General features: G+C 37.4%; 1 long non-coding RNA gene and 2 pseudogenes across 3 annotated transcripts; 2 read left to right on the forward strand and 1 right to left on the reverse strand.

The window, feature by feature from the left end:
- Positions 1–5,910: 5,910 nt before the first annotated feature.
- On the forward strand, positions 5,911–15,687 carry LOC141504026 (uncharacterized). 3 transcript variants are annotated; one of them, XR_012473189.1, is made up of 3 exons: positions 5,911–6,403; positions 13,900–14,055; positions 15,479–15,687. It is a non-coding gene; the product is annotated as an uncharacterized LOC141504026 (long non-coding RNA). The 3 variants fall into 3 exon arrangements; XR_012473191.1 differs by having other exon boundaries at positions 13,945–14,055; XR_012473190.1 differs by having other exon boundaries at positions 5,911–6,244.
- Positions 15,688–23,139: 7,452 nt separating this feature from the next.
- Positions 23,140–36,441, reverse strand: LOC141504029 (ankyrin repeat domain-containing protein 26-like; annotated as a pseudogene).
- Positions 36,442–71,480: 35,039 nt separating this feature from the next.
- The window catches only part of LOC141504030 (uncharacterized), a 6,025-nt pseudogene continuing 5,416 nt past the window's right edge, over positions 71,481–72,089 (forward strand).

Genomic DNA, 72,089 nt, shown 5'->3' on the forward strand with positions numbered 1-72,089 from the left:
CTAGCTGACACTCTACTCAAATTTCACTGGCAAGGATTCTCTTCTTTAAATGAACACATTTAAAAGTATCTAAATCGTGGAAAGAGATTAGCATTGGTGGTAGGATTTTTATTTTCTTTAGTTTCATTTAACATTTGTATTTTAAACCATTTGTTGCTTACACCCATTTCCATTAATCTTGAGTATATTTAAGTGATTTTTAATAATCACATAAATAAAACATGATTAATAGACTCCATTAAATTCTTGACATTTGCCAGGTCCTATATTCTTATGGAAATTAGACTCAGGTTTTAACAACCATATACATATGATGGGAAAAGGTTATTAATCTGCAAATCACAGAATATCCATTACAAGTAAGTGACTGAGGATAGTCAGCCAACCATGAAAGAGCTCTGGCTTCAGCCATTTCAGTGAGCCTGAACTGCAATGACCTATGGGGTTGATTTCATTTAAGTAGTCAACTTTGACTCTGTAAACATCAGTCCAGTATAATGATGTGGACCTATGTCCAAAAACAACATGCCAGTGCTTATATTTCTTGGCATTTAGGACAACAAAAAATATTAAGAAAAACTCAGAATACAGCCTATTATTTTGATTTTGAAAACTAGTGAATGAAAGCTATTGTAAATGATATGAATGTGGGGCCAGTTTACAACAGGACAGTTTCATTGTTTCTAATGATACAAACAATTGTTTATTTTCACCAATTAAGAAACTACACAAAATTCAGTTTGCAAAAGTGAAAAATGCACTTTGAACCATCAAATTTGCATCAGGATTCCATATATTTTCAATATTTAAATAAATTTGCTTCTCCTTTAAAAAAATACACTGGGAACTTAGCTTCCACACATAAGATTTCTGAGACTCATGTTTGCAGTTCCTATTGTATATATTGTTTTAGAAACTAAACAGAGGCTGCATAATATGACAGATAAAAAATTTCCCTGGAAGCTTGCAAGACTACAGAGTTGAAGTCATATCTCTAAGACAGACTAGTTATGTGATCCTAGACAAGTCACTGAAACTCTCATTGATCTAAGCAATTTTCTAGATTCTAAGGTGCAGAGAAGATACTGACCTGCAATGGTAGAGGGAGTTCCCTATAACAATGAAAGCACATATCTAATCCATATTCCATGAGAAGCTCTAACCTCCATATATAACTGGATGGCTATATTAGGTATGCTGAAAAATTAGTAAAGCTGATTCCATAAAATACTCATGAAAAACCAGTCTCTCTACAAAATAGCCATAATTCATACCTGTTGTTACACTGTCCTTACAACTTATGGAAATTGTGTTCTAAATCTTTATTTTAAATTGAAAATACTGATGAGTAACCTGTTTTTCAAGAATTTAGGATTTTTGAGGGGTAGGGGATTTCTTATTAGATTCATTTATAGAAAAATCAATAGAATAGATGTGTTCTTTCTTAATATGTCATTTGAGAGGGTTGTAAAAAACTTGGAGCAAACTGTAGGAGGATTTGCAGTCTTCTTCTGTCTTATGCTAGACGCAATAGATTGGTCTATTGTTTCCAATAGGTTGGTTTGAGAGAGGAAGTATTGTTCCAAAAATAAAACATTCCTACCCATTGACTGTAGGTATTTTCACTAGATGTCTCCCTATGCATGGAATTCTTTCCTCTCTCCTCTTCATTTCATGCTCTATCTGGCTTAAGTCAAAAATAAAACCCTGCCTTCCACAATTAGGTTTTCCCAGTCCCCTTTAATGTAGATGTCTCCCTCTGATGATTATGTGAAGTTAATTCAGTAGGTAGAATCTTGTCTGTGTTTAGCTGTTTCCTGTTATTCCCTCTTTGTATTACCAGCTCTTAGCCTGGTGGTAGTTTTATAGTAGATCCTTAAAAAATATCTATTTCTCACACGCAAACCTTCATCTCATGACAGTTTTCACTGGCTGTCCCCATGACTAGAGTGCCATCCCTCCTCATTTCCATTTCCAGGCTTCTTTCTGGTCTCTGCTAAAATCTCATCTATCACAAGAAGCCTTTCTTGGTTTCCCTTAAAACTAGTGCTTTCTCCAATCTATCTTTTTTTATTAAAGGTATTATTTGACTTTTACAATTTTCCCATCTTACTTTCCTGCCCCCACCTCCCCAATTCTCAATCCATCTTGCACATAACTATATATACACACATATAGTTTTATATAAATATATAATTTTTAAGCAATGTTACCCTACAATTTTTGTCTCCTCTCATATATATCATACTTTAACATATATGTTAATACCCTAAAATGCTCACTTCACAGTTCCTCAAGGTCCTTACTTCATGAGATCTCTTTATAAGATAAGGATGGGTATATATGAAATCCCGACTGGAAATTGGATGGTTCAAAGTGCATGTTTCACTTGTACAAACTAAATTTTGCATATTTTCTTAATTGGTGAAAATAGCCAAGTTAATAAATGAAAGATATTGGAAATGAAATGAATAGGGGGCAAATATACAACAGGACAGTTTCATTGTTTCTAAAAACACAAATAATTATTTGCATATTTTCACAATTAAGAGTTTGCACATCAATATGACCAGAAAGGACAATGATCAATACTGGAAGGGATGTGGGAAATCTGGGATATTACTACATTATTGGTGAAGCTGTGAACTCATCCAACCTTTCCAAAGAGCAATTTCAGATTATGCCCAAAGGGCAACAACAAAGTGCATACCCTTTGACCCAGCAATACCACTACTGGGTCTATACCCTGAAGAGATGATAAAAAAAGGGGAAAAACATCACTTGTACAAAAAATATTTATAGCAGCCCTGTTTGTGGTGGCAAAAAATTGGAAATTAAGTATAAGTCCTTCAGTTGGGGAATGGCTTAACAAAATGTGGTACATGTATGTCACGGAACATTACTGTTCTATTAGAAACCAGGAGGGATGGGAATTCAGGGAATCCTGGAAAGATCTGCATGAACTGATGCTGAGTGCGATGAACAGAATCAGAAAAACATTGTACACCCGAACAGCAACATGGGGGTGATGATCAACCCTGAAGGACTTGCTCCTTGCTTCAGTGCAACAACAACCAGGGACAATTCTGAGCTATCTGCAATGGAGGATACCATCTGTAACCAGAGAAAAATTACGGACTTTGGACAAAGACCAAAGACTATGGCAGTCAAACTGGAAAAAAAAAACACGTTATATTATTATGTAATTTTCCTATCTCATAGTTTGTTTTTCTTCCTTAAAGATATGATTTCTCTGTCATCACATTCAAATGAGACTGAAGTATAACATGGAACCAGTGTAACCAATGTAAACATTAACAGAATGCCTTCTGTGCGGGGAGGGAAGCAAGAATGGGGGGGGGAATTGTAAAACTCAAAATAAATAAAATCTTTAATAAAAAAAAGAAAAAAAAGCTGCCATGGCAGCTTGCAAGACCACAGAGTTCAAGTTATACCTCTGAGACATACGAGTTGTGTGACCGTAGGCATGTCATTGAACCTCTCACTGATCTAAGCAATTTTCAAGATTCTAAGTTGCAGAGAAGATACTGACCTGCAGGATAAAGGAAGTTCCCTATGGAAATGAAACCACATATCCAATCCATATTCGATGAGAAGCTCTAACATCCACATATAACTGGATGGTTATATTAGGCATGCTGAAAAATTAATAAGGCTGATCCTATAAACTACACAGTCTCATTACATTATAGGCGTATGCCTGTTTTTATATTGTTTTTATAACCTATGGAAATTGTATTCTAAATCTTTATTTTAAATTGAAAATACTGATGAGTTACCTGTTTTCAAGAATTTAGGATTTTTGAGGGGCAAGGGAATTCTTATTAAGAATTATTTAAAGAAAAATCAATAGAATAGATAAGACCTTAAACAGTAAGACATACATTTTCTAGAAATATCTGAGTATTCTGCCCTGTACCAGATACAACAGATTGCCCTAATGTTTCCAATAGTATGGTTTGAGAGGAAGTGCTGTTCCAGAAAGAAAACTCTCATATCTTCTGACTGTAGGCATTTTTGCCAGATGTCCTGCTGCTCCCCAACCCCACCCCCATCTCCATGCATGGTATTCTTTCCTCTCTCTTCTTCCTTTCTTGCCCTATTTGGTTTAAACAAGTCCAAGATAAACACTTCCTTCTATAAGGAGGGTTTCCCAATCCCCTTTAATGTGGATCTCTCCCTCAGCTGATTATTTCCAGTTTATACAGTATGTAGTATCTTGTTTGTACTTAGTTATTTCCTGTTGTTTCCCCCTTTACAATGTAATATCCTTGAGAAGGGGGACTATCTTCCCATTCTTTGTATTCCCAAGAGTTACATAGATTCTTAATAAATATCTATTTCTCACTCATAAATTCCATGTCCTGACAGTCTTCCCTGACTGCCTCCAATGCTGTTCCTCCACAGTTCTACCTCCTGGCTTTCTTCTAGTGTCTGCTAAAGTCTCATCTATCTCATCCATATTTTCCTTCAAACTAGTGTCTGCCCTCTGAGATTATTCCCAATTTATCTTGCACTTATTTTCTTTACACATAGTTTGTAACCAATGTTATCCTACAACCTTTCTTTCTTCTCATATGTATCATACTTCAACATATATGTCAACACCCTCACTTCACAGTTCCTTAGCTTCCTCTTCAAAAGATGTACTTACAAAGATGGTTATGCCTTTGATTACCCACAAATGCACTTTGAGTATACTAATTCTAAATTTCTCTTAATTGGTCAAAATTGATCTTCTTCCTCAGTCTTGCAAATGCACTGTTTTTATCTGCACCATGACCTCTGATCAGAGACCATCTCTACTGTGTTAGCTACAGTTTTTGCCTGTCCCCATTTTGATTCTTGGTAAACCAAGTGATATGTTTATTCAACTCTACATCATATTGCCGACCCCCCCATCCCATTACCAATGGTCTCCTGTCAGATCTTAGCTTTGAACCACTCCTATCATCTGCCGCCTTGGCTTGTATGTACATGCTGCTAAATAAATGTGGAAAAAATCAGACAAGAGTACTCATAAGGTACACCAGACATGTATGTTACATCACCTCAACTAAGCTCTTCTTGAGGCAAAGCAATGCTTTTATATTTAATTTCCCCTAAACAATTCATTATCCCAATTTCCATGGCAGCTCTTTTGAACCTTTTCATTACTCCTCAACCTTTCATGGTTCACTATACAGTTTTTCAGTTAAAAAGTTTGCCACTAAATGAGGCTATTACCTGAGACCACCTTCTTACCATCCTTCTTCTCAAAGGTCTTCCATTTCCTTCTGCCACCATCTCTTCCTTCAACCATCTCAAAAAACTGGTCTTTCTTCTAGGCAATGAAAATGCTTGTACGTGTCCAAGTAAGGCTCTTATTTCTTATATCCTCCACCAAATCGCTCCATCTATCCTTCCTGTTTTGACTTTCCTTCCTACTGGTTACTTCCTTCCTAGTTTAAAAACATGCCCATATTTTGTCTCCATTCTCAAAAAAATCTTTACTGGATCCACCTGTCTCCATTATCATCACACATCTCTCCTTTACCTTGGACCTAAATACCAGAGAGGACCCTTGACAACAGATATCTCCCGTCATTTCCTTTGACACTCTACAGTCCAAATTCTCCAAAGACACTAATGGTTTCTTCACTGCCAGATCTCACGGTCTTTTCTCAGTTCTCATCTTCCTTGACTTCCTTGACTGTGAAACTGCGGGGAGAAACAGTTCGGTCCAGGAGAGTGCGGCAGCCCGAGCCCGGCCAGGGAGGAGGGACGAACTGCGCATGCGTCGGTCTGGCCCGCCGGGCATGCGCTCAGGGCCTCTCACTGACCCTTGTGACCCCGTAAAGCGCGCCCCCGCCCCCACCACCACTCCTGTCTCCCGGCATGCTCCCGGGCTCCTGCGGCCCCGAGGGCTCTGCGCGCAGGCGCGGACTCTGGAGAGGGAGGCCCCGGGCCGTGGGGGAGGGCGTGGGGTGCGGGCCAGGGCTCCGGAAGCCCCGGGCCCAGCGCGGCCTCATGCCTCCATATTACCTTGTTTCAGACTATGAGGCTTCACACGGGATGTTCATGTTCAGCTTGTTGCGGGGCCGCGGGAACAGTTCCTGACTTGTGCGGAGAGAACCTGCCTTTGAACTGTGACTCGGCCACTTTGTAGCAGTGTGAGCACCAGCAGCTCACTTGGGCTTTTCTGCTTTGGCCAGGGATTTCGACATTCCCTTTGTCTGGACAGGTAAACCCTAGCTTCGGTGGGGGAGCATTGGAGGTGCAGCCACAGTGGCTGGTGATGCCATTGACAAGGAGTTTATTGGGTGCAAAGACATCGGGGCTAATGACTGTCTTCTAGTGAGTGCCCCGTACGGAGACCTGCAGCCCTGTCCGGAGGTTCAAGGTCAGTGTGCCTTTCTTGTCTGAGCAGTTGGCCTTTGCCTTCCCCATAGTTTCCCAGATAGCCAGGTGACACATGAGGTTATTATCCTTCATCAGTTTCTGTTTGTAGAAAAGAACACAGAGATTTGGCAGGAACTTCTCCAAATCAGAGTATTTCAACTTTAAACTGTATCCTCCTCCTCATCCATTTATCAATCTCTTTCACTGAATTTAAAAAATTAAAAATCCACGATGAATTCCCTGGGTTTGATACAAAGTCAATATCTTTGGAGCATATTGAAATGATGACTCAGTTGTATTTCAACAGATTTTCTGAGGCAAAGTGAGGAGACCATGTTCTCTCTTCTGAATGGTTTCATCCTTTCATACCCTTTTGCCTATCAAATCTTACTTTCTTTTTCCTGTACCCTGATGTGGTGGAGGGTGTGGTTATGAGTGGAGAAGGGCACTGTAGAAGGACTCTCTCCATTGAGCAGATGAAATCGGGTAGGGCCTAGTGAGGTTGATTGACTTGAATGTGGCCCCACACCACTTTGGCATTGAGAGAATATGGGGAAAGTCTTCAACTGCCCAAAAGGCTAGGATAAAACTGCATGGAAGTTTTGTTAAGAGGGAGAACCTTACTAATCGGACTATGGGATGGCCTACTTTTTGGGAGGAGTCTCTGCGGCCATCTTTCTGTGCATTCAAAAAGTCCTATTTTGATTCTTGAAAATTGTGCTCTTGGAATTCCATGTTGAACTGAAGGTGTTCACTTTGTAAAATTTCTCCTCTGGCATGTTATTCCTTATTGCCTCTTAGTCATATTTCAGTTCTTTGACCAATCCCAGTAAACCACACTTGGTCTTGTTGCCCACCTGCCGGGGAAGCCCTTTCTCTGGAGGCTGAAAAAGAATAGCATGGAGGCTAAATGAGAAGTCCCAAATCCATGCAAGAGGGTAAAAAAGGGGAGTCAAATGTCCCTGGAATTCCTGTGACTTTCCTAGCAGTCCAGCTTGCTAGCCCCTCTCCACCTATGTGACATTTTCTTTGTTTGTTTCAAGGGCAGTGAGGGATGAGGAGGAAGAAGAGTAATGGCCTGTTCCCCTAGACACATTTTCTTGCCTTTCTGGCAAAGGCCTTTTATTCCTTGGATAAAGGGGAATATTTCTTGTCTGCTGGTGAGAGTTTCTCTGCCCCAAAGGGTTGCTTCTGTTTCAGACTAGAAAGGTATATCTAGGCACTATGCCCCACTCATGCTTCCTTATTACTTAATTTCAAAGTATTGATCTTCATATGGTATGTTCATGTTCAATTTGTTGTAGTGCTGATGAAAGAATTTTTGACTTGTGAAGAGAGAACTTGCATATGAATTCAGACTCTGTCACTTTGTAGGAATGTGCCCACAAGCAAGTCACTTAAGCTTTTCTGCTTTGCCCAGGGATTTCAAAATTCCCTTCACCTATACAGTTAAAACCTAGAGTCAGGGGAGAGCATTGGAGGTGTAGCCACTGTGGTTGGTGATGCCACTGTCAAGGAGGATCATATTATTCAGTGAAATGACATCTGGGCTAGTGACTTTCTTGAAGTGATTGTCCCCTATTTAGATCTGCAGCACTGTCATGCAGTTCAAGGTCAGTGTGCCTCTCTTGTCTGAGTACATGGCCTTCGCATTCTCCATAGTTTCCCAGATAGCCAGGTGACGCATGAGATTATTATTCTTCATCATTTTCTGATTATAGAAAAGAATAGAGAGAATTGGCAGGAACTTCTCCAAATCAGAGTATTTCCAATTTAAAATGTATATTCTCCTCTTCCATATAACAGTCTCTTTCTCTGAATTTAAAAAAGTTAAAAACCCACGATGAATTTTGCGGGTTTGGTCCAAAATCAAAATCTTTGGAGCATATTGAAATGATAACTAAGTTGATTGACATGAATGTGGCCCCACACCACTTTGACATTGAGAGAATATGGGGAAAGTCTTCAACTGCCCCAAAAGGATAGGATAAAACTGCATGGAAGTTTTGTTAGAGGGAGGACCTTAATAATTGGAGTATGGGATGGCCTACTTTTTCATGGGATTCTCTGGGCCATCTTGCTGTATGTTCAAAAAAGTCCCAATTTGATTTGTGAAAACTGTGCTCATTTATTTACATGTTGAACTGAAGGCGTAGACTTTGTTGAATTTCTCCTCTGGTATCTTATTCCTTATTCCTTGGCAGTCACATTTCAGATCTTTGACCAAGCCAGTAAGCCTCAGGCAGTCTTGTTGTCCACCTGTCCCGGAAGCCCTCCTTCTTTCTCTAGAGGCTGAAAATGAAATAGCATGGAGGCTAAATGAGAATTCCTGAATTATGGCAAGAGGGGACAAAAGGGAGTCAATTGTAACCAGAATTGCAGTGACTTTCCTAGCAGGCCAGCTGGCTAGTCACTTCCTGATTCCATGACATTTTATTTGATTCCAGGGCAGTTATGGATGAGGAGAAAGAAGTTTAATGGCCTGTTCTTCCTGACTTGTGAACAGAGAAACTGTTTCTGGCAGTTCTGGAGAAGGGCTTTCATTCTTTGGATAAAGGGGAATGTCTCTTGTCGCCTAACGAAACTTTCTCTGAACCAAAGGGTTATTTCTGTTTCATATTTCTTAGGTATGTCTAGGGCACAATAACCCACTCATGCTTCCATATTGCCTTATTTCAATCTATTGATCTTCATATAGCATGTTCATGTACAATTTGTTGCAGTGTTGATGAAAGAATTTTTGACTTGTGAAGAGAGAACCTGCATATCAATTCACACTCTGCCACTTTGTAGGAATGTGCCCACAAGCAAGTCACTTAAGCTTTTCTGCTTTGCCCAGGGATTTCAAAATTCCTTTTGTCTCTACAGTTAAACCCTAGAGTCAGGGGACATCATGGTGGTTTAGCCACAGTGGATGGTGATGCCATTGACAAGGAGGATCAGTTTATTGGGTGCAATGACATCTGGGCTAATGACTGTCTTCTAGTGAGTGTCCCTTATGTAGACCTGTAGCACTGTCGGGAGGTTCAAGCTCAATGTGCCTTTCTTGTCTGAGCAGATGGCCTTCGCCTTCCCCATACTTTCCCAGATGGCCAGGTGACTCATGAGGTTATTATCCTTCATCAGTTTCTGTTCGTAGAAAAGTATAGTGAGAATTGGCAGGAACTTCTCCAAATCAGAGTATTTTCAATTTAAACCATACCCTGTCCTCTAACATATACCATCTCTCTGAAAAAAAAATCAGTATCATAAAATAACTAGAAATTGAGGGGCTTAAATTATAATCCTCTTTAGATGTGTCAGGTGACATACTAAGATCATTAAGATCATCTGCATCCTTCTGTACTTTGCCCTATAAAATACATGGAAGCACTGTAAAATAATATGAACATAACACTAATAACTTTGACTACCATTTATCTGGAAATTTAAGGTTTCCACAACACTTCAGACAGATTATTTAATCTTTATGTCCACCTGCCCAGGAAGCCCTCCTTCCTTCTCTGTAGGCTGAAAATGAAATAGCATGGAAGCTAAATGAGATGTCCTAAATCATGGCACGAGGGGACAAAAGGGAATCAAATGTTCCTGGAATTACTCTTACTTTCCTAGTAGCCCAGCTGACTAGTCACTTCCTGGGTGTATGACTTTTGTTTCAAGGGCAGTGGGGGAAGAGGAGAAAGAAGAGTAATGGCTTGCTCTCCTAGACATGTTTTCTTGCAGTTCTGGAGATGGGCTTTCATTCTTTGGATGAATGGGAAAATCTCTTGTCTGCTAATGAGACTTTCCCTGCCCCAAATGGTTGTTTCTATTTGAGACTTGTTAGGTATGTCTTCAACACAATACCCCACTCATGCTTCCATATTACCTAATTTCAAACTTATAGTCTTCATATGGTCTGTTTAGGTTGAACTTATTGTAGTGCTGCTGAAAGAATTCCTGACTTGTGAACAGAAAATATGTGTTTGAATTCTGGCTCTGCCACTTTCTAGAAATGTGACCTCAGGCAAATCACATAAGCTTTCATAGTTTCCCCAGGGATTTTGAAATTCTCTTCTCCTAAAACCTAGAGTCCCCAGAGAGAATATCAAGAATTTACTGGTGTAGCCACTGTGGATGGTGCTGCCATTGACAAGGAGGATCAGGATTTGGGATGCAATAACATCTGGGCTAGTGACTGTCTTCTAGTGAGTGCAGTTCTTCTCGTCCTGTTCAAGGTCAGCATGCCTTTCTTGCCCAAGCAGATAGACGATGCATTCCCCATTGTTTCACAGGCATCCTATTTAAACATGTGGTTGTTATCGTTCATCTTTTTCTACTAGAAGAAGAGAATTGTGAGAATTGGCTGAAACTTCTCCAATTTAAACCCTATCCCCTCTTCTCCCATTTACTTGTGTCATTCTCTGAAGGAAAAACTAAACCCGAGATGAATTTTCTGGTTTTGTTACAAATTCAAAATCTTTGGTGGATTTTAAAATGATGACCAAATGGGTTAGGCCTCTCTCCCTATTATGAATGCTCTATGTCCACAAGGGTTCTGAGTCAAAGTGAGGTTCCATGTTCTCATTCCTAAATGAACATGAAACTATCACATGCAGAGCCATGCTGCTATTAGCTTCCCTTCCCCTTCAGTGTTCTACAGGAAGGAAAGATGAAGATCCTTCTTCACCATGACAGTATAAAAAAGATGGTGACAACCAATTACTTGCTTGCCTCCTTACCCTGTCATCATCAGAGACATCCCTTTCTTTAACCCATTTCACTCTTAACCAGGGATCACTTATGTGTGGTCTCATACAAACATTGTATCAATGTTGAAGAGTTTAGAATAATTATGTCAAAATTCATGGGATTCCTCTACCTCAGGACTTGTTGCGTTAGATAGGATCTTTGGAGATATTTCATGTGATCCATAACCTTAGATGAGGAGGGAAAATGACACCTATATTTCAATATATGTATTTGCTTACCTGTGGAATCCTCTGCATTTTATTTTATGATTTAAAAAACTTTATTATAGCAAGAGATTCATAGCCTTCATCAGACTGGCAAAAGTGTCAATGATACTAGAAAGGGACAGGAACTCCTGGTTTGGTTTCTATCTTTCAAACCCTTTTTTCTGTCTGATCTCACTTTCTCTTTTCTGTACCCTGATGGGGTAGAGGGTATAGTTTTGGGTGGAGAAGGGAACAGTAAAATGACTACTATTCCATTCAGCAGCTGAAGTTGGGTAGGACCTGGTGAGGTTAAATGACCTGAATGTGTCCCCAAACCACTTTGGCATTGAGACAGTCAGGGGAAAGTCTGCAGCAGCCCAAAGGGCTAGGATAAAACCACATGGAAGTTTTGCTAGAGGGTGGGTGTTACAAAATGGACTAGGGGATGGTCTAGTTTATCAGGGGAATCTCTGAGGCCTCCTTGCTGTACATTCAAAAAGTCTCATTTTGATTCTTGAAAACTGTGCTCATTGATTTACATTTTAAACTGAAGGTGTAGACTTTGAAGAAGTTGTCCTTCGGTATCTCATTTCTTATTGCCTTGTAGTCATATTTGATTTCTTCAACCAAGCCCAGTGAAGCACACTTGGTCTTGTTGCCCACCTGCCATGGAGGCCTTCTTGCTTTCTCTGGAGGCTGAAAAAGAAATAGCATGGAGGCTAAATGAGAAGTCCTGAATCAAGACAAGAAGGGACAAAAGGGAGTCAAAAGTCCATGGTATTACTGTGACTTTCCTAGCAGTCCAGCTGGCTAGTCACTTTCCAACTATTTGACCTTTTATTTGTTCTCAGGGGCAGTGAGGGTTGAGGAGGAAGATTTGTGCTGGTGAGACTTTTATGAGCAAATATCGGCCCCCAAAGTTTGTTTCTGCTTGAGACTTGAGAGGTACCTATAGGGCCCAAGACTACATTCATACTTCCATACTTCCTAATCTCAAGCCATTAGTTTTCATATACTAAGCTCAGGGGGTGATTTACTGGAGTGCTGCTGGAAGAATTCTGGACTTGTGAACTGAGGACTTGTGTTTGAATTCTGACTCTGCCACTTACTAGAAATGTGACCTCAGGCAAGTCACTTGTACTATACTGTTAAAACCTAGAGTCACCAGAGAGTATATCTAGAACTTGGTGGTGTAGCCATGGTGATGCCATGAACAAGGAGGTTTTTGGTATTGGGTGCACTGACATCTGGGCTAGTGACTGCCTTATAGTGAGTATCCCCTATATAGACCTGCAAAACTGTCATGTGGTTCAAGGTCAGTGTGCCTCTCTTGTCTGAGCTGATGGCTGACTCATTCCCCTTAGTTTCACAGGCATTCACATGATGCACAAGGTTGTTAATCCTTCATCTTTTTCTGCCAGAAGAAAAGAATGATGAGAATTGGCTATAACTTCTCTAAAATAGAGCACTTCCAATTCAAATCCTATTCTGTTCTGCTCCTATTCAGTAATCATTTCATCTGAATAAAATAAAAATCTAAGATTAATTTTGTAGATTTGGAGGATATTGAAGTGTTGACCACATGGGAGAACTGAAAGTGTAGACTTGAAGAATTTGTCCTTGGGTATCTCATTTAGTATTGCCTCATAGTCATATTGCAGTTCTTCAACCAAGGCCAGTAAACCACACATGGTCTTGTTTCCCACCTGCCAAGGACACCTTCCTTCTTTCTTTCTCTGGAGGCTAAAAAAGAAATGGAATGGAGGCTAAATGAGAAGTCCTGAATCAAAACAAAAAGGGACAAAAGGGAGTCAAAAGTCCCTGCAATTCTCTTAGTTGTTCCAAGTTCTCTTGGGATGCAGCTTGTGTCCAAAGCAACGAAAAACAAAAAAAAATGGTGTTAAAAAAATCCCAACTCAATCCTGAAATTTTAGTCACTGATTCAGAGAACAAGTCTTAATTTCTAAAAATAGATTCTACATGGAAAATACTAGCAATCAAATTTAGCTGATTTGAATTTCAACTTAAAACACTTTCCATTGGATGTTAGTCAGTGGTTCTTATCTCTGTGCTAATATAATTAGATTGTTATAAAAGCAAAAGGTATAATTCTAAAAAAACTTTGAACTCCATCTTCCAGAATATCTTTTTACAATCAAAATATCTGTTGAATATAAAAAAACCTTCAATTTTATTTTAATTATGTCAATTTTCCTGAAAAACTTAAATGATTATATATATGGTTATTATTACTCATGATTTAAAAAACTATTATTTTCTTTTTTAAAAAACTGCAGAAAAGTTGCAAAGGGAGATATTAAAGAAGATATTCTGAATTTTAAAAAGAAAAAAATTTAAACTTTCATTTAGACAGAAATATTTTAAGAAACATAGTAGTGATAAAAAAAACAACCTGTACAACTCAATTGACTTGTTGTAGTTTTTCTACAATCTCTTGTCTTGCTTGTTCTTCAATCTCACATTTATAATGTTCTATTTGACTATGTTCCAGGTTAGTAGTTTGCAAATGATGCTTAAGACTAACTATTTCTTCTTCCAGCTTTTTTTTCTATCTCGTCACATTTCTTTTGCAACATTTTCATAGAAATTAACTGTCCTTGAAGACTTTGATTTGCTGATTCCAACTGTGAACATTTTGAAGTTGCTGCTTCTAAATGTTGTGTGCGGTCTTCAGTCAGTTTGCATAAAATATCAGGTTAGTAAATTACACAAGTAAAAGAAAAGGCTTTCAATTTAAATAATTTACAAGTATTAAGATTAAATTACTTTTAATTCAGCTACAATAAAATATATATCATTATCCTTACTATATAGCTAAACAATGCATTTCCTACAATGGTTATTTAGGTAAATTTACAAATCAAAATCAAAGTTAAGCCTGAAAGAAGAGATTATGAAATTTTATTACTAACTCCCGGTCTGCATCATCCACATATACCACTGGATTCTTTATTGTCTTTTGTGTTCTCTAATTTTTTAAAGTGTCTTTTCCACCCAGAAATATTAGCTTCCACCTCACAGTGAGCAAATATATCAATAAAATTGATAGTAGATATCAGCACATTTTTCTTAAGTCATATTAGACCTATAGCAAAAAGAAAAAAATCCTTAAGAGAAATTTGGAAAAAAATGAGATTACTTTTTATCATTCTAATAAGTACACTGATTCTATGGTGATAGTCTTTACTGAGGAAAACAAATGAATTTATACTAATTTGAATGGTGAGATGTTCAATTGCAAAGCCAGAGAAAATAGTCTGTCTCATCCACAAAACTCCGGTGATAGTCCCCAAGGAATATACAACATTTGCCAAAGGTTCTGTTGTGTAATGGCCCTCTTCCTACTCCCCAACTGCTTCCTACCTATTTTCTTTCAGCCCCAGGGGTTAGATGACTGACTGAAAAAAGAGGGTTGAGTTAAAAAGTGTGACAATCCCGAGTTCCAAAGAGCAAATAACTCAATAAATGTTATAAGTAGTAAATTCTTTTGAGTAAATATTGACAAGAAATGCAGACACAAACCTCAACTAGGAAACTTAATGACAATAAGATAGATGATTTTAAGCCACTTATCATTATAGGAAAAGAAAATAGTACTACTAGTGGCTAACACTTAAAGTGTTCTTTGTTTTTCTCCTTATTTACATATATTTTTTGAAACCTCTTTAACATTTTCCCTTGACTCATAATGGTATAAGATATGAAGAGTTGGGAAAATGCTTCAATATCATCAAATACTATAATCTTAAAAAATGTAGTAGCTTCAGATATGTATTAGTCAGTCTAGTACTTACTATTCTACTAGCAGGGGGGGAAAATCTTTCTTTCCCTAAAATAGAAAAGCAAGGTATAGGGACGTACTGCATTGGAATGGTGGAATGAAAAAATACTAGACACCTCATTGAAACCAACTCAAGTTATGTTTTTAGAGAGAATGTCCTTACCGTTTAACTCTTGCTGTATTATGAAATTTTGAAATATTAACAGTGATTACCTTGCACTCAAACTGTCACTATTTGTTTTACATCATTTTAAACTCTCATAAAGAGTACTGCTCTTCAAATTATTTCCTGCCAATTAAGTCATTCATTTGGGACGATTTTTTTTTTCATTTTTAGGATTACACAAGAAGTCAGAACTCCGAACTTCTAAGAGGCCTTGTGAATTATTGATGTTAAAAGACTTTCCAGCATTTAGCCTCTTGAATCAGCGCATTTTTGTTTAGAATCATTATAATTGTCAGAAAGTTTTTCTTTATATCAAATCTAAATTTGTGTCTTTGCAATTTTTGTTCATGAGCAAAACAAGTCTAATATTTCTCCCACTTGACAATGGTTTCATGTATTTGAAAATCACTTTTAATAAAATTTATTTAGAGATTTTCTGTGATACGGATTGTGTAATGTTAATAGAGAAGAAAATTTAATATAAAAGTCTGGACCCCAAAACATCAACTGCTCAAGGATAGGCTAAGCTAATAAATATAAGAAAAATGACAATTCTACCAAAACTAAATTACTCATTTAGTGCCCTACCAAACAAAATTCCCAATAATTACTTTAATGAGTTAGAAAAAGTTGTTAAGTAAATTCATACGGAGAAATTTAAAAGTCAAGAATTTCCAGGGATTCAATTGGAAAAAAATTGCAAAAGAAGGTGGCTTAACCTTACCAGATCTAAAATTATATTATAAAGCATTAGTCATCAAAACTGTCTGGTATTGGATAAGAAATAGAGTGGTGGATCAGTGGTACAATAGGTATGATAGGTACAATAGGTACCTAGGTACAAGAGCAGGCAATGATTATAATAATCTGCTGTTTGATGCACAAAGAGTCCAGCTTTTGGGATAAAAACACTTAGGAAAACTGGAAGTTAGTATGGAAGAAACTGAGATTAGACCAACACATCACACCCTATACCAAGATAAGGTCCAAATAGGTACAGAATGTAGACATTAAAAACAGTATTATAAGCAAACTAGAAGATCAAGGAGTAGTTTACTTGTCAGATCTATGGAAAAGGAAGCAGTTTATGACCAAGGGAAAGGTGGAGAACATCATTTAAAACAATCTAGATAATTTTTATTACATTAAAATAAAAAGCTTTTGCCCAGATGAAACCACTGTAATCAAGATAAAAAAATGTAGTAAATTGGGAAACAATTTTTACAACTAGTATTTCTGACAAAGGACTCATTTTTAAAATATACAGATAACTGAGTCAAATTTTCCAAAAAAAAAAAAAACATTCCCCAATTGACAAAGGGTCTAAGGATATGCAAAGACAATTTAAAGATGAGGAAATCAAAGTGATTCATAGTCATATGAAAAATTGCTCTAAATCATTACTTATTAGAGAAATGCAAAGTAAAGCATCTCTGAGATACCACCTCACACCTCTCAGACTGGTCAATATGAGTAGAAAGGACAATGATCAATGTTGGAAGGGATGTGGTAGAACTGTGAACTCATCCAACCTTTCTGGAGAGAAATTTGGAATTGTGCCCATAAAGCAATAAAAATGTACATACCCCTTGATCCAGCAATACCACTACTGTGTCTATACCAAGAAGAGATAATGAAAAACACTAAAAATATCATTTGTTCAAAAATAATCATAGCAGTCCTGTTTGTGGTGACAAAGAATTGGAAATTAATTAAATGTCCTTCAATTGGGGGGATGTCTTAACAAACTGTGGTAAATGTTGTCATGAAACACTATTGTTCTATTATAAACCAGGATGGATGTGGATTCAGTGAAGCCTGGAAGGATTTGCATGAATTGATGCTGAACAAGATGAGCAGAACCAGAAAAACATCTTATACCCTAACAGCAACATGGGGGTGGATGACCAACCTTGATGAACTTGAGCATTCCATCAGTGCAACAATCAGAGAAAATTTTGGGTTATCTATGATGGAGAATATCATCTATACCCAGAGAAAGAATCGTGGAGTTTGAACAAAGACCAAAGACTATTACCTTTACTTTGGGAGAAATAACCCTGTTATCTTACTATGTAATTCTGCTATCTCTTATACTTAATTTTTCTTCCTTAAGGATATGATTTCACTCTCATCACATACAATTTAGATCATGTATACCATGGAAACATTGTAAAGACTAACATACTGCCTTCTGGGGATGGGGAGGAAGATAAGGGGGGAAAAATTGTAAAACTCAAAATAAAATCTTAAAGAAAAAAAGAAATTTTGAAGGAGATATCACGTCCCCAAGCTTGTCTACTGAGTCTTTGAGAACTGAAAGAATGGTGTGAATTTGCCTTACAAATTGTTGCCTTCCAAACATGAGGACATTTTCTCTTCCCATGGGCACTGATGTTCAATGACCTGCCACATCTGCCACATCTATGTCAGAAGATTCTGATCGTTTGGTTTCCCCAGGCTGTATTAGAATAATATAGACTATAGAAACACATACCTCTGGGTGTTTGAAGAGATCTATATGGAACACAATATGGGTAGGAAAGTGAAAAACAGGTTGGAGGGGAAGAGGAGCAGAATTACCCTGTGCATTCAAATGACTAGTTGAAATCTAAGTTCCTCTTGGAGGTCCAGGTCTACACTGTCTTGTACTGACAAGAGTTCAAGGACCGGCCACTGCCTTTTTTTTTTTTTATTAACACACATACTTAATTAGCCTCAAAGATATTAACTTCTCTACCCAATGAGTAATATAAGGTTCATTATAATAATTTGCTATGTATATGAAAGCACGATCGGGGTAGGGCATCATATCAAGTTTATATATATGGAGGAAGGGTAGAAAGAGTTTCATCCTAAAGGAAGCTGGCTCTCATGGGAGAGGTAAGGTTGAACTAAGAGTATATAAGCTTATTCTTGCTTCTGTAAAGTGGTGGATGCTCTGAGGAACTCTCTACCCACTTTTTGGAAGAACAATGGTAAACATTTCCTCTCACTTTGGTTTTGTTTAGGGGGAGTTGACTGATCCTCTCTTCTCACAGCCTATAACCTTCTCAAAAGGAATATAAAGATAAGTCATTTTACATTGTCCAATGTTAAGGATTTTACCTTATTGTTTAAACAATTAAGTTGTCTATCCACTTCAGAATGTGTTTGGTTTACTACTCCCTGGTAAACATAATTTTTTATATTGTCTTAATTTCTTTTTTTTTTGTTTTCTACAGCTTTTTAAATCTGTAAGAAGGAACAGAATAATTAAGTCAAACTCCATAATTTAAATATTATGCAATTGAATAGCATTGTTTTTGACCCATTTCTTCAAATTATATTCAATCATTGAGAAGCAATAAAACCAAAAAGAGTATTTGAGATCAACAAACAAATCTAACAATATTCTGTGAAAATAAAAACCAAAGAAACAGTAGCCTCACTAATAATTTCATCTCTTATTTTAAAATATGTACAATTACTATCTGCTCTTCATTTATACCACTTCATTTTAGACTATTCCCCCAAATGATTATGGTCATTCTGCAATACCTAAGGTACTTTCCAGTAATACAACCAGAAATAAATTTTTTTAAAAAACTTTTTTGCCATTTTCTGCTTTTATTATTTTAAATGTAGATACGTGTAAATTAGCTGGTGAAGTAAATGCTCTAGCCCACTAAACATAAATGATATTATTTAATATGATTAAAATACAAAGTCTCACGAAAAAAATTATTATGAATTTAGATCTAGGCAGTCCTTAACTTGAAAAGTAAATTGGATTTCAAAAGATACTTTTTAAAATGACCCATTGGACCAGGGAATGCGTTTTCCCCCTTCTCTTTTCCCCACATTAGAACTAGATTTTTTAACAAGAATTTCAGTGTAAGGCCACAACAACCTATTTAAATCATAATAAAGCTGAATTGCTGTCCTCTATAATATATATGATTATTTGAGATTCTCTTCTGCCACTGAGGTAGTGGACACTAATCTGTCAGAGGATCAGATATCTAGAGAGTGGTAGTCTCTTGCTATGTTCAATTCAATTCATCAAGTTGAATTTGATTACAATTCAATTAAAAAGCATTAAGGGCTTACACCTAATGGCTCTGATAGAATGCAAAATTTAGATAAGCCATAGTCAGTGTTCTTATACAACTGGAATATAAGAGCATTAGGAGATGACAACAGAAAGTGCTTTGTGAAGTTTGATGGTGAAGGTTGTTCATTATCAACAATAGAGTTCAGAGAAGACTCCAGAGATGAATACAGATGGCATAGATGGACATTACAGGCACAGGATGGAGGTGGCAAAGTATAGGACATGTTTTTTGTTTTGTTTTGTTTTGTTTTGTTTTTAGGTTTTTGCAAGGCAAATGGGGTTAAGTGGCTTCCCCAAGGCCACACAGCTAGGTAATTATAAAGTGTCTGAGACCGGACTTGAACCCAGGTACTCCTTACTGTAGGTCTGGTGCTTTATCCACTGAGTCACCTAGTCACCCCCAGGACATGTTTTAAAGGAAAGAATAGTTCAGTTGAACTGGAGCCAAGGTCCTAAAAGAGGGAATAATAAAATTGATGTGTGGAAAGGCAGGATGCTGCCCCAGTATGAAGAATGTTAAATTTCAGGCCAAGAAACTATGTAGCCCAAGAGTTCTATCTTTAATAGAAGGAATCTTGCAGCTCCCACCTGGAGATATCTGGAATTTCATTATTAGAAGGCAGGCTCCCTATACATGTGATTGGAGTGCTTTTACCCTAGTTCTTGAGGGGGAAAATAGATGAATTAGCACAGGTTCAATTTGGTATGTAATTCAATTTAATTTCTACAGCCTTGTGCACCATCCCTGAAACTTTGAGTACCCAAGTATCCCAAACCCTGGCCACCATTAGAATGTAAGTACTCCTTAAGGGCAGACACTTGGCTTTTGGCATTTTTATCCACCAGTAATTTCCACAATACTCAGCTCCAAAATGCTTAGGAAATGCTTTTTCATTCATTCATTCAGTCAGTCATTTATTCATCTCAAAACAAGTCAGAGCTAAGTAAATTATTCTTCTCTCCCACTGAACAGAAGAAACAACTTTTAGCTTTCTATCTTACATATGAATCCATTACAACAATTTATAGATTTTTCTTTTGTGCTTGCTCTACAATTAGTAGGAGCACTAAACTGTAAACTTTTACTTTTGTATATGATCTTCTAACTCATTAGTAGACTGTTGCGACTGTATGTTCTGTTCTTGAGATTCTTTCAGCTATAGAAATTCCAAACAAGAAAATCACAATCTTGTGCTTAAATCTGAAATAAGGATGCCTGTATTAAAATAAGTACAAAAAGTCACTCAAGTTTTCACTGGTCCATCAAATAGTCACACCCATAAACAAAGTTATATTTTTTTGTGTTCCAAACACCGCTATATTCAATCCATTTTCATTTCATATGGCTACATGCGCAATAACATTAAATATGTGAAAGATTTATGATTTCAGTAGCATAAGAAACTTCATCAATGTAGATCATTGCTATGCATAACTATAAATCCTAGAGTATTACACTGATGCAAAGAGCTTTAAGAAACTCTCTTAGGGTCTTGTAGCTAGTCACAGTGGGTGAATTGGACTAAATTTTCCATACTCCAAGTCAATATACTATACCAAAGATGATTAATGTTAAAATGATTAATGCGAAACTTGGTCATTATGTAAAATGAAACTTCTGCTTTAGGTTCTTAAAGAAAAGTATACTTTCAAAAAGCTACTATTCAGATATGGATTTTTAATCATTTATATTTATTCAATTATCTGAAATACAATTTTTAATGTAGTTGTATGAAATTTCCAGAAATTTGCACTAAGTATTATTTTATGTTGGGAAGAGGACTTAAGTACTATCTCCAAACACAGTCATCTCTACCTTTTTATAAATGCTTATCTTACAGAAGTTTAGACTTTGTGATCTTCTGAGTGTTTATTTTGATCCTCCATGGGACCAGAGTAATCTTTTATGGTCAGATTCTTCTTTTTCTTCTGTTTTCTCACTTCCTTAGCTTATGACTGATTTACCACACTTCCAAGACTATTTTTGGGGGGGTTGGAGACACCCAAACCACAGGGACCTTAATTCCTCCAAGGTTTTATTGAGAGGCTCTGACTGTTTTCCTGGTCTGTGCTTTGGTCTGTGGATGACTACAAATGCACACCCTTCTGCAATAGGCCTGTGAGGAGAATCCCTGCTCCTCTATGATAGTAGGGATCCCAGAATGCCACCTGGATCTTAGTGTGGGCAAACAGCAGGGAAAGCAGCAAGACCACTGCAATTTCTACCCACCCCCTTATGGTCTGTGGTCTGAGTTATCTGGAAGTGTTGAAAGGCTTCACAGGTTTCTACCACAGGTTCCCAGGTGGGACCAGCCAGGGCTATACCCTCACTCTGGTGAGGCAGAGTTCTCTCACTGCCCCTTCAAGCTGTATTCCTCGGCCAAGAGGTCTGGAAATTGTCCCCTCTGCTATGGACCCAGGTGCCCTGTGGGCTGTTCCTGGAAGGCTAGAGTTGGTTTACTCTTGCTCCATTGGGCTACGGCTCTTTCCAACACCCCGCCCCCACCCAGTCCTAGTGAAGCAGAGTTTTTCTGTGGATTTTTCTAAGTTGTCTTGGACTGGGAATTTGTATTGCTCAGTCTTTCTGGGGGTTCTGTCCCTCTAAATTTTGGCTAGTCATAATTTGATGACTTTTGGAGTTTTTTTGGAGTCAAGTTTTCAGGAATTCCTACTCTCATGTCATCTTGGCTCCACTCCCCCCTTCGGTGTTTATTTTTTATTGCCTTTAGTAAAGCATTTAACATGATTGAGCAAAATGTAGCCTTGAACGTTCTCCACAGACAAGGTATCTCTTATTCAGATTTATAAGAGACTCCATGAGAAATGTGACTAGAGAGCTGACTTTCTTCAACAGTCTAATAAATAGTGCTATTTAGTTAGGTATCAAATAGTAAGAAATATATTCTCTGGGGTCATTAACAGTGTCATGGAAAATGTCTTGTTTAAGTTTAAAATAAAGATAAGATTCCCATTGATAGTAAATGTTCCTATTTACAGATAACCATGCACTTTATTTTTTCATCCAATCCTAGCATATCTTTTTAGTAAAATTATGTACTACTACCACCACCACCACCACCATCACCACTGCCACCACTTCTACTACTATCTACTACTATTTTATTGCTGCTGCTATTACTGCTACTACTACTACTTCTACTACTACTACTACTACTACCTCTACTACTACTACTAGAATGACTACTAGTACTACTACTACTACTGCTTCTACTACTACTACTACCATTACTGCCACTGCTGCCACTGTTACTACTACAATTGTAATTTGACATTTTACTGGCAAAATGCTGTGAGAAGAACGTTTTATCGAAATGAAATAGAAATAATCCTTGTATTCAAGTAATTATAATCTAGTTAGGGAACAAAGACATAGATAGAGGAAACACTAGTTTGATAATTAATGTGAACACTATAAGACAATATACAGTTAAATACTAAATTATATGATATCAGATGAAACATGTAATTCAGAAGATTTGAAAATAATACAGCTAAAAATAAAAAAGGTTTATGGCAAAAAAATAATACTTTTGGAAATTGAAAAGGTTCTTTGAGGTGAAAGTGGAATTTGAGAAGCAAGGCAAGGAAGAATGGAAAGATCGTGAATCCAAAGCACAGATAGGGAAGTATAAGGAACTGAACAAGAAGAATAGCATGACTGGGTGGGATGAGATCAGGTTGAATAAATTACAGGGTAATAATTAGATAAACCATCCTATTTCACTTTGCATGTGCAATCATTTCGATAATGTGATATAACCTCTAGAGAAACATCTGTCATGCATTGCTTTTTTATAGAATTGGTAATTTCTTGTTGAAGTTTTCTCATTATACCCTAGGAGAATATGTCCATATTTCTTTTACTGATTTCATAAATCACTGCTAAAGTATACATTCAAAATTAACTGATATAAATACTTTCATATGCAACTTAAATTCATGAATTTATACTTTCTACAATCTGTAGTTTCATAGATTTTTGAACTAGATGCCTCTGGGACATCTGTAATCCAACAACTTCATTTTTCAGGTTGGAAAACTAAGCTTAAACGAGGCTAAATGAGTTAAGGTAATAATAATAATAATTAATAATTAATAAAAGAGAAAACAATTTTAATTTAGTTTCTGAGAATACAGAGCTCTTTTAACTTTAGTACTTACCCTCCATTCAGCACAGACCAAATTCCATCTTTCTTCTTGCTCAGTGTTCTCCTTATAGAGCAATGCATTCAGTTTGATTTCATACCATCTTTTTGAGAATTATAATACCTCCAGAACCATATAAGGGATAAAACAACCAATTTACAAAAGAGGCAAGAATATATAGCTCCCGACACTTGACAGAAATGTTAGGGATTTTTCCCTACCATTTTATTAGAAAAGTTAAACACCTTCTTTCTTTGTACCTGGCTTTATAATGAGGACATCTATAAGAAAAAGTTGTATTTTCCTTCCACTCATAGAGTCCCCTAGAAATGATCATTTACACTGATATACTTGTGAGGCTTGGTAAAAACTCTTGAAGAGATTGATGTGTTGGTGGTGGTGGTGGGTTTACTAGCTACTAGTCACATCTACTATACTTGGCAAACCTTCAAAGCCATTCCTTTTTCTTTTAGGATAAAAAAGTACACTCTTGGTGGCAGTCAATGGACAGACAAAGGGGAACCTATAGAAAAGTATCTTAGTTTTCTCATTTATGTATACAGAGTATGGTGTAAAGTCACTGCTGAAGAGAAATCATTTCATTCTCTTAACCTAGCCAGAATATCTGCTAACACACACACACACACACACAAATACATATTAGCATGTGTAAATATGCATACATATAAGGACATGCTATAAAATTTCTGTTCCTTTTCAGTATATAGCAAAGAAAATAATACCACATGTTCCTAATACCAAGTGAAGCTGAAAAAAGCAAAAACAATTTGAAATTTTCTATCTTATTAGATAAGATTAAGTATCCTATAAAAATAAATTTAACTACAATCTAGTGAACTTTAAAGGAAACAAATTAAGAGAAGCCATTGTAAAATCCTTACAGCAAAAAAACTTGGTATAATTAATTGAATGGCTATATTCATACATATGATCATATGCACTAATAATAAAATCTATTTTTAATATACAGTTGCTTCCCAGGAAACAGTTGGTAGTGCTCTCACCAGCATTGAATATATATAACAATTCACAGATAATGAGAACTGTCATTAAGTTCACAAAAAATTATTTATCTTCAATAAAGGAAATACAGTTTTTCCAGAAACTGCAATTTTACTTGAAATTAAGTAAAAGGTACTAGGTAAATCAATGAAAAAAAGATTCAGATGAATAATAATTATGTAATGGGATGGCAAAACCCTTTTTATAATATGATACTGTTACCACACACACAAAAAATCAACATTTAATGCAGAACCATAGTCTATTGTCCTAAATTTTCAAGGAAAGCAGTTGCTAGTTTTTGGAATTTCATTGAAAATATAATTTAGTATTTAAAATGTCTGCATTAGTTCAAAATTGTTTGCCTTAAAACTAGTCACATTGGTAAGCATGTTTAAATAGGTATGAAAAAGGTAACTTTGTTTGACAGTATCTCAATTCAGATGACTAATGTGAATTATATTATTCCTAACATAACTTTTAAGTTATGTATTTTAAATAATTTATTTTATTGCAGTATTAAATTTAGTTTTAGGATAATTAAAATTTATCAGTATTTACTTTCAAGTGATTGACTATCCACAATTATTAAACTAAAATGCTACCTTTAAAATTTCAAGGTCTACACAACATTTTTAAGCAAAGTAAGTCATCTTATCTAAAAGATGGGTATCAGGCTGATTTTTATCATGCTATTTTTCATTGCCCTAGGGAATCAGAATTTTTATAATGAAAGGTTGACAACATCATTTGCCTGTGAAAATTTAAATTTCTAATTTATTTTTATAAAATTTACAAATGCTTATCAAATGATATTAATGTCCTACCTCTCTTTCTTCTTTTTCATTTACATATTTACAAATTTGCTCTCTTAAGTGATTACATTCATTGATTAACTCTTTATTTTTCTTTTCTATTATAAGAATTTGTTTTTTTATTATCAGCATGAACTTTTTTCATGAGATCATTGGACTGTTCTTGAATATCACTTATCTGTTCTTTATTGACGCCATGATGTTGGGCATCTTCAAGTTCTTGTCGAAGCAATATATTTTCACAGTGGATTTGGGCAGATCTTTCTTGGATCGACTCTTGTTTAACAAGATAGTGATACAATTTTTCTTTTTCCATTTGAGCTGCATTTTGAAATTCCTTTAATCTATTTTGAGTCTCCTTTAATTCACTCTGGGTGCTTTCTAAAACTAGTGTCTTTTCTCTGAGAGAATTTTGCACAAAGCATAGTTGATTTTCTAAACTGTTCATCTTAATTTTAGCTTTACAAAGTTCTTGAGAAATGACACCATTGTTATCTCTTAGACTACATAACTCACAATTTAATCAGTCCAGTAAATGATGTGACTGTGCTCGTTCTTTCTGGAAGACTTTTTCGAGATCTAGTTTTGATGTTTCACTCTGTTCATAATCATGAATAGCAGAAGTCAGACAGGAATGGTATGACTTGATTTTTATCTCTAGTTTATCTCTAGTTTGCTTATCCATCTCCAGTTTAGACATCAACATTGCTATTTCAGATGTTAGAACATTTATTTTTTTCACTGTACTGGAATATTATTTTTTAATGCTTCCTCATTCAGTTTTAAATCCTTTGTAAGCTCATCATTCTTTGCTTTTAAAAATTTGTTTTCTTTTGTACATAGATTCTCTTTTTCCTGATTCTTAAATGTTACTCCTTCTAGCTCCAGTTTGAGGGAGGTAACTTCTTCCTGCAGCTTATGAATTTTATCCAGCATGGCTAGTTCTTTTCCATGGCTATCAGAAATCTAAATACAATAAACAGAAAAAAGTTGCTACTCAAAATAAAATTATGCATTCTAGTTTTTCCTTAGTAATTAAAACTAAACCAAGGGGTCAATAAGCAAAGTATATTCAAAGAAAAAGTAAATTGAAAGAGTTTCATTTACTTCATCTTTCTGTGAGACTCAATTTTCCCGAAGAACAGACTTTAAAAATGCTACATCAATCAGAAGACTGCTTAAGATACTCAGTCTACAAAAGAGATGGGCATTTCACTATATGATACATACTACAGTACATTTTGCAAATTGTGTCTGCCTTTCAGCATATTTTATTTCCTTTGCTATATCCATTCTACGTCAAACTGGTTTTTTACACTTACCATAAAAATAACAATATCAAATATGTATAGAGGTCTTTTTAGAGTTTGCAAAATTTTTTTCCTATATTATCTCATTTAGGTCTTGCAATACACTTATGAGACAAATTTTTATATTATCCTCATTTTACAGAAGAGGACATTGGTCAGGAGAAGGAAATAACCTCCTCATTGTCACACAGCTAGTAAGTGTTGGAAACAATATCTGAATTCAGTTCTCCTCAGATTCCAGATCTATATTCTTTTACAATAGCTCATTTCCTCTCAGGTGTTGAAGAATTGCAGTTGTTCAACAATCAGAGTCACTGTCCTGGTACAATTATGTTAGCGACAGATTAATAAAGTTATAATAATCTCTCAATCTGTTTTCTGATAACTCTGTAACATTATTATAGAACCCCTTTTAGTTGTTATCAAGTCCATAACTCTCATTTTGGGGATGAGAAAAGTGAGACCCAGGGTGACATCTGCAGATGGTAACCTAAATGAATCCATCACATTGTAAAATAATAATAAAAGAATTATTGAGGACAAAGTATAAAAAGTTGATGCTGCACTTGGATCATAGCAAAGCTGTTCCAGGAACATTTGGTCCCATTCAGGGCTGATGGAACAAACTATATCAAAAAGTTTAAAAGCCAATACTATGAGATCCCTTCAATAAATCTACTCAAATTTGTGCATTCTGATATTTCCTTAGTAATTAAAAATAAACTCCAAGGTATCAAGAAGCAAAGCATATTCAAACAAACAGTAGCTGAAATAAATGAAGTGCTTTGATCCCCAGGCACCAAAGTTTTACTGACGACCAACAATCCTAATGATTTCCTTGAAAGCACTGTTGGAAAAAAAAGAAAGAAAATGAAAAATCCTGTATTTGGCAGTTGTTGACCTTGTGTTTTTACCATGTTGACCAATGATGAATATGAATGAATGAATCTTTGTGTTGTATGTAATCTTATTTTAAAAATCTAAGTGAAATTTATTCTTGTTTTATTTCTTCTTTCATGAAATAGAAATAAGACAACAAAGTGATACAGAACGAAGTATTGTCAAATTTTGAAATCCTTAGTTACTGCGCTAGAAAGGCAAAAAAATGTGAAATCCCTTAAGAAAAATGGTTTGTGCCTGAGGTGTCACCTTCTAGCTGTCTGCATTGCTTTCACTCCTTAAGGGTTAGTGAAACTGATAAGGCAGAGACTCTACTGAGAAGCCGGGCTTCTTTTCAGTAGTAGTTCACTTGGGTCTTGGAATCATTCAATCCAAAGAAAAGAATCGACAAAAGCAAAAGAACCAACTTGCATTGATTTTGTTCACAGTCATGTCATTGTTTGTCTGTTATAGTCAGATCGACTGAGAATGACAAATACGTCCAAAAATGAAGAACACAAATTCCGACTTTTAGATTTGTAAACCACCAAAGTGAATACCTCCAAACTCTCAGTTGTTTTGGAAGCAATTGTTTTTCTTTCCTTTTGCTTCCAAACATGATTATTCAGAATTCTGTCTTGCAAAGTTCTGGCACTCAGTTCCTTAGGAAGTTCTCTTTGAATATCATTTTGCTCTTCTTGTACCTGGAGACAACAATTTCATAAAATTTTTAATCATTTTTTCTTCAAAATTCAGTAAAAACATTTCATTTTAAAGTAGAATGTAGAATCTAAAAAAAATTGCAAAGAAAATTGCTGAGCAAAAAAAAAAAAAAACTAACAAGAATAGACTATTGAAAACAAAAGATGGGGCAGCTAGGTGGCACACTGGATAAAGCACCGGTCCTGGAGTCAGGAGTACCTGAGCTCACATATGGCCTCAGACACTTAATAATTACCTAGCTGTGTGGCTTTAAGCAAGCCAGTTAACCACGTTTACCTTACTAAAACAACAACAACAAAAAAAAAAAAAAGAAAAGGCAACAGGGATAGAATTCTGAGTTCTAAAGAAACCTTAAATATTCAATTAAATCCATATCCACTATTATCTACCTGACTCTTAGTAAACTTTACCCAACCTTAGCTTTAAGTTTTCACAGATCAAGGAAGCCACTGTCTCTCATGGCAACTCCTATTTATGGATGGTCCTATTAGTAAATTCTTCCTAATATTAACCCTAAAAATATATGTTTTTGCATCTCATTTAGGTCTTGCAACACCCTTATGAGACAAATATTTATATTATCCTCATTGTCCTAACAGATGAAGAAGAGGCAAGCTTAATCTTTCTTCCACATGACTGTCCCCATCAAAACGTTGAAGACAATCAGTGTGGCCCTCTTTTTGCTCTCAAAGATAAACTTTCCCAGTTCTTTTTACTGATCCTCCTATGTCATGAATTTGAGTCCATTCCTCATCCTGCTTACTAGATGCTGTAATCTGTGGTAGCCACAAATGAACAAAATAGTAAAGATGAGATCTGATAAGGTCAGAGTACAGAGGCATTTTTTACCTCCTCATTGGAAGCAATGCTTATCTTAATGCAATCCAAATTAAATTAGCTTTTTGGTTGCCAAATAACTGACCCAAATTAAGCTTAGAATTCATGAAAACTCCCACATCTTTTCAGCTAAAGTGTTATACTTCCCCCAACTTATATTTGTGAAACTAGATTTTTGTATCTAAGCATAAGACTTTATATTCATTCTTACTGAATATCATCCAATAGTAGATTCAAAACAGTTGTCTGGCCTAGCAAAACATTACCTTTCTTCTATTTAGAATGGTTTACATGATATTAATTGTATACAGATGGACTAATGATGCTGGAGAAAAATAAACTTTTCTGAAAGACTGATGGGTGGTATGGTGGAATATAAGGCACAGGAATGGGGTTTGAATCTCAATGTCAATGGCCGAGAGAAACTGCAAGTAAGAAAATCCCCTCTACTAATGAAGGTTGTCACCTTTTGTGGAACCTAAAATCATGGAGAATTGCTTAGAGCTGGGATGTCAAATATCCACCCACCCACACAAGTGCTGAGTTTTCTGGACACCTTTTGGGAGTTTGACTCCTCTGGTCTAGGGTCAGGTGAAATTACTTGCCTAACATCTCACAGTCAAGATGTCTCAGAGGAAACACTTAAACCAAAATTTTCCTGGATATGAGTTCTATATACTACACTATAATGATTTCTCTTCTGTGAAACATATTTTGAAAAGTATTAGGCTCCATCATGACTTTTTCATGGCTATTTACATTCCGATTTTACATTCCAATACTAAGAAAAGAATTTTTTTCTTTTTCTTTATGAATGATTATTTATGAATGATTGAACCTAATTTTCTTACACTATACTTAAATATTATAGTACTTTTTTAAGATTAAAAGGCTTTGCATTATTTGCCTCTCCACAATCAGGAAATATCGACTTTTAAATTCCAGTTTACCTGTTTCAAAAGCATTTTATTGTTCTCAGTTCTAGATTAGGGGTTCTAAGTGAGAGTTCAAGTTGCTGTTTTAGCTCCATTTCTTTATTGTATTGTTGTTCTTTGCTTTTTTCATAAAAAAATCTGTATTGTTTTATTGCTTGTTACATCTGGAACCTCCTTTCTTTTTTTTTAATTTATTTTTTATTCTCATTTTGTACAAATTTTTTTTACATTAATAAAATATATTTGTTTACAAGTAAACAAAATACCCCTCCCCCCTTGAATATAGATAGACTTGCTTGGCCGAAAACGTAAAGGGGGGAGAAAAAAATTAAAATAAAAAAAATAATTGTAATAATTGTAGGTATGGACAGGTGCGCAATGGACGAAGCACCAGCCCTGGAGCCACGAGCACTGGAGTCCACATCCAGCCCCAAAAACCCCATAATCACCCAGTCATGTGACATGCAAGCCACCCCATCCCCACTGCCCTGCAAAAAACAAAAAGAAGGAAAAAAAAAGACCCAAAATAAAATAAAATAATAATAATAGTAGGGGTGGCTGGGTGGCAGACAGAGCATTGGCCCTTGAGCCAGGAGCACCTGGGTCTGAATCCGGCCCCAGACATCCAAAGATCACCCTGCTATGTGGCCCCAGGCAGGCCACCCAGCCTCATTTGCCCTGCACCCTCACCCAAATAATAATAACAAAAAATGTGCTTCAGTCTTTGTTCCAACACCATCAACTCTGTCGTGAGTGGATCACATTCTTTATGATAAGTCCATCACAAAAGTTACTTCCATATTTTTCCTACATTTCCATTGCTGATCGCTACTCCCTCCTTTCTTATTTCTCCACTACCATGTACTATATTTTCTCTCTCCTTTCACTCTGACTCTGCTGTAGGGTCTCTGAGTGGCACAGCAGACAGATCCTTGGTCCTGGGGCCAAGAAGCCCTGAGCCCCCATACTATCCCTTAGGCCCAGAATCTACCTGGCCCTGTGGTCCTGGGTAGGCCATCCAATCTCAGCCCCTTGCAAGAAGTAAAAAAGAAAATGTGTTATACCTGACCACTGTCCCCCCATGGTCCATCCTCTCCTCCTTTATTCACATCCCCACCCCTTCCCCCTGCTCTCCCCTCCTTCTTACTCCAGTTGTCTATACCCCATTGAGTATATTTGCTCTTTCCTCTCCTAGCCATCTCTGATGAGAGCAAAGTTTCCCTCATTCCCCCTTGCCTCCCCCTTTCCATATCATTGCAATAGCTCATTCATTGTAATAAAAAAAATCTTATGTGAAATATCTTGGACTATTCCCCCTCTATTTTTTCTTTATCCCATTCCATTTCCCTTTTTTTCCTATTGACTCCATTTTTACACCATATTTTATCTTTGAATTCAGCTTTCTCCTGTGCTTGAACTATAAAAGCTCCATCTACCTGCTCTATTAACTGAGATGGTTTATATGAATATTATCAGTATCATTTTTCTATACATGCAATTCATCCTCATTAAGTCCCTCATATTTCCCCCCTCGCCTCCAATCTCCATGATTCACCTGAGTCCTGTATCTGAAGATCAAACCTTCTGTTCAGCTCTTGCCATTCCAAAAGGAACCTTTGAAATTCCCCTGGTTCATTGAAAGTCTATCATTTTCCTTGGAAGAGGACATCCAGCCTTGCTGGGTAGTTCATTCTTGGCTGAATTCTAAGGTCTTTTGCCTTCCGCTATATTGTATTCCAAGCCCTATGAGCTTCCAATGTAGTTGCTGCTAAGTCCTGTGTGATCCTGACTGCAGCTCCATGATATTTGAATTGTGTCCTTCTGGCTGCTTGTAATATTTTCTCTTTGACTTGGGAGTCCTGGAACTTGGCTATCATATTCCTGGGGGTTGGTTTTTGGGATCTCTTTCTCGGGGGGATCAGTGGATTCTCTCCATTTCTATGTTTCCCTCTGCTTCTAGAATATCAGGGCAATGTTCCTGTAGTAATTCTTTGAAAATGATGTCAAGGCTCTTTTCCTGATCATGAATTTCAGGTATTCCAATAGTTTTCAAATTATCTTTCCTATGTCTGTTTTCCATATCAGTTGTTTTTTCAATGAGATATTTCACATTTTCTTCTAATTTTTCATTTTTTTGGTTTTGAAGTATTGATTCCTGATTTCTGGTTCATTCATCAGTCTCCCTGAATTCTATTCTTTGTCTGAAGGATTTGTTCTCCTCAGAGAGTTTTCTTATCTCTTTTTCCATCTGGCCAATTTTGCTTTTTAAATCATTCTTCTCCTCAATAACTTTTTGAACTGTTTTATCCATTTGACCTAAGCTGGTTTTTAGCATGCTATTTTCTTCAGCATTTTTTTCGATTTCCTTGACTAAGCTGCTGACTTCATTTTCACGTTTTTCCTGGATCTCTCTCCTTTCTTTTCCCAGTTTTTCTTCCAACTCGCTCATTTGATTTTCAAAGTCTTTTTTGCGCTCTATCATAGCCTGAGCCCAATTTCTCTTTTTTTCTTGGAGTCTTTAGATGCAGGAGCTTGTGCTTCCTCATCTTCAGACTGAGTATTTTGATCCTTCTTGTGCTCATTTGCAAAATATTTTTCAATTATCTTCCTCTTGTTTCTTTGCTTGTTCATTTTCCCAGCTTAAGCCTGATTTGTGGGGTGTTTCCTGAGCTTTTGGAACACTCCCACAAGGGTCTCAGAGTGTGAGGTCCTGTCCTCCCTCCTGGTCTGTGAATGACCATAAGCTCCCCCCTCTGTCATGGGGCTGAGGTGGGGGGGCCCTGTTGTTCTATGGGGGTGCCTAGACTGGGATCAGGATCTGAATGTGGTCAGAGCCCCAGAGTCCTGTTCCAGGGGCAGAGGACTGAGGTCACAGTCTCTCTCTCTGCACTCCCCTCCCTCAGCTCAATGGGCTCATGCCCTGGGGTCTCCTGCTTACCAGATCCACCTGCTTCTGTTTCCTGGTCTGGGCTGACAAAAGACCAAGCTGCTTCCTTTGTGCCCTGAGGGATGGGCTCCACGCGCTTGCTCTGGCAGAGGTCCCCTGCTGTTCCCCAACTTTGTGCCGGTGCTCCCAGGGGTGCAGCTCAGGAGTCTCCCCTACTGCTGTGAGCTGAGGCTCCCAGTGCCCTGGGGCTGCCTCCGCGAGGCTGAAGTTCTTTTGCTCTGCTGGGCCATCCCATTGGCAGGCCGCCCCTCCGACACTGGGGAGCAGAGCCTTTCTGCTCTTTTCCAGGTTACCTTGAGTAGGAGAACTCCCTCACTGGGTCCCTTTCTGGGTTCTCTCTCTTGAAAGTTTAGAGTCCTTAGTTTATGAGTTTTTATCAGAGAGCTGCTAAGATTTGATCCCTTCATCTCGCCTGTTCTTTGCTTTTTGATTGTTTCCTTATTTTTTCAAACAGCCTTTCTGCAATTAGTCTTTTTTTTCCTCTTCTTTCAGTGTAAGCCTAGAATGAATTTCTTGTTTTAAAATCATAGCTCAGTAGAAATCAAGATTATAATGCCATTTAAGTATATTAATCTGAATTCTAAAGGAAAAGGACATTAATTTGGGGGACCAATCAATGTAAGGAATTCACTGTCAATAAATTACCTCTGGTAATGCAGATTAGTCCTTGTTCTCCAATTTTAAACCTTAGATGGTCACCTGAAGTCCCCACTCTCTAATTTTGAACCTTAGATTTTACCTGAGGCCCTGAGGAGTTGAGTAAGTTAGCACAGTCAGCATGTACCTAAAATGAGACATGAACCTACTTCTCCAAGCAGGACATTCAAAGACTTTGAACTTCCAGCCAAAATGTATCATATTTAGACATAAAGGGCAATGCTATAACCCCATTAGGAGATAAGGAATAGTTTATCTGTCACATCTATAGAGTGGGGAAGAGTTTATGACCAAGCAAGTGAGAACAGTATGAAATGCAAAATGGATAAAGTTGAGTACATTAAATTAGAAATTTTTTGCATAAATAAAAACAATGCAATCACAATTGGGATGAATGAAAACAGCTGGGAAGCAAATTTCACAGCTAGTTTTCTGATAAAGATCTCCTTTCTAAAATATTTAAAAACTGAGTCAAATTTGTAAGAATACAAGTCATTTTGCAATTGATAAATGGTCAAAGGATATGATGAATATAGGAAATTTTTTAAAAAATTAAAGTTATACCAGGACATATATAAAAAAGGATTTAATTCATTATTGATTAGAGAAATGCAAATTACAACAACTTTGAGGTATCTCTTCACACTTATCTGATGGGCTAAAATGATCTATGTTGGAGGGGACACCAATGTGTTGTTGGAGGAATTGTTCACTGCTTCAACCAAACTGGAGAACAACCTGGAAATATGTCTAAAGGAAAATAAAACTGTGCATACCCTTTTGAACCAGCAACACCATTAGGAGGTTTGTTTTCCAAAGATATAATAAAAAGGAAAAAGAATCACATGTAAAACATATTTATAGCAGCTCCTTTTTGTAGTAGCAAAGAATTGGAAACTGAGGGGATGCACAGCAACTTGGGAATGGCTGAACAAATTGTGGTATATGAATATGATGGAGTCCTATGGTTCTGTAAGAAATTTTAACAAGGTGAACTTCAAAAAGCCTGAAAAGATTAACAGGAATTGATGCTGAGTGAATTGAGAACTATGAGAGCTCTGTAGACATTGAAAGTAATATGAACTTTTTTTCCTCTCAGCAATTCAATGAGAAAGGATAATTGTAAAAGACTTGTAATCAAAGATGCCATCCATCTCCAGAGGAAAAATCTATGGAGGTTAAATACAGATAATAGTATTATACTATATTCACTTTCTAAAACTTGCTTTTTTTTTATTTCTTTCTCATGTTTTTTTTGTTTCCCTTTATTTCTTTCACAACATAATTAATCTGAAAATATGTTAAGCATGATTGAACATGTATAACCTATACCAGATTACTTGATATTGTAGGGAGGGATGAGGGGAAGGACAATGGAAGAAAATGTGGAAGTGAAAAGGTTACAAACAGATAAATGTTAAAAAAAACTATGTTTGCATGCAAATGAAAAAAAACAACACTCAAACAAGTTTATACATAGAGTTCTTTTGGTGCCTTCAAGTTTTGTATTCAGTGGATAGAAATTCCATAAAGTGAATACATATATCCACTTAATTCCCTCATCTACTGCCCTCCTTAGCTTTAAATTGTCTACTGAACTGTACTACAGAAGATCAAGAGGGAATGGTTTTCAAAATTCCTGATTTTTGTTACGTATGAATGACCCTAGTAAAAATTTTAGAGAGGGATGTTGATAAAATTCACTTATCAAATTATAAAATTTCTACATTTTCCTCATTCTTTTCCCATTACAACTTATTATTGATTTGCCATGCTTTATTTTGAAAAGAATTATTAAAATATTATAAAATAATTGTTATACTTTTGTAAATTCACTAAAAATGAATAAAACTTTAAAATATTCAAGAAGAAATGTTGCAATGAACTCTGTGAGAAACTGAAAATTTAATTTTCAAGATTCTTTTTTACCTTTTCCAGTACTTATCAGTATTTGAAGATCTACACTAGTCTATGGGTCTGCCTACAAGTCGGCTTTCACCATCTTCCTTAGGATTTGAAGAAAACATTTCTGATGCACACTGTTTATCTTATTTGGACGTGCCTGAACCACTGAGGAGTCAGAGGTCCAGTCCATAGTAGTCATGCTCAAGGAGCCAGTTTTCCGAATTAAAAATTACAACTTAAAGAGATTTACAGGAAAAAATTATTAAGACCAAGATTTGTGGGTACACAGGCTATTCTAACAGCCATGACAAAAATCATCTCCAAGTAAACCACCACCTGGACAGTCTCAGGAGCTGGCTTGCCACCCTGAGAGATAAGGTGAGCTGGAGTCCTTGGGAGCCAGAGTCCTTGGGAGCTGTACATTCCGCCCCACTGTGCAAAGGCAATAGACACAGCTGTGCCTCATCATCTCCTCCCTAATGTACCCTTTTATCCTGTAATGCAAGAAGCTGTACCTACACATCACTTGCACCCTCCTAACAATTACCTCATTATTCTTTGTTCTACCCCAGAAGACCTAACAGTATATATGTAATAGCTAAGAAATAATAAAATTGATCTGGAGGCATAAGGCAGTAGTGGCTTGACTCCTTATTCTCAGCTCCCCTCCTAGAGGGAGGTCGCCACTGTGGGCCCCAAGGAAGCAAGCCACAACAAATGGTGCCGAAACACGGGATCCCCCTCTAAAGAACTCTTCAGACTCACACTCCTCCTTGCTGGCCAAGGTAACTGCCCCATTCGGGCTGGTCTCTCAACAGCCCCCCGCCCCAGTGGCCCCATGGCTATTAGAGCCCCATGTAGTCCCTTTTCCTAATGGGGAATCTTCTACCTTCTTCCCAAGATACGCAAGTACGTGTTCTTAAACATCTCCTAAGTTCCCCTTGCCTGAAATGCACTGAAAAAGAATGTAAGATAACACTCCAGGAAGTTTTGGCTTTGGCCCCCTGGATTGAAGCTGGTCACATCCTGGATCCTGATGTTTGGGGGCGTGTTTTGACACTCTCCTGCAGAGCTGAGGTATGTGATGACTTTTCTCCCCCTCTGCCCTTCCATCCTATTGTCACTGCAATACATGCCTGCCTTTCAGGGAGAGAAGAAAAGCCTCAAGATATTTTACAGGCAGCTTTAGAGGTAGAAAAAGCCAGAGCAGAGAGCCCATGCCAACTCACTGAGGTCCGTGGTGAGGGCACTCAAACTGATGAGAAATCCATTCACCCCCCTCCTCCTAAGCCCTCCCCGGATCCTCCACCAGACAACCCCCCCCCCAAAGCCTCCTTGTCTCTACCCTGAGTTGCCTCGGGGAGATGACTGGATCCAACTCCCCCAACACTCTCCCCCAGAGCCACCCTGGACACACAGTAAAATCCCTGACAATCCCATTGATGATAACTTCTGAGGCCTGAAACATCAAGATGCTTCCCCTGCCCCCTTAGCACCTACTAATGACTTCACAGAAGCCTGCCAGATGAGAGATTCCTACTGGGGTGCATTTTCCCCCAAGCCAGAACCTTTTGCTCAGGCTTTCCCAGTTAACGTTAACCCTACCCCACAAAGACCCTTAAGGTGGTATCCCACAGATGCTAAGGTCCTGGAAAGCGTGAGGAAGGTCGTCAGGGAGGAAGGCCTTAATAGCCCCTACTTGCAAAGCATGTTAGACACTTGGAGCATTGATCTTAATTGCCCAGGGGACTATAAACAACTCATATGGACTCTTTTAACCCCTGGGGACTTTCTCATGTGGAAGGCAGCCTTTTATGATGAATGTGAACAACAGGCTGAGCGCAATAGTCGCACTGGTGTCCAGCTAACCTTTAACATGCTGGCAGGGGAAGGGACCTTTAGTACTATGAACATTCAGTCCCGGGGCCCCCCAGAGTACTATGATCAGGTCAGGCTCTGTGCACTAAGGGCTTGGCATCGCACACCACGATCAAGTCCCTTTAAAGAGCCCTTGTGCCAATTTATCCAAGGACCTACAGAGCCCTTTTCTGATTTCCTTGCTCAGGTCCAAGAGGCTGTTGAATTTAAAGTCACTCACACAGGAGCAGCCCAAGCCCTTGCTAAAGAAGTCATTAAGGAAGGCTGCTCCCAGGAATGCCAGAGGCTGATAGATCTTTCTAAATCTACTCACATAGAAGATTGGGTTTTAGCCTGCAGGGATGTGGGTTCTATGACCCATCAAGCCTCCGCCTTAGCCCGATGCCTAGAGACCTTGCAGATACAAGTTCAGAGTGCACAGACAGGGAACCAAGACAGGAAATGTTATGCATGTGGGATAACTGGCCACCTAGCATGAGAATGTGCTAATTGGCATGCCAATTCCCTGGTGCTACCCTCAGCCATGGGCCCCATCCCTCACAGACAAGAAAGACAAGGACACCATGCCCCAAATGTAAGAAAGGCCTTTATTGAGGTAAAGACTGTCATTTGGATCTCGCTCTCCCTCCTCCTTCCCCCACCCCCCTCCATAACGGGATGTGGGGCAACCCTCAGCCCCGGGCCTAAGAAGGAACAACATCCTCTGGACATCACCCATTCAACTTGGGCAGCCCAGAATGTCCCTGAAATTGTCCGGGTCAGTCTGGACTAGGGTCATTCACACAGGAGCTGACACCACTGTTATCCCTGCTGATCAGGCCCCCAGTGAATGGCCCACTGAAAAACGACCCAGCATCATGGGGGTCTGTGGGGAAACATCCACTCAGATGCTGTCCAGAGACCTCCGATGGGAGGACTGGGAAGATCATTCAGGATCCATCCGACCCCTCCTGGTACTGGGTGCTCCCCATGTCCTTTGGGAAAGGGACCTCCAGAAACAGATGGGTCTCCACATATCCACTGATGTCTCTACCGGTCACCCCCAATTCTAGAGGCCACTGCTCCACCCCTGCCGTCCTTCCCTCCTTGACCCCTGCCTACCCCAATGCAATGGAAGGATGAGACCCCCTTATGGACACATCAGTGGCGTTTACCTACTATTAAATTGACTGCCCTCACCAAAGAGATGCAGAGAATGTCGCTGAACAACAGAGGCAGAGGGAGGGGGAGAAGGCAATTTCCCCAACCTCCCACAGTGCTCTAGCACCAGCTCCACACCTTGGAAAAAAGAGCAATGGACTTTAAACCCAGAGGACACTTGTCTCTTCACCAACTCCTCATTACTATGCTGTTCCTTCTGAATACCCCTGAAGTACGGGCTACCCCCAGATGGGCACTTATCCCTCCCCCCCCCAATTTTTTTACCCATAGGTTATGATGCATCTCTCTTCCCTGCGCTCTTTACCAGTAGTGGAACTGTGGGTCTCTCCACACTCTCACCTGAAGAACAAGCAGCCACACTGTTTCCCGGGACACTTAACGTTTCCAATTCTGTTGGTTTCACCTTTAACTGGTCCTTTGCACACCCATACTGGGTGCCGCTAATGCTCATTTCAAGGGGACCTTTTTGCTTTTGATACTTCTGACATAAGATTCCCAGCTTGAAGTCTATGGGGATACAATGGTACTGGTGTGTGCTGGCCCAAAGATTTTAGAACACTGTACTATGGACCTGAGAATACTAGACCACCCCAAATTCCACAATCCCCTCCCTGCCCTTTTCTCCCTAATGTTGGACATTCACCCTGGTTCTGGTCTCCACAGATCCCCTGGGCCCCAAGAAGAGGCCCCTATGCATTCCATATCGTTTCCTGGCTCAGTATCTATTCTGATTGACGTGAGATTGGAGCACCCCCATTGAGATATAGACCCCCTAATATACAAAATACACCGCCCTGTCTCAGGCCCCTCTGTGCGCCACTTCAGCCTGCACAGACATTAGTCCTCTTTCTTTCATGAGAGGGCTTGTCTGGTATAATGGAACTTGGGGAAAAATGGACCCTAGGCGGTCCAAGCTAGCACTGGTTGAGCCTACAATACAGCCAGGAAAAATCAGTATTTTTACACAGTCAGGCCTGTCTCAAACCCCCTTTTTCTGGGTAGCTACCAATCTGACCTTGACCACTCTGATATCCTGAAGTGCTGCAGTAATAATTCTTGCTATTTTACCTCCTGCACCTTGCCTGATGCTGACACACATGTGCTGGTCCGTACACCAGGTATCTCTGGATACCTGTGACCACTGATGGGTGGACTCAGCCAGTTACAATCTATCACAGGGAATCCCAAGGCATTGTCCTACTTGCCCTGCTCATAGTATCCCTTATTACATTTATAGCTTCTGCAGCCACCTCTATAGCCACCACACTTGTCACCACCCCATGGCCAGAGGATATAGAGCACATGGCCAGACAAATGGCTGGAATCTTTCACCAGCAAAATGTGGTTAATAATCTCCTGAGAGGAGCTATCCTTAACCTAAACCAACAGCTAGCCCTCACTAATGAACGAATCTCTTTTGTAGAACAGCAAATCAGGACCGTGTGTGATGCAAGATATACCTCCTTTTGTGTGACACCATGCTCATACTATCCTGAATAGGCAGCTTTCCTCCCAGTGGGACTCCTACTTGCAATCCCTGCTTGCCAACATGACATATAAGGTCCTGGACCTCAATGACACGGTCATCCAACCACAACTAGATAGTGATTACATAGACATACTCTTGCAGGATTTTTTTAGCTAGACTTCCCCTACCAAAATTGTTCTTGGGGTTGTCATTCTTATTTGTCTATTACTCCTCCTCTGTTATTTGATTAACCAGCGCAGAGCTGCAAAAGCCCTCATTGGCTCTGCCATGACTATCCAGGCCCTCTGGGTCCTAAATGAAAAACAGGGGGGAGATGTGGGTACACAGGCTATTCTAACAGCCATGATACAAATCATCTCCAAATAAACTGCCACCTGGACAGTCTCAGGAGCTGCCTTGCCACCCTGAGAGATAAGGAGACCTGGAGTCCTTGGGAGCCAGAGTCCTTGGGAGCTAGACATTTGCCCCACTTTCCAAGGGCACTAGACACAGCTGTGCCTTATCATCTCCTCCCTAATGTACCCTTCTATCCTGTAATGCAAGAAGCTGTACCTACACATCGCTTGCACCCTCCTAACAATTACCTCATTATTCTTTGTTGTACCCCAGAAGACCTAACAGTATATATGTAATAGCTAAGCAATAATAAAATTGATCTGGAGGCATAAGGCAGTAGTGGCTTGACTCCTTATTCTCAGCTCCCCTCCTGGAGGGAGGTTGCCGCTGTGGGCCCCAAGGAAGCAAGCCACAACAAAGATTCATTTGACTTTGACTGAATATTTTCAGTACTTTACCATCCTTCAAGAATAAAGTAATGAAGCAATGTTATAATAAACATCAATTAAGAATAGGAAAGTGAAATAATTAAAGCTAAAGAATTAAGAGTATTAACTTTTAAATAATGTTTTATTTGGAGGATACAAAATGATTTTACTTTTGTAAATATAAAACATAGTTTCCCTAGGTTTAGAAAGTGACTGAGGCCTCATTCTCAAATGCTCCCATAGGAAAATCAAGAGATAATCTGAATGTTTTTTTAAAACTATTTTGGTATATAGTATATCTCCCAAAAAGTCAAACACTATTAATAAACAATCATTTATTAAGTGATTCTGATGTACCATATACTGGACCAAATACTGAGGACATAAAAGCAAAAACACCAGTGCCTGATCTTAAGGTGTTTACTTTCTAAAAGGGGAAAAATGCAAATAAAGATGTACACACAAGTTCTATATAGATTATGAGGAAGTAATGTCACAGATAAAGGTAGTTGTTGCTAGGGGGACTGACAAAAGACAAACAGGTAAATTTTAGGAAAACTTGGAAAGATTTACATGAGGCAAAGTCAAGTGACCAGAACCAGTAGAACATTGTCCACAGTAACAGCTAAACTATAAATTGGTCCGCTATCAATAACTTAGCTCTTCTCTGCAATACAGTGATTCAAAACAGTTCTAAAAGACTTAGGATGTAAATTGCTATCCATCTCCAAAGAAAGAACAAACTGATGGAGTTTCAATGCAGATCAAAATAGACCATTTTCACTTCATTTTTTTTCATGAACTTTTCCTTTTGGTTTCTTTTTTCTCTCACATTAGAACTAATATAGACATATGTTTTACAGGATTGCATATGTATTACCTATATCAAATTGCTTACTGCTTTAGGGAGAGGGGAAGTATAGGGGGAGGGTGAAAATTTGATACTCAATGTTTTCAATATGAATGTTGAAAATTATTTTTTATGTAAGTAGAAAAAAATAATGTTTAAAAAAGAAAGATTAGCAAGGAGGCTAGCACTGGATTGTATATGAGGGGAGAGGTGTAAAGTGCGAGAAACCTGAAAAGGCATGAAGAACAGGTTATAAGGACTTATGAATGCCAAAGAGAAGTTTTTATATTTGATCTTGGAGGTGATAGAGAACACTACAGATTAATGAGCAGAAGGAATGACCAGGTAGGATTTATGCTTTAGGAAAATCACTTTCATAGCTATTGAAATGAAGAATAAATTGGTGTATGGAAGTTCTTGAGTTACAGAAAGCAATTGAAAGGCCAGTGCCATAATATAAGCAAAAGGGGATGTATTACACTGGTCGTTTTGAGACAGAAATGGACATCTCTGAGAGATGCTATGAAGGTAAGAAAATTTATTACAAGATTGATTATGAGGAGTGAAAAGGAGTTAATGATGCTCTCATGGTTGTATATCTGTGTGAATGTGAGGAAGGTGGAATTTGAAAATAATTTATCCCTTTTTGTCAATGTGTACAAATAAAATAATCTCAGCCACATATTTTTAAATACTTTTATCATTTTTTTTCCAATTTTCATTTAAAAAGTTTTCAACATTCTCCCTTTTACAAGCTTTTATGTTCCACATTTTTCTACCACCCTCCCTTCTTTCTTCCCTTCCTAAGGCAGAAAACAAACTGCTATGGGGTGTACATGAACAATCATGTTTAATTTATGTTATCCTGTGAAATAAGAATTAGAACTAAGCGGGGGGGAAATCATACAGAAAAGAAAAAAATACATAAAAGAAGTTTTAAAAAGTAGACTAGTATGCTTTGTTCTGTTCAGAATTCAAAGTGTTCTTTTCTGGTTATGGATGGAATTTTCCATAAATAATCTCCCATAATTGTCTTTGAAGTGCTGAGAGGAGTTTAATCACTCATAGTTGATTATTTCAAAATGATGTTGTTAGTATTTAGAAATGCACTTTTGATTCTGTCCACTTCACTCAGTATCAGTTCAGTCAAGTTTTTTCAGGCCAATCTGAAGACCAATCACACATGATTTTACAGAACAATAATATTTCACATTGTTCATATGCCATAGCTTGTTCAGTCATTCCCAAATGATGGACATCCTTTTAATTTTCAATTCTTTGCCACTACAAAAAGAGTTGCTATAAATATTTTTTGTAAAAGATAGACTTTTCCCTTTTTATGATTTGTTTGGGATAAAGACCTGTTAGGAATTTTGCTGGATCAAAAAGTATGTAAAGTTTCATATTTCCCTTTTGAAAATGCTCTCCACAATACCTGGGACCAGTTCACAGCTACATCAACAATACATTCGTGTTCCAGTTTTCCCACAACCCCTTCAATATTGATCATTTTTTATTTTTTGCCTTCTTAACCAATCTGATATTTGTGATATGCTACCTCAGAGTTGTTTTGATTGTAATGTCTAATCAATAAGGATTTGGAGCATTTTTTTTTCATAAGAGTATATTAGTTTTAATTTCATCAACTGAAAACTGCCTATTTATATCTTTTGACCATTTGTCAGTTAGGGAATGACTTGCATTCTCATAAATTTGACTCTGATCCCCTATATATTTTAGGAAGGAGTCCTTAAATTAGAAACCCTCACTGTAAAAAAAAATCCCCCATTTTTGTACATTCTTTCTAATCTTGGCTTTCTCATCTTTCTAATCTTGCATTTATTTGTACAAAAATTTTAATTCCATGTAGTGGAAACTAGTCATTTTGGAATTTATTATGCTCTCTATCACTGGTTTGGTCATAAACTTCTCCCCATTCTCCTGACTGGCTTATGGTATCACATTTATGCTTAAATTCTCTACCCATTTTAAATTTATCTTGGTACAGGATGTACTTAGGTTTTAGCACATTACTTTCCAGTTTTCGCAGCAGTTTTTGTCAAATAATAAGTTCTTATTCAGAAGCTAGAATCTTTGGGTTTATCAAATAATCTATTACTGTAATCATTTTCTATTGCCTTAATTTTACGTAATATGTTCCAGTGATCCATGCCTCTCTTTCTTAACCAGTATCAGCCTATTTTTATGACTACAACCTGATAACACAATTTTAGATCTGGTATGAATAGGCCACCTTCATTTACAATTTTTTTTCTAATTTCATAATTATTATTGACCTTTTTTTCTTACAGATGAATTTTCTTACTATTTTTTTCTAGCTCTATAAAAGAATGTTTTGGTAGTTTGATCATATGGTGCTGAATAACTAGTTTAATTTAGGCAGAATTGTCATTTTTATTACATTAACTCAGTCAACTCATGAGTAATTAACTTTTTTTATAATTGTTTAGGTCTGACTTTGTGTGAAAAGTGTTTTAAAACTGTGTTCATATAATTGCTGGTTTGTCTTGGATGGTAGATATCCAAGTATTGTATATTATCTGCAATTACTTTAAATGGAATTTTTCTTTGAAGCTCTTGTTATTGGGCTTTATTGATAACATATGGAAATACTGAAGATTTATGTGCTTTTATTTTAGCAACTTTGCTAAAATTGCTAATTGTTTCAATAAGTTGTTTTTAATTGATTTTCTAGGGTTCTCTAAGTATATCACTATATTTTCTGCAAAAAGGAATTTTGTTTCCTCATTGCCTATTTAAATTCCTTAAATTTCTTTTTCTTGCTTTACTGTTAAAGTTATCATTTTTAATGTAATGGGCATATTTGTTTCATAGTTTGTCCCTATTATATATAATGTTTGCTGATGTAAAAACACTGATACTGCTTATCATTTTAAGGAAAACTCCATTTATTCCTAGAATCAGTAGTCTTTTTAATAGGAATGGTTAGAAGTACTAAAAGGACAGAGGGAGAGAAATACCCAATACTTTTGTCTATGAGGGTAGAAGTATTAAGGCTGGAAAGTTTGGGGACAGGAGAGATTGAATCATATACTTTGGTTGGGGTGGTTGTAGGGCTATGGTTGGTGTACTATATTTAGACACAGGGAGAGAGTGTACTTAGGGGGACTGGAAATGGAAAGATCATGAAGCAATTTTGCTTTACTTGATGTTTTGACTACAACTGAAAGAAATGTCAGGAGTGGGCTACAAACAGTTCAAGAAATTATTTGTCTTTATATGATGCTTTGGCTCATGAGAACTGTGTATCCACGGAAGGTACTTGAAAAGTGAGGGAGGTATAAGTTGATTATAATCTGGTGTGATTTATGACTCTTAAGAAGTGTATCCCTAATGGGACAGAAGAGGTGATTGTACTTAATGACTAAGGCAATGCTGCTTATTAGTCAACCAAGCAAGCAAGCAAGCAATCAAACTTTGGGAAAAATCAAGACCGATAAAAAGTAGTATATTTTGCCAAAAGGGTGAGGAGGTATAAGATGGGGTTAAAACAATAAAGTCATGAAAAGAAGAAGAACTCTAGTAGGAGAAAGCTAGGCATTAAAGGAAAAAATAACAACAATTAAAGATATGGAGAGACATATTATACTACAGGGAAAGAAGGGAGGGTGTGATCACTGCATACATTTTTATCTCAAATGTTTTGGCCCAATGAGGGAATAACATGCATTCCCAATTGAATTTAAAAATCTATCCCACCCTTCAGGGAAGTAGAGGGTGGGAGAGGGGAAGTAAAGGTGAGAAGGGATGATAAAATGGGAGACAATATTAAAAATAAAAGCAAGGGGAAAATTAAAATTTAAAAGAAAAGTTTAAGGGGAAAGAGTAAAACATTGGTGAGAAGTAAAAGAAAAGGAAAGAGAAAGATAGCAAGAAAGGAAATACAGAATTAGTAATTTAAATCGTAAATGTGAGTGGGATGAACTCTTTCCAAAATTGAAGGAGATAAGAGAATTAAAAAACAGAATCTTACAATATGTTGTTTACAAGAAACACATTTGAAGCAGAGACACATAGATTAAAGTAAAAGGCTGGAAAAAATACATTATACTTTAGCTGAAGTAAAAAAAAAATAGAGTAGTGATTCTGATCTCAGACAAAGAAAAACAAAAAATGGATATCATTAAAAGATATAGGGAAGGAAACTACATCTTTTTAAAAGGCACCATCAGCAATAAATTTATCTCATTATTAAACATATATGAACCAAGTGGAGAATCTTCAAATCTTTATAGGAGTAGCGAAATGAATTACAGTGAGAAATGGACAGCAAAACTAAAATAGTCAAGACCCTCAACCTTCCTCTTTCAGAATTAGATAAATATAACTAAGAAAATAAACAAGAAAGAAGCTAAAAAGTTGAATAAAATCTTAAAAAACTTAGATTTGATAGACCTATGAAGAAAACTGAACAAGGACTGAAAAGAATGTAGCGTTTTTCTCTGCAATACAAAAACCTTACAATCAAATACAGAAAGCAGAAATAAAAATGCATATTTTTCAGAACATGAGGCAATTGAAAATACATAACAACCATGGAAAGGTAAACCAAAATTAATTGGAAAATAAATAACTAGGGAAAACTAGGTGGTGCAGTGTACAGAGCACCAGCCCCAGAGTCAGGAGGACCTTAGTTCAAATCTTGCCTCAGGCACTTAACAATTGCCTAGCTATGTGACCTTGGGCAAGTCACTTAACACCTTTGCCTTAAATAAATAAAATTAAAAAATAAGTAACCTAATTTTAAGGAATGAATGGATCAAATAAGAAATGATAGAAATAATCCACCATTCTATCCAAGAAAATAACAACTATGAGGCATCATACCAAAATTTATACATTCAGTCAAAGAAGTTTTTAGTAAAATTTGTTTTCTTAAAATGGTTATATGAATAAAATAGAAAATGAATTGGAAATATGACTAAAAGCTAGGAAAACATAATAAAATCCCCAATTAAATAACAAATTCAGATATTATGAAAAACAAAGGTTAAATAAATAAATTGGAAAGTGAGCAAACTATTGTTCAAATAAATAAAAATAGGAGTTGGTTTTATAAAAAAAACCCAATAAAATAGGTAAACCTTTTCAAATCTGATTTAAAAAAGAAAGAAGAATACCAAATATCCCAGTCAAAAATGAAAAGAGTGAACTCACAACCTATGAGGAGAAAATTAAATAATTCAGAGCTATTTTGTTTAACCGTATGACAATAAATTTGACAACCTGAATTAAATGGGTATTTACAAAAATAAGAACTACCCAGATTAACAGAGGAGGAAATAAAATACTTAAATAATTCCATTTCAGAGAAAGAAATGGAAGAAATCATCAATAAACTCCCAAAGAAAAGAATCTCTAAAAGCAGATTAATTTGCAACTGAATTCTACTAACCATTTAAGGATTAATGTCCATTTCAAATGAACTATATATAAAAATGTAAGGAGTTCTTCCAAATTCCGTTTATGACACCAATATGAAACTCATATCTAATCCAGGAAGAGGCAAATCAGACAAAGGAAATTATAGACCAATCTCCCTAATGGACGTTGATGCAAAAATCTTAGAATTTTAGCAAAAAGATTGCAATGAGTTATTTTTAGAATAATAGATTATGATCAGGTAGGATTTATGCAAGGTCAAAAAGGATGGTTCAATATTAGGGAAATATTCATCATAATTGAACATATCAGCAAAAGCAACAAAACCAACAGAAATCATAGAATTACCTTGAGATGTTAAAAAACGTCTTTGAAAAATGCAACACCTATTAAAATACTAGAGAATATAGGAATAAAATCAGTTTTCCTCAAAATAATAACAAAATTGATCTAAAATCATCCACAAACATTATATCTAATGGGAATAAACTATGAGCATTTCCAGTAAGATCAAGCATGTAACTAGGATGCCCATTATCACTACCACTATTCAATATAGCATTAGAAATGCTAGCTTTAGTAATAAGAGAAGAAAAAGAAACTGAAGGAAATAGAATTGGTAATGAGGATGCAAAACTTTTACTCTTTGTAGACAACAGGATGGTGTATTTAGAGAACCCTAGAAAATCAACTAAATCACTACTTGAAATGATTTACAACTTAAGCATGTTTTTAACTTTTTTCATCATCTCTTCAGGATATAGACCCAGGAGTGGTATTGCTGGGTCAAAGGGTATGCACATTTTTGTTGCCCTTTGGGAATAGTTCCAAATATCTCTCCAGAAGGGTTGGATGACTTCACAGCACCACCAATAGTGTAATAGTGTCCCAGATTTCCCACATCCCTTCCAACAATGATCATTATCCTTCCTGGTCATACTGGCCAATCTGAGAGGTGTGAGGTGGTACCTCAGAGAAGCTTGAATTTGCATTTCTCTAATATTTAATGATTTAGAGCATTTTTTCATATGGCCATGGATTACTTTGATCTCCTCATCTGTAAATTGCCTTTGCATATCCTTTGACCATTTGTCAATTGGGGAATGGATTTTTGTTTTAAAAATATGACTCAGTTTTCTTTATATTTTAGAAATGAGTGCTTTGTCAGAATCATTGGCTGTAAAGATTGTTTCCCAATTTACTATATTACCTTTAATTTTAAAAAAAGTTGTATTATTATGTGATTTTGCTATATATCATACGTTAAGTTTCTGCCTCAAGGATGTTATTTCTCTCTCATCACATTCAACTTAGATCAGTGTATACCATGGAAACAATGTAAAGACTAGCAGACTGGCTTCTGAGGGGGTGGGGGGGAGGGAAGCAAGATTAGGGGGGAAAATTGTAAAATTCAAAATAAATAAAATCTCTCAAAAAAAAAACCCAAATAGAGTAGTTCAATTTGATAGGTGTGTAAGGAACATGGATGAGAGTAGATTAGATTCTGGTGAGCTGTCAATAGCATCAAAGATCCTGTCTCTGATTTTCTACAGTCTTGTTCACTGCTAATACTATCTGTAATCTGATTCTCAAAGAGTTCCCGTTCCAAAAATCAGAAGACACTGGATATTAAACAGTCAAGCATAAGTTATAGCCGCTGGATGACTTTCCTTCACTTTGGCTTTACCATCCTCATTGAAAGTTCCTGTTTTTGCACTAGGCAGTGCCTTCAGGACAACATAACATTGGCATAAGAGGTTTCCACCAAAAAGGATGGCATGTATTAATCCTAGGCTCCAGCCTACCCATGTTCAGCAGGGTTCAGCTTTATTTGCTTTCATGTAGAGTCTACAATAAAACTGCTTCCTGAATGATAAAGACTGGGTTCTGTAGATTCCTAGGTCCTCTCACTGAGGCAACTAGATGGTCCAGTGGATAGAGCACTGGGGTTGGATTCAGGAGGACTGGAGTTAGAATTTGACCTCAGACACTTGCCACTTACGGTAGTGACCTTGGTCAAGTCGCTTAACCTTAATCGCCTCATATCCAGGATCATCGCCATTCAGTCTGATCCACATCTGGCCATTGGACCCAGATGGCTCTGAAAGATAAAGTGAGGCTTAGTAAAGCACCCCTCACTAAAATACAGTTCATGACATCATCCCTGATGTCATGGTCTTCTTCAGGAAAAAAAATGAAGCATAAATATTATTTTAAGCCCTCTCATTAGTAAGGGTGGTGACTGGAAATAGAAAGCAAAAATGAAGCCAAGCATCAGGGAAATCTTCTTACTAGAAAAAACAAGTCGTGTTAGACTTGTTCATTGGACTGACAACCACCGGGATCCATGAGCCCCAGTGAGGTGAAGCCATCCATAAACAGCCTGTCTGATGATTTTGCACAGGTCTTTGTCACCTCTGAGAGACCATTGCAGAAACCTACCTCTTATTAGCAGTTTGTTTTCGGTTAGCTGGGGTTGAATGAGATAGAAGAATCTCAGGGAGTCTTGAAAAAATCTGTTGTTCCCCCCCACACACTTTTCCCTGTATCTCTACTCTCAGCAAATTTATCTTGAACTGAGGAGATTTGTGGTTCAGTCCCCCTCTAGGGAGCTACATAGCAGACACATGTTCTGGCTCTCAGATGCATCCAAGATCCTGAGGTTCTAGCTGCCCAAGTTCAGTTCTACAATACTATGTAATGTACCATGACTCAGATAATCCCCCAAGTCCATTTTTACTTTTTATCAGTTGAAAAACATTTATTAAATTCCTGCTATATGGTGTTAAGCGCTGGGGATACAAACAGTGAAAAAAGAGAACTTCTGCCCTCTTGGTGAAGTAGGTGGAGCCTCTCTTACTTTACCAACTGCTCACATTGAGTAAAAGTCCTTTTTGAATTCTGACTCTGCTTTGGGTAGAAGTGGTAGCCAAGTTCGGGATGTCTACAGAGAGAATCATCTTGCCTATATAACATCTGGGATGTTGTTCCCTATCTCCTCTTCTACCCTTTCTCTTTTCTTCTCTCTCCCTCAAATCTCCATTTTCCTGCATTTGTAATAAGCCGTTTCTGTGGGTTCTTTAGGACTTAAGGGAAATGTTTTCAGAGTGCGACCTGAACCAGGCCCTTAGAATCAATCTTGGGCTTGAACTAGAAAGGGTGGGGAGAGGGGGAAACTTTAATAACCAGAGAAATCCAGTAGCACTGAGACTCCTCTCAGAAGACAGAAGAATGTTTCCATTTCATTTAGAGTTGATTGATTATGAATGAACTTCCCCTTTGTATTATTCCTAAACCCCACTTCTTCATTCCTTGCCTCTAGCAGCCATGAGGGAATGATATTGTGGTAGAGAAAATGCTCAAGACTCAGTCAGGAGAAACCTGGCTCTGATGTTTACTAGCTCAATAACCCTAGGTCAGTCACCACTGAGTCTCTGTTTCTCCCTCCATGAAATAGGGATGAGTTTATTTCTATTTCTTGTGAGAATTGAGAGCTATCATCCAGAGACTTAAATATTCAGAGAGATCAGGAATGAGTCTGGTACCTTGCCTGCTGTGAGAGCCCCTGACATTTTCGGGCACCAACCTTAGAGCCGCTTTTTCTTTGGAAGTAGCAATTTATTCAAGCTTATTCAAGCCCCATATCTTGAGATCTGTGGCATCCCTTCCCCGACGCCCCTTTCCTCCCACAGCTGGCACAGTTGATAGAGCACTGATTTTGAAGTCAGGGTAGGAGTTCAAATACAGCTTTAGGTTCTTTACACTATGTGACCCTGTTCAAGTCACTTAACCCTGATGACCTTACATCCAAGGTTATCTCCAATCACCCTGATTCATATCTAGCCACTGGACCCAGATGGCTCTGAAGGAGAAAGTGAGGTTGATGACTTTGCACAATACCTCCCTCACTCAAATCCAATTCATGTCCTGGTCATATCATCACTTTCCCTGATATCATGCTATGAGAGTATACCTAAGTGGTGCATCCTAAGTTTCTCTGCACCTAGCATGCTGGTGCTGCTAGATGGAGTGGTGAAGAAAAAAACTTCCAGGCAAGAAAGGGAATACTGGAAGAGGTGTAAGAGCATATGGCAAATATTAGCCTTCTTTCTTTCTCTAATCATTTTTAAAAGGGTCTCTCCTCCTCAGGATGCCCCTGAACAGAAGTAACTTATTTCATTTGGTATGACAACTACCTTCCTTCTCTTTATCTTTTCCTCCTTCTATATATTTCCATAGGTCCCTGAAGCCATTCACAAGTGCCAAGGTTGGCATCATTGTTCGCATGGTGACAGGAGACAATAAGAATATTGTCTGAGTTATTGCCATTGTGTGGCATCCTGAGTCATAGTGATGAAAACCTGTGCATTAGAGGGTAAAGAGCTCAACTGAGTTATCCAAAATAAGAAGGGTGAGGTGGGTGCTGGGATTCTAGAGCATCTGGGGCTTGAGGCTCAGTGTCAGAGTAATGCAGAAGATGAATGAAACTCTGTAGAATTAATCCACAGATTGCAGAAGATAATCACCTCAATTCTATAATTGCTTTTGAAAGCCAGTGTATCCTGAATCAAAAGACTTGGATTTCTAATGTGTAGTAAAAGTCTTGGGTTCTGGCCAAGATTAGTTTGAGTGCTCTGCAGTCAGGGATTTGGAGGTGGAGGCAATCTACTTCATTCTTGACCAACCTATGGGGTATGAGCTGCATGCAAGTCAAAAATCTCTCTCAGGCACCATTTGGGGGCAGAGTCCCGTGTTAAGGTAAGAATCAGCAAGAACAAATCTCTGAGTCTTTGGGAAAATCAATACAGCTTAATACAGCTTAAGGAAGATTAATACAGAATGTCATGGCCCAGGGTTTTTTGGCACTGAAAGATATCAAGGCAATTCTGATTAGAATATAGTCACAGAAAAGCCCAAGACCCATAGGAAAGAAAGGGAGAAGACCAAAAAGGAGGGAAAGGGGTGAGACTCCAAAACAAGACTTGGTGCAGGAACAAGAGCAAGAACACTTGTGACTATTGCACTTAGCACATGTGTATTACAGGCATCATTGAAAGCCCTGTGGGCGTGCAATGGAAGGTGGTGGCTGTTAATGGGGATGGTACCAACATTGGGTCAATCTTGAAAAAAGATTTTGGCTTTGCCATGGTAGGTAACCAGTTCACTCTTTGGCTCAAATTGCATTCTCTAAACTAGAAGTCAAGACAGGTTTCTGGTGCCCTTGCCACTTCATGTCTTCATGTCTCCTCACTCCACACTTTATGACACTTCCCTAATTCTCTATTATATGCTGTGTTTTTTTTTGCGGGGGGGAATGAGGAATGCAGGAAACTGGAAAGCAATTCAGAAAGAATATAAAAAGCTCATAAAAATGTTCTGAATATATTCACTTAGTTGCATGCTTTCATTTTAATAATATATGTTAATTTATTTCCATACACATAATACCACTGGCATGCATATATTTATTGTATTTGTCAGTTAATCCTTTTTATAGTTATTTGATCCATTCATGAAAGAAGTCATAGAAAATAAATTTTAAAAAATAATTTACAATACCTTTCAATTTTGAATCCTATTTTGTAAAAAAAGCAAAATTGTTTTAATAATCTCAATGACTTAAGTCAATATTTTTAATTATTGATTATTGAAAGAGAAAGAATGTACAGCAAAATGGAGATGGCTGACTTCTGCCTTTTGGTCTGGCCATACCTACATATTGTCCTTCATTTTGGACACCATATTGAAATCAGAACCCTCAGCATGTATGTCCTTCCTGGACCTTGAAATTCAAAGAACAAACCTGAACTCATCATTACCTTTCTTCCATTACCCTAGTCAAAGTCATCAGTCCTTTTCTGTTTCCTATCTACGTTAAAGTCTGGTCAAGTCTCATTCATATAGGTATATACCTTTAACACTTCTCTCTTATCCAAGACAGATATGTATCCAAAAGTTGTCAAGTCACGATGGTTATTTCCGCACAATACCTGTCATCCTCTCCCTTTTCTTCAATTTCAAATGTATGATGCTATTTATGACATTTTTACTGGAGTTTCTGCAATACATTATTAACTGTTCTTATTTCTGATCTCTACTTTCTCTGGTTATTCCAATTTAAAGCTTTCTTGAATTTTTGTTTTTGTTTTTGAAAGACAGTAGAGGTTAAATGACTTGCAAGGGTCAGACACCTAAGTAATTACTACATCTCTGAGGGATGATTTGAACTCAAGTCTTCCTAGGTCCAGGGTCAGAGCTCTCTATCCACTGCACATTTAACTGCAGTAGTAATCTTAAAACATTCAAGTAGACCGTCCTCTAGTGCTAAAGTCTTTTAAGAGATGCTACTTTCTCAGTTCAGGGCCATCAGAGCTAGAAAACCTTCCTTCCACAAACACCTTTTTATATGTTTTCTTCCTTTGAATTATCCTAGATCTTTTCCCCTTGACTCCTTTACTGCAAGACATTGGGATGGACATATTTATTTGGAGGTTGTAACCCTTCACAATAACCTTCAGTAATTTTTGAAGACTATTTTTATTTTTGCATGCTAGGTAAAAATGGTAGACACTTGATATGCATGTGATATATAATTGATGCTTAATAAATGTTAACATGAATTGAGAAAATATATACATTATTATATTTATGCAACTTCATGCCAAATAGCAAAACAGGCAGCAAATAGAAAAATGTAACTTGAAATATAAAATTCAAAACCACAAAAATAAATCCTTCTATTTGTTTTATTTTTTTTAATTCACTATTTCTCCTATTTGGAAAGAAGGGTACAAATGGAAAATATCCACCATGTCATCTAAATCATCTGAACCAAATTCTTCTGTGAAAATTACAAAACAAAATGGAGAGGCAGGAAGACAAAAAGAAAAAAATACTTTTAAACTTACAAGATTTGTTTTTGTAATTCTTTTTGTAATTATTGGCTTAGGGATGAGTATTTCATTTCCAAAGTGAGCTCTGAAAAAAAGATAATTAAATAACAAGAAAGCAAAATATGTTTTTTTCACAAAGTTGTTCTATAAATATTTCATGATTTATGCTGTTCTTATTCCTCTAGTATCATTTTAAAAATTTCAAATTTTAATTACTATACCTTTGATTCCTATCCATGGCAATTACATTTGCTCCCTTCTTTAGGAAAAATTCTGCTATACATTTTGTTCTGCAACTGTAAGTAAAAGTCACGTATAACCATCCTGCAAATCATTTAACATCACTGAAAATGTATAAACTCTACAAAATTACTTGCTATCATAGGGAGGTAAAACAAATGTGGAAAGGAATGCTGATACTATCTTTACAAGTAATTTAAAAAAAACTAAAATTTAAATTCAAAAATGATACTAAAACTCATAGCTTAAAAAAAAAGAATTCTCTACCTTAAGACTAAATCATAGAGCAGGCATTGGTCTAAATCAACTGAAGGAGTTTGCTCATTAGGAGTTCCAATGAGAATGAAATCTCCCATGTTCCCTGAAAATTCCAAAGACAAATGAACTTTGACTACAGATTTATTTTAAGTTCTTTTCAATGAAGAAATGCTTCCATGAAAAAAAAAAAGAAATGCTTCCCTGAAAAGATGAATTCTAAAATGTGAATTGGAAACTTATCTGATTATCCATTTTAGCTCATAAAACACATTTAATTCAGTTCAATGATATACAAATGAATAAACTCAGAAACACAGAGAAAATAATATTAAAAAATGCATAAGCACAACATCGGAAGACATTCCACACCTTTCGCCTTTATATTTGTAAATTCACACAAAAGGAAAAGGATTCAAAGAGGTAAAAGAACTAATTAGTGGCAGAGTCAGACTGCACTGCAACACTGTTCAAATGTAGGATATCTTTTACTTATTGGCATTTGTCAATGATTGTGCAAGATGATGATGAAATAACAAAATTAAAGTTATGGTTTCAGAAAAAGCGGAGTATTGATTTTCAGAGAGCAGGGGAAAAAAGACATTTGGAATCCAATATTATGGATAATTTGTGACTTTTCTACCATAAATTGGAATTGAAATAGCAAAATAATCAATAGAAACAACAAGGGAGTGCTCAACGCAGAAACATAATAATTTGTCAAAGTGCAAGAAGATAACTTTTTCTTTTGTTTTTTTTTAGCAAAATTGAGTTTATTCATAGCTACTGTGTACAAAAGAATGCAAGAAATATTGTCAAGAAAGTAAGATGATGGTGCTACTAGGTGGCACAGTGGATAGATGTATAGAAATAATGTGTATCAAATAAATGTAATATGGCATAAGATGAGTATTTGAAGAAAAATATTTTAAAATAAGACATAACAAATCTATTTTTAAAATAAGAAATAGTTATAATGAATTTTTCCCCTAATTCTTTTAATCTTTTAAAAATTCTAACATTAATATATTTATGAATAACCTAGGATTTTGCCTTGAATAGAAAATGCTAATGTGGTTCCTAAATTATTATTATAATATTACTATATTACTACATCATATCAATGCCTACATTCTGATGTCTTCCTTGAACATATTTATGAATAGTTCAATTTAAATTGGATTCATTGTTCTAAATAGAGAGCCTCAATAGTTATTGCATCTGTAGTGAGATTACATAACTGTTTTGGTAAGACTATATTGAAGAATAGAACTTCAAAGGCTTTTATGTCCATAAATGCTTGACATCAATTTCATGTTATGTAGCTAGAGATATACTGTTTTATGAATTAATAAAATGAGGGAATGAGAGGTTTAGTTGTCACCCAACTGGCTACAGGAATTTAAAATATTTTAATGGAAAAGGACATTCCTAGGAAGTAGTAAGATATTCTTCAATTTAATTACTGCTTTTTCTGCCTCTAGGAGTTCTCATGTCTTCTATGGAAGGGGTCTGGTAGCTCATGTCTTTCTGATATACAGTAGTTAAAAGGTCATGTTAATTCAGGCCTTTTCACTGTTACCATGAGCAAGCCATCTAAGCTTAACTTTCACTTTTGGCTAAAGCAGATAATGATAATACCAAATGTCTTGAGACAGTTTTTAGCAAAATATTTCAAAACAATGAAATAACAAGACTAATTAAATAACTAATCAAAATAAACTGAATCCTATTCCTTTAAAATATAAACTGGAAATAGAAAAAAATGATTATATAGGAATTTAAAGACTTTTCATTCCAGAATTTTTTTAAATTGAGGAATTTCCTTGGAATTTTCTTTGGGATTGTCAATCCTACCTTCTTTGTTCATGGTAGGTCTAACCAAATTGGATTCATAAGGTATGTTTCATTGAATATATTTTGCCCATAGTTTAAGAAATTCGACTAGGTGGCTATGACAATGTATAAAATAAAATGAGGCATAGTAAGATTAAAATAAAAATGATATGCAACACATTTTTGTAATCTCTAACCTTAAATGATTACATTAACACAATTATTTTTTTATTTGATAAAGTATATAGGGTATAACTAATCATTCAATCTAGATGTAATAAACATGCCTTCAGAGTCACACTATAGAATTGTAGGTTTAGAAGTGAAAAAGTCTATGAAATTATCAATTCCTATCTGTTTATAGAGATTGTCTATGTCTTCCTGTAACTACTTCACCTTTTCTAAGAATTTGTATGCTAAACCATTGGGTGCATACATATTTAGTATCGAAATTATTTTTATTGTTTATGGTACCTTTTAGGAGGATGTAGTTTTCTTCCTTATCTCTTTTAATAATATCTATTTTTTGCAGCTGCTTTGTCTGAAATAATGATTGCTATTGCTGCTTAGGCTCAATCACTAACCTTTGGCACCCTCGCAAAACGCACCCCCACCACTGCTTCTTTCTTCACTGCCAGGCAGCCTCTTGGGTTCTTCTGGCCCCGAGGAGCATGGACGCCCTGCACAAAGGCTTCTGGCTGCTCCAGAGACGCAGGGCATTGAGTGCAGGTCCAGGAGTCAGGAAGACCTTGGTTCTAGCCCAGGCTCAGATGCTTACTAGCTGTGTGACTCTGGACAAGTCATTTTATTTACTGGCATAGAGGAACTGAGCACAGCCACAGCAGCCCAGATCCAGGAAAAGGAAGCAAGCCCGTGGAGCTGTCAAGAAGGAGCCTCCAGGCAGCTGTGCCCTGAACACTCAGCCCAACAAATGTAAGGGAGTGGAAGAAGATTGCCAAGGTCTGTTCTCTGTCCGTGGAGTAAGACCCTGGGGCTTTGACCACATTCAGACCCCCATAGAATAGGGATCACCACCAACAGCCCCGTGGCAGAGGGGTGAGCTTTTGGTCATTCACAGAACAGGAGAGCAATCAGTCTCACACACTGAGGTCCTTGCAAGGGGGGAGGTGCCCCTACAATATACAAAAGCTCAGAACACACCCCCAAATCAGGCACAGACTGGGGAAATTAGTAAACAGAAAAAAGGAACCTGTCCATAGACAATTACTTTGGTCCCATGGAGGACCAAAATACTCAATCTGAAGATGAAAAAGTGCAAGCTTCTGCATCTAAAGATTCCAAGAAATGTAGATGTTCGGCTCAGGGTATGACAGAGCTCAAAAAAGATTTTGAAAATCAAGTAAGGGAGATAGCAGAAAAATTTGGAAAAGAAATGAGAGAGACGCTGGGAAAACATGAAAATGAAATCAGTAGCTTAATCAAAGAGATCCAAAATATGCTGATGAAAATAACATGTTAAATACCAGCATAGGCCAAATGGATAAAAGAGTTCAAAAACTTATTGAGGAGAAGAAGACTTTAAAAAGCAGAATTGGCCAGATGGAAAAAGAGATAATAAAGCTCTCTGAGGAAAACAAATCCTTCAGATGTAGAATGGAGCTAAAGGAAGCTGATGACTTTGCAAGAAATCAAGATGCAATAGTTCAACACCAAAAGTACAACAAATTACGAGAAAATGTGAAATATCTCCTTGAAAAAACAACTTATCTTGAAAATAAATTCAGGAAAGAAAATTTAAAAATTATTGGGATACATGAAAGTCATGCTCAAGAAAAGAGCCTTGACCTCCTTTTTAAAGAATTTCTACAGCAAAATTGCCCTGTTATCCTAGAAGCAGAGGGACAAAATTCAAATATCATGGAGCTGCAGTCAGGATTACACAGAACTTATCAGCATCCACATTAACGGCTTTTAGTGCATGGAATATAATATTCCAGAAGGCAAAAGAGCTTGGAGTGCAACCGAGAATCAACTAATGAGCACAACAGAGCATAATCTTCCAGGGGAAAAGATGGACATTCAATGAAAAAGGGGATTTTCAAATGTTCCTGCTGAAACAACCAGAGCTGAATGGAAAGTTTGACCTTCAAGTACAGTACTTAGGTGAAGCATAGAGAGCAGAGGAGAGGGGTAAAATATGAGGGACTTGATGATGAACTGGAAGTATTCCTGCATGGAGAGATGATACTGATAATACCCATACGAAACCTTATGATTTAATAGAGCAGGAAGAAGGAGATTTTATAGATGAAGCACAGGAGAGAGCTGAATTTGAAGATATATTGTAAAAATGGAGTCAGTTATTGAAAGTAAGAGTAAGAGAAAGGAGAGGTAGAATAGGCTAATATATTTCATAGAAAAGATATTTCATGTAACTTTTACAATGGTATGGAAGTGGGAAGGCCATAGGGAATAAGGAAGCCTTCATTCTCATCAGAAATGGCTCAGAGGGGAAGCTGTATAGACAATAGGGTAAAGACATCTAGAGGAAAAAGGAGAGAAGGGGGATGGGGAGGGGAGGGGATGTGGGTGATACAGGAGAGGGTAGATCATAGAAGAGGATAGTCAGATATAATACATTTTCTTTTTTAGTTTTTGTAAGGCAGTGGAATTATGTGGCCTGTCTTGGACCAGGTTGTTGCTGGGTCTCTGGGGTGGGATGTGGGCTTGGGGCCTCTTGGCCCCCAGGGCTGGTACTCTGTTGTGCTACTCTTTGGCCCCACAGCCCATTTTCAAAGAGGGACAGAGGGAAAGGAGAGAAAATATGATAGATGGTAGTGGAGAGGAATGGATGGAGTGAATTAGAATCAGCAACAGCAACTGTGGAAAAATAAGGAAGTAGCAACTATGATGGACTTATCATAAAGAATGTGCTCCAGTAGAGACCGAGCTGATGGTATCAGAACACAGACTGAAACATATTTTTCCCTTTCTTTTACTTTATTTCTCATGGAGTTTTAGGTTTTTATGGGGGAGGGGTACTATGTTTACTCTTAAACAGGAATATTTTAGTAAAGTGTAAATAAATTAAAGAAAAAAATAAATGTTTATCTGCAATACTCACACACACATATATGTACACACACACACACACACACACACACACACACACACACATTTAACTATTTCCCTCAGGTTGTCAAAATTGTTGCCATGAAGTTGGACCAAATGGCGGCTCCAAATTAACACTATTAATTTGATCTTCAGTGCTGGAGAATTCACCTTATTCATTCTTGTGGTGGATCAAGATGGTAATAGGAAGGTAATATCCTCCCAGAGCTTTTCCCTACACAATGTTAAATGAAACTTCTACACAGACATTAAAGTCACAGACTCCAGTTCCAAAAGAAGAGCAAAACAAATTCACAATTTTAGATATGGAAGATCTCCAGTGGAGGTCTGTCTCTTCTGGGACAAAGGGAAAGGAGAAGCCAACTAGACAAAAGAGTTGGAAAACCAGCAGGATACCTTGAAACAGAGCACAGCCCATTTTCTGTCAAGTGGACAGCAGGAAAGGTCCCAGTTCCAGTCACAATCTGAACCCTGGGAACACAGGAGCATCAGCAGGACTGGATAGGGAACAAGCCACTACATAGGCAAAACCTAGAAATACAGGGGAAAACAAGCTTCTTCATAGGCAACATCTGGACTGTGTAGGCAACACTTTGGAAAGCAATAAATGAGTGACCAAATCCCAGCCCAAACCCAAAAAGCTCAAGAATATAATCACTATCCCAGGAGCAGAGCTTAGCCAACAAAATGAGCAAAAAGATGAAGAGCATGAACCATGAAACATGTGAAGCTCCTAGAGATGATGAAAATGCCATTTTGGAAGAAGAAAACAGTGGCAAATTACCTACATGGGAAACCTCAAAGGAGATAACAAAATAGACTAAAATCCAAAGTATCATGGAAGTGTTTTCAAAAACTTTAAAAAAAACAAAGAGAGGAAGAATAAAAATGGAAAAAAGAAGTGGAAAAAATCACCATATATATCAACTCCTTTAAAAGTAAAAATAGCTAATTGGGAAAAGAATGTAATTCCTCAAAAGAAATGAAACTGTTCAACTGGAAAAAGAAAGGGCCTGGAATAAATTTCCAAGGTTAAAGGACTTTGGAGTACAACCAAGAATTAACTACTCTGAAAAATTCAGCAAATTTCGTTGGGGGAAAAGATAAATGTTCAGGGAAATAGAGGACCTCCAAGATTTTCTGATAAAAAGATCAGAACTTAACAGAAAATTTGACTTTCAAATACAAGACTTAAGAGAAATGCATTAAAAGCTAAATGGATTGGTGACTGGGGGGACAAACATTTGTCGTGGAACATTAAACTATATATCTGTACAAGGAAGATAACACTTGTAACTCTTGGGTATCATATGTCTCTTTTGATAGTTCTTTAACTATTATAATATATACTATAATATACTATAACTGATTATAGTTGAAGGTATTACTCAGAGGATATGGGAATAGTTGGTTCTTGTCTTTCATTTTCAAAGAAGTCCAAAATGACAACACTGTGTTTGAGATAAATTATACTGTTTCCAACTGTGGCTCATCAGACCAGTAGGATCTCAGAATGCTCTTCCATAGAGCACAAATAATTGTGTTTATTTACATATCTCACATTTCCTTTGGGCTACTTCAGTTCTACCTTGCTCTTAAGAGTGCAGCACCCCTTCTGATGAGGACATGCCATGCAGGGAGATCCTCTGTCAGTGGCTACAATGCCATGTAAACAATTCTAAAGTTTTTAAGAAAAACCTTTGGAATGTCCCAGTACTTAGAATCTCTATACATAATGACATTTTAGGGGGAAGACCCAAGATGGAGACAAGAGCAGATCGGGTCTTAGGCACTCTCTCATAAATCTTCAAAACTAAGGACTTTAACTAAATTTTCGAGAGACAGAACCCACAGAGGGACCGAATGAAGCAGTTCTCCTACTCAAGGTAATCTGGAAGAGAGCAGAAAGGCTCTGCATACCAGGGTTGGAGGGGCGGCCCCCCAGAGGGGTGGCCCGCTAGAGTGAACAAACTTCAGCCTCCTGTTGGCAGCCCCAAGGCTCTGTGAGCCCTGGCTCCCAGCAGCGGGGCAGTTTCCTGAGCTACACCCTGGGGAGTACAGGACATAAATTGGGGGAACTGCAGGGGACCTCACTGCCAGAGCGAGCTCATGAAACCCAGACCTCAGGGCATAAAGGGAGCAAAGTGGTCTTTCAGCAGCCCACATCCAGGAACAGAAACAGGCAGAGCCAGTCAGCAGGAGCCCCCAGGGCATGAGTGCATTGAACCTAGGAAGAGGAGTGAAGAGAGAGAGAGAGTGCTGAGCTCTGACCTCCTCCCCGGAACAGGACTCTGGGGCTCTGACCACATTCAGATCCTGATCGCAGTTTAGGCCCCCCCATAGAACAGCAGGGCCCCCCCACCCAGCCACTTGGCCGAGGGGGGCATTTATGGTCATTCACAGACCATAGGCTTAGGCTAGGAAAATGAACAAACAGAGAAAAAAGAGTAACACCATCGAGAAATACATTACCTATGATCCCAAGAAGGATCAATATACACAGTCCTAAGATGAGGAAGCAGAAGCTCCTGCATCTAAAGACTCCAAGAAAAAACAGAAATGGGGATTGGGCTATTACAGAGCTCAAAAAAGACTTTGAAAATCAAATGAGGGAGTTAGAAGAGAAACTGGGAAAAGAAATGAGAGAGATGCAGGAAAAACATGAAAATGAAGTCAGCAGCCTAGTCAAGGAAATCCAAAAAAATGCGAAGAAAATAGCATGCTAAAAACCAACTTAGGTCAAATGGATAAAACAGTTCAAAAAGTTATTGAGGAGAAGAATGCTTTAAAAAAGCAGAATTGGCCAGATGGAAAAAGAGATAAGCAAACTCTCTGAGGAAAAGAAATCTGTCAGACAAAGAATAGAACTCATGGAGTTTGAGGAATTTAAAAGAAATCAGGACTCATTAATTCAAAAACAAAAATGAAAAATTAGAAATGTGAAACATCTCATTGAAAAAACAACTGATATAGAAAACAGATTTAGGAAAGATAATTTAAAAATTATTGGAATACCCTGAAAGTCATGATCAGGAAAAGAGCCTTGATATCAATTTCAAAGAATTACTACAGGAAAATTGCCCAGATATCCTAGAACCAGAGGGAAAAATAGAAATGGAGAGAATCCACCCATCTCCCCAAGAAAGAGATGCCAACAAACCAACCCCTAGGAATATTATAGCCAAGTTCCAGAACTCCCAAGTCAAAGAGAAAATATTAAAAGCAGCCAGAAGGACACAATTCAAATATCGTGGAGCTGCAATCAGGATCTCAGAGGACTTAGCAGCAACTACATTAAAAGCTCATAGGGCTTGGAATATAATATACTGGAAAGCAAAAGAGCTTAGAATGCAAATGAGAATCAACTACCCAGCAAAACTGAATGTCCTCTTCCAGCTGCAAAAGATGGACTTTCAATGCACCAGGGGAATTTCAAATGTTTGTGTTGCAATGGCCAGAGCTGAACAGAAGGTTTAATCTTCAAACACAGCACTCAGGTGAACCATAGAGATTGGAGGAGAAGGGGAAAATATCAGGGACTTAATGATGATGAACTGCATGTATTTCTGCACAGAAAAATGACACTGATAATACTCATATGAACCTTCTCAGTTAAAAGTACAGGTAGAAGGAGCTTTTATAGTTGAAGCACAGGAGAAAGCTGAATTTGAAGATAAAATATGGTGTAAAAATGGAGTCAATAGAAAAAAGGGGGGACAAGGGGAAGGGGGGGATGTGAGTGATAGAGGAAAGAATGGACCATGGGGGAGAGTGGTCAGATATAATATATTTTCTTTTTTATTTCTTGCTTGGATGGCCTGTCTAGGACCATAGAGCCAGGTGGAAGCTGGGCCTAAGTGGTGGTAGGGGGGCTCGGGGCCTCTTGGCCCGAGCCAGAGATCTGTCTGCTGAGCCACTCAGCTACCCTACAGCAGAGGCAGAGTGAAAGGAGAGAGAAAATATAGTACATGGTAGTGTAGAAATTAGAAAGGAGGGAATTGGCATCAGCAGTGGCAATGGACTTATCATAAAGAATGTGACCCACCCGTGACAGAGTTGGTGGTGTTGCAAAAAAGACTGAAGCACATTTTTTTTATTATTATTTTGGGGGAGGTACAAGGAAAATGGGGCTGGGTGACCTGCCTGGGGCCACATAGCAGGGTGCTTGTTGGGTGTCTGAGGACGGTTTTGGATCCGGGTGCTCCTGGATCAAGGGCCAATGCTCTGTCTGCCACCCAACCACCCCTACTATTATTACTATTTTAATCTGGGGTCTTTTTTTTCTTTTGGGGGTTTTTTGCAGGGCAGTGGGGTTGAGGTAGCTTGCATGTCACATGGCTGGGTGATTGTTGGATGTATGGGGCCAGATATGGGCTCAAGTGCTCCTGGCTCCAGGGCTGGTGCTCCATTCACTGTGCCACCTGACCATACCTACAATTATTACTACTATTTTTTTTTAATTTTGAAGTTTTTCCTCTCCCCTTTACTTTATCGCTCAAGTGAGTGTATATTTTTTGGGGGGGACAGGGTATTTTGTTTACTCTTAAACAAGAATATTTTATGAATGTATAAAAAACATTATTTATACAAAATGAGAATAAATAAATATTAAATATTTTAAAAAAGCAAGGAATATACTTAGAGGCTGTGGGTAGAAATTAACTGTGATTTGTACAAACTTTTAACTCTTAAGGGTTGTGTTTATATAGGGATGGTTGTAATGAGGGTACCTGACAAAGCTCTGTGTGTCTAAATTAACTGTGATAAGATTAAAAAAAAAACTCCTGAGAATTTGCATGAACTGATGCTGAGTGAGATGAGCAGAACCAGAAAAACGTTGTATACCCTAACAGCAACATGGGGGTGATGATCAAACTTGATGGACTTACTGATCCCTTCAATGCAACAACCAGGGACAATTTTGATGTATTTGTGATTCATCTGTATCCAGAGAAAGAATCGTGGAGCTTGAACAAAGACTAAATACTATTACCTTCAATTTAGGAAAAAACATCCCATTATCTTATTATGTAATGCTGCTGCCTTTTATACTTTATTTTTCTTCCTTAAGAATATGATTTCTCTCTCATCGATTCAACTGAGATCAATATATACCAAGGAAACAACGTAATGACTAACAGAATGCCTTCTGTGGGGGGAGGGAAGTAAGATTTTGGGAAAAACCTGTAAAAAAATAAATAAAATCTTTCCTTTATAAAAGAAAAAAGAAAAACATAATGACACTTTACTTAAGGAGGGTTGCAGTTCAACATGAAGAGAGTGTGGGACCATATTTAAAATACATGAGTAGATTAGGAATGCTTTCATCCATTTGGATCTGATTTTTCTCTACAACATGTTCAGTATAGATCTATATTTAACTTGATTACATATGTAGAGGCTATATTAAATTTTCAGGGTATTGTAAAATAACCTACCAAACTTTCTAAGAAGATTTAGGATTGTTGTTTGGAAATAGCTTTGCAATTTTTTTTTAATATTTATTTATTCTCATTTTGTACAAATAATGCTATTTATACATTCATAAAATATTCTTGTTTAAGAGTAAACAAAATGCCGCCTCCCCCAAATATAGACTTGCTTGAGCAATTAAGTAAAGTGGTGAGAAAAAAATTAAAATTAAAATTAAAAAAATAATAGTAATAATTGTAGGTATGGCCAGGTGGCACAGTGGATGGAGCACCAGCCCTGGAACCAGGAGCACACCCAAGCTCAAATCTGGCCTCATACACACAATCAGCCAGCTGTGTGGCATACATGGCACCCAAACTCCACTGTCCTGCAAAAACTAAAATAAGAAAAAAAACACCCAAAATAAAATAAAATAGTAATAGTAGTATGGGTGGCTGGGTGGCAGACAGAGCACTGGCCCTTGAGCCAGGAGCACCCAGGTCTAAATCCAGCCCCAGACACCCAAGGATCACCCTGCTATGCGGCCCCAGGCAGGCCACCCAGCGCCATTTGCCCTGCACCCGTCCAAATAATAATAATAATAATAATAATAATAATAATAATAATAATAATAAATGTGCTTCAGTCTGCGTTCTAACACCACCAAATCTGTGGTGGGTGGATCACATTCTTTCTGATAAGTCCATGTGTATAAGAAAATGAAATTCTTAAATGAGTAAGTTCACTGGAGCCTGTATGAGAATACATATATGTATATATATATATATATATATATATTATTTGCTATATAGAATATTATTGTAAACAATCTATTCCTTGCATTATTTTTTAGGGTTTTTTTTTTTGCAAGGTGTTAAGCGGCTTGCCCCAGTCCACACAGCTAGGTCATTATTAAGTGTCTGAGACCAGATTTGAACCCAGGTACTCTTGACTCCAAGACTGGTGATTTACCCACTATGCCCCCCAGCTGCACCTATTCCTTGGATTATTAAAAGACTTTCATTTTCAACTGTGTGACAGCATCATTTACAGGAAGGAACCTGGACCTCATTAAAATCACAATACATTAAATGGCATCAAGAACAGGATTCATTGTGTAAATGCCTCTATTTAAGAAAACAGCAGAAATCCCCTCCCCTCTTTAAGTACCCAGATGGGAAGACCCTCCCCTTTTCTACTTTAGCAAAGGTCTGGGCTCAATATACCAGCTGGTGCATTAGGGATGGAAAGCCTCCCCAACTTCCTGAAGGCTTAAGTAAAATTACCATAGAAAAGGGAAAGGAGATGAATGGTATTTGCAGAAGGGGATGGGCTCTTTTAACCCTATATCAGAAGGTATGTCAAGCTTTGGATAAGAAAGAGGAAGAGAAAGTTCAAATGGAGAAAAAATTGATTGACCTGCAGGGGTGAATGTCTATGTTACAGTGTCAAAATTTTATTTTAGGAGAATCTCTGAGAGAAGTGATAGATAAATTATCTCAGCTGGGAGATTTAGGAGAATTTAAAGATGTAGGAGAGTCTGCTCCCAGAGAATGGAATAAACCTAGGAATCGCAAATCAAATGCTCTGGGGTCCTGTAAAGAAATGTTCTCTGCCTTGCTCAAAGCAGGAGTACGAAGGGAGGAGACAGATGGCATTAATACTTTTGAAATGTATCAGTTATAATGTAAAAAGGTGGAAGATAAAGGAAAGATTTCTGCCTTGAATTTGGAGCCTACTGTTCCATCCTCCTCCCTCGCCCCTCCTCTTCTCTCCTTGTATATTGCTCATTAGAACATTTTAAAGGAGAATAGTAGATAGGGGATCAAACCCCAATAAGGGAGATCAGACAGAGGAACTATCAGTCTCTCATAAGATTAATTAATTACAAATTGGAAAAATGGATATACAACTGTTACTAAAGTTTGTTTGCTTCTTTGTTTTGTTTTGTTTTGTTTTGTTTTGAAATTGAGCAATACATCTCTGATGGATGGCAATCCTAGTATATTTAGAAATGGAATGTCTGTTAAAATTACAGGCTTGGGAGGAAAAGAAATATAGATAAAACAAGTAAAAATAATGATGAGTTAGGTCAATTACCCAAAAAAGGAGTGCTCAGTGATGATTTTTCCCTTTCTCTCAGAGTACATATTAGTACATTTTAAGGGGGATGACTCTCAATTTACCTGATGAGAAATTATTCTTGCAAAAGTACAAAGACCATTAGAATCTTTAAAATTTTAAGTATACAATGGAATTAGGGACATTGAAAAATCTTGCCCAAGAACTTGTAAATAGAACTATGCCTATTTAGCTGCAAAAAGTAAGGTTTTAAATAAATCTTTGGATGTGGTCATGAACAGTATATCTCGAAATAAAGTATGTGTTAAAATAAAAGAAGAAGAAAGGATGGGTGAATAAAGTCTGAAATATGCTTAAATGCATCTTAATATGCATCTTAAGAGAAAATGCAAGTTGTACAATCTGAATACTGTATTTAAGCACCTGTGAAGATAATAATGAAAGGGGGTGCAAAGAAAATGAAGAGGCATAGAGAAGGTTGGGTTCTTTTTAATTTATGGAAGCTAAAGCATGTGAATGATGGTATGAGCAAGTTTGAGTTTGTATAAATAAGATATTTGTTTTTGGAAATTTTGAAAATTGATTTTAAATCACTCTAAAGTAGAAAAGAACATAGAGAACTATGAATCACCTAATAAGTTAGGAATTTCTTCTGGGACTGGCAACCCAGATTTGTACTAAATTGAGATGTGTTCTTAAAAGTGATTGGAGCAATTTAAAAAAATTATTAGACTCCAACCTGTGGGAGAGAACCATACTCCTTTTGAACAATTGCTAGCTGCATATTGGTCATTAGTAGAAACTGAACAACTCACTTTAAATCATGAAGTTCTGTATGTCATGGAACATGATTGTTCTATTAGAAACCAAGAGGGAAGGGATTTCAGGGAAACCTGGAGGGATTTGCATGAACTGATGCTGAGTGAGATGAGCAGAACCAGAAATACACTGTATACCCTAAAAGCAACATGGGAGTGATGTTCAACCTTGAAGGACTTGCTCAATCCATCAGTGCAACAATTGGGAACAATTTTGGGCTGTCTGCAAAGGAGAGTGCCATCTGTATCCAGATAGGGAGCTGTGGAGTTTTAATGAAGTATAAGGACTATTAGCTTTAATTTAGAAAAAAAAAACAGACATCTTATTGTCTGGTCTTGTTACCTGTGAGAATTCTGTTCTCTTTAAGGATATGATTTCTCTCTTATCACACCCAATTTGGATCAAGGTACAACATGGAAACAAAGTAAAGACTGACATAGTGCTATCTGTGGGGCTGAGGTGGGGGGAGGGAAGCAAGATTGGGGGAAAATTGTAAAACTCAAATAATATCTTTAATAAAAATATATTTAAAAAAAGGAAAAAGAAAAAATAAGCTTAGGAAACTCTCAGGAAGAAGAGGGCTGGACATCAAGGGAAAGGAAACTCCATGGATATCTTTTGAAGAACAGCTCTATAAGTAAACACTATAGAGCTTTTGAAGGCTGTGGTTGAAAAGTTGCGAGAGAGCATAGAAAGCAAAAGATAATTCCAAAGCAGACTCAATGTCTTCAACTCCAATCTTCACCAGCAGCTCTGTCTGGCTTCTGTTGCATGCCTAATATGCCCTCCCTATCTAGGATAGTCAGATCACCTGAAATTTCTTCATCAGGAATAATGGATACCCTTCACCCTTTCCACTCACCTTGGTTTCCTCTCCCCTTGATTGGAGGACTAGAAGAGAGTGCACTAAATTCTTCCCAAAACCTTCCTTTGATTTGAGGAACAAAACAACTCCAAACAGTTCTCTGTTCATCCAGCTTTTATGTTTTTTCTTCCCCCTTTAGAGGTCAGGGAATTAAGTATTTTGTTTTCTTATTTGAATCCTCTGTACCTGATACCTTTTTGGAACCTAGTGGGTGCATAAAAAATGAGAATTACTTTGACTTGAATTGATCTTATAAAACTTTGACAGAGAGAAGAAAGTCCAGAATAACCGGAGTTATATTTAAAATACAGAGGTATGAACAATAAAATTTCATTTAAAAATATGTTCCTAGCACGAAGAAATGCTTAGGCTCACTGACTGATTCTGTAATGTCAGTTTAATGAAAGATCCTGAAGTAAAATCTGAAATGCGTTCATATTATTTATCAAAGAGTATAGTCTTCAAATTGCATAGATTTTACCCATCTGGCTATAAGGTGAGAAGGTTGAAGTTTAAGTGAGTTGATCGAACTGAGCACTAGCTGCTCTAATGAATTCAAGCATCAAGGTGTGGGAAAAATATGGCCCAGAGTATTCTCTATAGTTTTGTTGTTGTGAAAGCAAAGGTAATCTATTTTTCCACTATTGTTTATGTATTTCTTTCATATTACTACAATAGTCTTCTTGTAAAAGTCAATATAATCCCCCTTTCCCTTGAAAAGACAGAAAACCCTCAAAAAATAAGTAAGAGAAAAAAAGTGTGCTTCAGTCTGTATTCAGATACAATCAGCTCTGTCTTTGGAATGGATTGCATTCTTTATCATAAGTTCATCGGAGAAACTGCTTTAATATTTGCTCCACAGTTGCTATTGCTAGCTGTATTCCACCACCTAACTACCCACAAGGACACATTTATTTATGTATCCATTAATATTATTAAAATAATGTTTTTATGAAAAAAACATAACCCCCTTTACCCCCAAGAAGAGGAAAAAGTTAGAGAATAGTGAGAGAGAAATAAAATCTACTTCAGTCTATGTTCATATTCCAATGGCTCTGTCTCTGGGATGCCTTGCCTTCTTTATCATAAGTCCACCAAATAAGTTGCTTCAATATTTTTTCCACAGTTGCTATTACCAGTTGTATTTCCCTCCTCTCTCTTCCTTCCCACTCTCCTTTATTCTATGCTCTCTCTCTCTCTCTCTCTCTCTCTCTCTCTCTCTCTCTCTCTCTCTCCTTTCACCCTGTCCCTATTCAAAAGGGTGTTGTATCTGAGTACCATCTCCCTTAATCTTCCCTCTCTTCTATCACCTACTTCCCCCTTTCCTCACCCCACTCCCACTTATTCTATCACTTTTGTCTCATTTTTCTCTAAGGTAAGATAGATTTCTGTACCCTATTAAGTGTGTATGTTATTTCCTCTCTCAGCCATTTCTGATGAGAATGAAGGCCCACTCATTCCCCCCTCAGCATCTCCTCTTCCGCTCCATTAAAAAACATTTTCTTGACTCAATTGTGAAATATCGTATTCCATTTTTCATCTCCTTTCTCTTCTTCCCAGTACTTTCCTTAATCGTCAATTGACTCATATATATTGTCTAACTGCTATTATAAAAGAGAAAGTTCATATGAGTTATCAATATTTTCTTACCATGTAGGATAACAAACAATTTGACATCATTAACTTCCCAATAGTTATTCCTTGTTATCCACCCTCTCTATGGTTCCCCTGAGTCCTGCACTTAGAGATGAAATATTCTATTCATCTCTGGTTGTTTCAATAAGAAAGTCTGAAAGTCCCCTGTTTCATTGAAAGTCGATCATTTCCCCTGAAAGGGGATGCTCAGTTTTGCTGAGTAGTTGCAAGAACTTTTGCCTTCTGGAATATCATAGTTCAAGCCCCATGAGCCCTTTAATGTAGATGCTGTCACGTCCTGTGTACTCCTGACTATAGAGCCATGGTAGAAGAATTGTTTGTTTCTGGCAGTTTTTAGAATTTTCTCTTTGACTTGAGATTTTTAGAATGTGGCTATAATATTCCTGGAAGATTTTCTTTAGGGAATTCTTTCAGGAGGTGATTGGCAAATTCCCTCAATTTCTATTTTACCCTCTGCTCCTGGGATCTCAGGGCAATTTTGCTGTATTATTTCTTGAAAAATGAAGTCTAGGCTCTTTTCCTGGGCATGACTTTCAGGTAGCCCAATAATTTTTCAATTATCTTTTCTGGATCTGTTTTCGAGGTCTTTTGTTTTTCTAATGAGATAGTTCACATTTTGTTTATTTTTTTTGGAATAGCATTATTTCTTCATTATTTCTTGCAATGTCATAACTTTCCTTTAGTTCCATTCTACACTGGAGGAGTTATTTTTTTCAGAGACCCTTTTTATCTCATTTTCCAAATGGCCAATTCTGCTTTATAAGTTATTATTGCCTCATTTGCCTTGTGGGTTGTTTTTTTCCATTTGGCCTAAACTGGTTTTTATCATATTATTTCCTTCATTCTTTTTTTCTTATTTCTTTCACCAAGGTGCTGATTTGGTTTTCGTGATTTATGGGCATCGCTCTCATTTCTCCTCCCAATTTTTCCTCTATCTTCCTTAATTGATTTTCAAAGTCTTTTTTGAGCTCATCCATAGCCTGAACCCATTTTCTATTTCTCTTGGAGGTTTTGGATACATAAGCTTTGATTTTGTCATCTTCTGAACCTTCCATGGGACCAAAGTAATTTTCTATGGTTAGATTCTTTTTTTCTTTTCTTTGTTCATTAGATCAGCCTATGACTAATTTACTGCAAGCACTTCCAAGGTTTTTGAGGGGGGATGGGACACCCCAGTGGGATTTTAATTCCTCCAAGGTCTTATGAAAGGCTTTGCCTACTTTCTAGCCTGTGCTTTGATATGTGGATGACCCTCTGCCCTGGAGCTGTGAGGAGAGTCTCTTATTGGTTCTGGTAGTATGGAAGCTCAAACTGTAAGTTGGACTTGGGTGTTTGTAAATATCTGATTCCTGCCCCCAGGGAGAAGAGAAGACCCTCTGCAATCTCGCCTGAAGGCCTTACTGTCTGTGGACTGCACTCTGGAGGTGCAGGCTGGCTTCCCAGATTCACACTGCAAGTTTTCACTGCATGGTTGCTCTGAGACTGGTGCTTGGTCTACACTCACTTTGGTGTGGCAGAGTTCTCTCACTACCCCGTCAAGCTGTTCCCGGGATCCCCAGGCCAGAAGGTCTGTGAATCACCCCTTCTGCCAAGGACACAGGCACCCCCTGGGATATAGATACAGGACCCTGTTGCACTATAACATGGCTGCTGCTGTGACTGCAGCTATACTCCCAATGGCTTTTTCCAGCCCCCAGCACAGTGAAAAAAACCTGTCCCATGTAACTTCTAAGTTGTCTTGGACTGGGAAATTGCATCACTGAGTCTTTCT

Source organism: Macrotis lagotis, unplaced genomic scaffold (genome assembly GCF_037893015.1).
Source record: "Macrotis lagotis isolate mMagLag1 unplaced genomic scaffold, bilby.v1.9.chrom.fasta BILBYCTG032, whole genome shotgun sequence".
Lineage (NCBI taxonomy): Eukaryota > Metazoa > Chordata > Mammalia > Peramelemorphia > Peramelidae > Macrotis > Macrotis lagotis.